General features: G+C 40.9%; 2 protein-coding genes across 3 annotated transcripts; both read left to right on the top strand.

Moving 5' to 3' along the window:
• The first annotated feature begins 5,738 nt into the window (after nt 1-5,738).
• On the top strand, nt 5,739-7,380 carry HSPB3 (heat shock protein family B (small) member 3). Its single transcript, XM_079330267.1, has one exon. The coding sequence runs from the start codon at nt 5,814-5,816 to the stop codon at nt 6,261-6,263; it is 450 nt and encodes a 149-aa protein (XP_079186393.1). The 5' UTR covers nt 5,739-5,813; the 3' UTR covers nt 6,264-7,380.
• Nucleotides 7,381-18,569: 11,189 nt separating this feature from the next.
• SNX18 (sorting nexin 18) lies at nt 18,570-60,605 on the top strand. 2 transcript variants are annotated; one of them, XM_079330418.1, is made up of 2 exons: nt 18,570-20,265; nt 60,339-60,605. In XM_079330418.1, exons 1-2 carry the CDS (start codon nt 18,720-18,722, stop codon nt 60,380-60,382), a joined length of 1,590 nt encoding a protein of 529 aa, XP_079186544.1. In that variant the 5' UTR covers nt 18,570-18,719; the 3' UTR covers nt 60,383-60,605. The 2 variants fall into 2 exon arrangements, with proteins under 2 accessions (XP_079186544.1, XP_079186543.1); XM_079330417.1 differs by lacking the exon at nt 60,339-60,605 and adding an exon at nt 38,229-40,667.
• The last annotated feature ends 11,484 nt before the right edge of the window (nt 60,606-72,089 follow it).

Genomic DNA, 72,089 nt, shown 5'->3' with positions numbered 1-72,089 from the left:
CTTGTATTATTTTTACTAAAGTGGTCCACATGAAAACATGCACAGCTGAAGATGTCCCCATGGATAGGGGTTTCACGTGTTAAATGTGTGTGTCAGAACTAGTTATGAAATTTTAACAGGCCCAAAATGAATACACAAGTCTTACTGTACTTCATTGCCTTGAGTTATTCCTATTGAGTCTCAAGAAAAACCTTCAGTGAGGCAGAAGAGGAGGAAACGTGAAAATTGGCATTCTTCTTGGAATACTAGTTGATTTGTAACTAGTGAAAAGTAAGACTGCTTCTGCAATTGGATCCTGACTCGCACTAGCAAACCAGAGCTTTCAACCCCCTAAGGCATATTATTCACTTTAAATTGTTCATTTCCTCTCTACTGTTTTGTCTGCAAGAATTGAACAGATTATTATCACTCTAAAGAGTTTGCTTTCTATAGGAATTCCTCAATAATTTGTGAGGCACAGATGCATACATACAAATATTTTAAAACAAACCATGTGAGTAACAAAGCAAATTTGTGTAAAGAGTTGCATGACATCACTTTAAAGTAACTTTTATAGTAATGTGAAAATTTAAAATCATTTTATACATGTTATATTTCAATCCTTCACTATTCCGTAAAGCTGTTGCTCCAACAGCAGCTGCTGTGGTTCTGTCAACCTTCATCTGCTTCATCCTCATCCTTCATCTGATCTTCTATCATTTCAATATTGCAAGAAAAAAGAATCTTGAAACAGGGATGGCAATGTGTCAAATTGATAGTCCATTCCATGATTATTCTTATTTCTTACAGTATCTCCTAACAAATGAGCAAACACTTGATTCTTAGTGCAGAAGCTGGGATTAGTTTTCCACTTCTTAAGAGGTCTATAAGTTACAAGAAAGCATCAGTGCCCTGGAGAGTTTTTCCAAGAGGTTGAGCAGATCCAGCCTTTTCCAGGTTTTGAAGGACATGACCCACAAACAGAAGTCTCCCTTCAGTAAAGTTGGCTATGTAACAACACAGTCTTTACTACTTGCAAGGATTTTTATAACACAGCGTGAAGCCTTGCTGCAGCAAGAGTTATGTTGTGATTCACTGACCAATATAAACACCATGTGATTGGAATGAGACACTACTAAAAAAATCCTTTAATATTTATTGGAAACAGAGCACTTAGTATCTGCTGATTAGGCACTTGAAGGACTTGTGGTTACATTGCTGATTTCTTTAGTTCTTACACAGATCAGATCTAACAATCCAGCTAAAAAGACAGCTCATAGCTTTAAGGAGCAATGGATACAAAAAGATGGAAGCAAGAGATGGTAATTTTCTTACTCCAAACAAATATATTGAATGACATGTAGAAAATAGCTCTTTACCATGGAGTTTTCATATGTATCATCCCATATTACATTGTCACATACATTTTATTTTACTTGTAGCTCTTTGGTACCACCACAAAGCTTGTATTTCCTTACTGGGCCTAACAGAGCACTGGTAAAACCCAGAAGTCCTACTTGCTCTTTCATTTCATATGTATTTCAACATCTGACAGTATCTCTTTTCAATGAGATGTGAAGTAGATCATGAGTATCATCCCTGGGTGCTTTGGTAAAAGTAGCTGCAGTGCTTCATCTACATTCATTTGGATAATTACATGGCCCTGATGTGAATTTAGCCTGTTAGATTTTTCTGTAAGAGTTCTTGTTCAAGTCAGCCTGCCAGCCTTTTCACATTTTCCCCCTTTCAGCAGTTACTGATTTTCAAAGGTAGTTGAAATACAAATTTCTCTTTGGGGAATTAAGCACACGGAGAACTGTGACAGGCAATCTACTATTTTAAAGTTGTGTCAAGCAGGATGAACCTGTAGTTATTTGAGAAATGCATCAAAAATGTGTTACTCTAGTGATTTTTTTTGCACCTTAAATTTTTGCAGCTTAAAATACAGCTTTACCAGGATGCCTACTTTATATATTTAAGAGTATCACAAAATCTTAGAAAGGTTTGGATTGAAAGAAACATTAAAAATCAGCTAGTTCTAGCAACCCTGCCATGGGCAGGGCTGCCACCACTAAATCATATTGCTCAAAGCCCCATATTTGTCCAATCTGCCTTGAACACTTTCAGAAGTGGAGCATCCACAACTTCTCCAGAAAACCTTTCACAAGCCGTACAATAATGAATTCCTTTCAAATATCTAATCTAAACCTACTCTCTTACAGTTTAAAGCCATTCCCTCTTCTCTTATACATCCATGACAAAAATCCCTCGCCAGCTGTCTTGAAGACCCTCTTTACATACTGGAAGGCCACAGTAAGGTGTCCCTGGAAGCTTCTCTTCTCCAGGATGAAAACCCCAGCTCCCCAACTGTCTCAGCCTGTCTCCACTGGAGAAGCTCTCCAGCCCTGTGATCATCTCGCTGACCCTCTCCTTGTTGGAGCCCCTCCAGCTCTGTGTCCTTTTCATCCTGAAAAGGCTCAGAGCTAACTGCAGCTCTACAGGCAGCAGGGCAGAATCCCCTCCCTCGACCTGCACGCCACGCTGCTTTGCATGCAGCCCAGGACGTGAATCAAATATTTTTTCCGCCACTCTCTTCCAAAATGCTGAGAAAGTAGCGTTTTCCAGCGTGAAAACGTTACAGCCCTTGAGCCGCGTTTCCTCCCGGAGGACCCCGCGCCGAGGCCGCTGCCCGGCCCCGCCGGCAGATGTCGCTGTGCCCGCGCATCCCGGCGCCGCCCGGGAGAGCCCGCGGGACAGACGGACACCGGGAACACCGGCGGGACAGACGGACACCGGGAACGCCGGCGGGACAGACGGACACCGGGAACACCGGCGGGACAGACGGACACCGGGAACACCGGCGGGACAGACGGACACCGGGAACGCCGGCGGGACAGACGGACACCGGGAACACCGGCGGGACAGACGGACACCGGGAACACCGGCGGGACAGACGGACACCGGGAACACCGGCGGGGCTGCCCGGCTGCTGCTGCGGAACAGCAGCTCTGCAGCGCCTTCCCAGGACAGGCGAAGGGCTCCGACCCGCCCGCACGGAGGCGCAGGCACGGTAAAATGGGGAAACCAAACCTGAGGCACCGAGCTGGTGATATCGGACATCTATCCTGCTCCCAGCGGATCAGCTTCCAAGGTTTTAAAAGACCACGGTAATCAATTGTTATTAAAACAATCGTATCGGTATGGCTGGACCGAATCCTGCCGTAGGTATTTGAAGAGTACGGCACCATAGCCATCAAGAGCGCCTCACTGTTGCAGCAATGCACCCATGTTTAAATTTAAAAGCCGACAGTCAAAGGTGTTGTGTGTTCCACCTGACATAGTCTCAATGTAAGTAACAAAGAGATAAGAAGCATTGTGCTAGTTCACGAATCCACAGGTGATAAACAGAGAAGGGACTGAACAGAGGGCAGGGCAGGATAGGAAAACAGAAATAAGATCCATGGCTTCATTATCAAAACCTTTCTGATATACTGTCCTACAGAGTAGGAAGGGATCCTATAACCTTCTGCAGCATTTTGCCTACAAGATGAGTTTAAAGGGTATTCAAAGCATCCTTCGTGCTAATGAAACCAGACAGTTTCAACTATGCTTAACAGAGACATTTGAAAGACTAACACAGCTGTTTCTGGGAATAGATACAGCTGTCCCACAGTGACTTGCAGTGAGATGGTGACTTCTGTTTTCATTTGAAGTGTAAGTATGGACAAGTATATATTTTTCCAGAGATAATGGGAATAAATAAAGCAAAATTCAAAAGTGATATTCCTGTACAGTACATTTATTAATGAAGTGTAAAATTGAAGTAAAATAAGTCATGTTATCATCACAGAATTAATTAGGGATAGCTTTCAGCAATCTGTATAAGCGTAATATCACAACCAGCCTGTATACTGCTTCACTTCAGGGTTAAAGTTTCGTCATCAAGTGAATAATTTGCTAGCAAAGGGGAAGACAGCTGCTGCACAGATAATAGGCAATGCTCCAGGTTGGTTTTATCACTATTTTAGTCAGTCATGCTTTCAGAATTGCATTTTAAAATTATTTCTGGAGGACAGTTTAACAGAAGAACAGATAATAGTTAAATAAAGCAGCCTACTCCTTACTCATGATAGTCCTCTATCACAATACTCAGTTAAACAGTTGGCCATTAATGTAAGTTACCTTGAACTTTTGAAGATTTCCTTACCTTACAATGCAGCCTTTCTAAGTTTAAAAGAAAATGCCAGCCTTAAAAAATTAACTATACATACATCTGGTAATCCTACCCTGCTATTAATGCAATAAAGAAGTCAATATCTGAAAAATATTGAAGTTTAATTGCCTCTTTCTTCATTACTCCATTAGCAATCAAAGATCCCATATTAGCTATAGTAATGGAACATGTAAGGACAATAGAGAGACAAAACTCTAAACAACAATAGACAAACAAGAACAAATAAAAGTATCTTAAATTATAATATCTAGCACTAGGTCAACTCTTACTGTACTAAAAAAATCACATAAAAATCCTCACCATCAGTTGCCATATCACATTCTGCTTTACATTACCAAGCTCAGCTAGAAAAATTTTCTAGCAAACATACTAAAATTTAGAAATTATTTTCCCTTTTTATTGCACTTTTCTCTAAGCTCTTGTTAAAAAAAACTATTGACCTCTATAGCATTATCTGCCCTGCAATCAGAGGGTAGCAAGATGATGACAAGCCAGAGGTTGTAGAAGCTCCTTCTCTGGAGATATTTGAAACCCACCTGGATATGATCCTGTGCAACCTTTTCTAGGTGAATCTGGTTTAGCAGGGGGATTGGTCTAGAGGATCTCCAGAGGTCACTTCCATTCCCAAACATTTTGTGATTCCATAATTACACCTCAGACAGCCTTAGAGGTCACTGGTCCTGCTTTGCAGATACATGAAGTAAATGAGATCACAGGTTCAAGCTGTTAAGCAACAGAATATAAAGATTATTGGGACAATCAGACAGCATTAAGGATTTAGAATTGTCTTTACTCTGCTGCTAGGGGAAAATAACTCTGTGCTCTTCTGGAAGCTCTGAAACACAAGCTTTCATTGTAGCTCTCTCTGCACTCTTGTATCTGATTCCTTGACATGCTGGAGATGTCTCAGCTGTGTTTGTAGGTCACTAAGATTGCAGTCCTTCCCCCTTTTTGGGCAGGGACAGTTCCCTCCTCCTATCAAATAACATGGTGTTGTGGGTGGCCCAAATTTCACTAACGCACAGCTTCTGCAAAAGTGTTCAATGCATTTGCTAACTTTCCAGTTTAGCTAATCTGAAATCTCTTCCATTCCTGCTGCTCAGGTAATTAAACCTCTTCCCTCACTAGCTCCATGTTTCAATTAGAAGAAATACAGAGTTTTTACTTAGTGCCACGTATCCCTCGGAAAAACAAAAGTATTGAACTTCCATTTAAATAAAAAAATCTTTTATATTATTTGTGTAATCATTATTCATAATTATAAACAGTACAATTTTGCAGCAAGAAGAAGAAGAAGTGCATTAAAATTTTGCTTTTACTACTCCTGCATGAAAGCCGTGCATGTGTTGAAGCCACTCAAGACTGCAGCGCTATAAATAGTGCTCTATTGTTAGTGGATAAAAGATGAAACAAGTCTCACAGCACTGGGACACAGGACACTATATTAAACGTTAAGCTCTGCCTGTTCTAAAAGTGAAAGGCAACATCAACTGATAGACTGGTCTGGGAAGTGACAGACACTCGGCTGGGAAGAGCTCAGTCTCTGCAGCTTCCCGACACAGCAGGAGCAGGAGCAGCAGCTGATCTTTCTGCCTCAGCGATGGCAGAAGCTGTCATAAGACACTGGGTGGAAACTCCTGCACGCTACCAGGAGCAGTTTGTTGGCCAAGAGCTGGAAGCACACAAACTGAACCACCTTTTATATGCTTTGCCAGGCCCTGCCACCACTGCACCGAGCAGCCAAAGGTGCGCCACAGAAAGCACGGCTGGGGCTGGGAAGAGCAGCCAGGAGGAGGAAAACACACACTTTCGGGTCCTGCTGGACGTTGTGCAGTTCCGCCCCGAAGATATCATTATCCAGACTTTCGAAGGCTGGCTCCTGATTAAAGCTCAGCACGGACCCAGGATGGATGAACATGGTTTCATATCCAGAAGCTTCACCAGACAATATAAATTACCTGACGGAGTGGAGAACAAAGACTTGTCTGCGCTTTTCTGCCATGATGGCATCTTGGTTGTTGAAATGAAGAGCTCAGTGGAAAAGAATTAGAACCATGCCTATAGTTATGGGTGAGATAAAATAATTCTTCATGTAACAAAATAGTATCAATCATGCAATGCTGTAGGGTGTAGTAAGCATGTAGCTGTATTTATTAAAGAAAAGGAAATTCTTTGTATGTATGTTTCTGTGTGCTCAGTTTAATGTTTGATGTGAAATGTTATACTGCTTGCCTCCAGTGACACACAGGTTGAAAACCCAGGCTCTTTGAACAGTAGCAAACTTTGGCTAGTCTCAGCAGGAGAAAAAAACAAGATCTATTTGATAACATGTTGAATATAGAGCACAGTTTTGAGTTAAGTAGCAGGAATTGTATTTCTAAGGAATAAGCATTTGTCATACATAGTCATAAACATTAAAGAAAGAATGGACAAGTAATGAATCTCATGGAAACTTATGTACCAAAAAATCTGTTTTCTAATTTTTGATTAAATTATTCTCTCTGGAAAAGCACACAAACTGAAATATACCATCAAGAGAAAACTCTCTATTTCCACAAATCAAGCTTCTATACAAAAACCACTCAAGAGGTTACTTTTTAGAAGTGTGTTGCTTGTTTCAAACCATAAGAAAAAAGAATTTATTTGCCTGACTTTATTTGCTGGAAAACACAATAAATACAAATCATACTTTCTGTCAAAGTAATTTGAAAGAAAACTTTTAAAGACATTACAGAAAAATGGTTTTGTTTTAAATAACAAAAGAAGAAAAATTTTTGCTTACAAAATCACCAAATTCTTCTTTGTGAAACCTCAGTAATAAAAAGACCTTGCTCTTGCACAAATGCCTTTTTTCTTACACATTTTAGGTAGACTTGTTATTTAATCGGATAAGTATTTAATTGTCTATGTTGCTTGACAATTTAGGCTGAAATCCCATAACTCTGTCTACAAGAGATGGCAATTTTTTCTGCCAATGATAATCCCCCTCTCCCCATAGGAACACAGGCTCTACATTAATCTAATTTTAAATACAGGGCTTCCTTAGTGCAGACACAGCTTTAGGATCTGTTCCAGTGTCTCACATTTCATAAGAGTGGCGAGATGAAAAAATATCCCATTTCTATATCTAGTATGTGGTCTACTCAATATTAAAAAGAAATAATGCTATGGATTTGTAAATACTCACACATTCATCTGCAAGTCGAACTGCCTCCTTTTATGTGCACTGGAGATGACTATGACTGGTGTGCTATGAATAGTAAAGGAATGTGGAATGGAAAGTGCCAAGTTAAATACAGACTCTTTATCACAGCCATCTGCTGTTTGGACAAATCAAAAACATATTCAAATGAAACTGAATACAAATACAATTTTAAGAATACAAGAAAACTCTGATGAACAAAATCTGGGCTCTCACTGGCTGAAGCTAGAGAGTTCCTTTAGTTTCAAGTGAAAATCCTAAGCTTGTATATCTGCACATGTCCTTTTATAAGAAAGATTTACAATACTGTTCAAGATATTTGAAGCAATTATTTTAGAAAAGTGAGTAGTACAATTCTTGTATTTTTCCTATTAATTGTGCTAAAACTCACAAGAAATTTGTACAAGGCAGAATGAAGTCTGAATTGTAGATTTCCATCACATGAAATTATCTTTTTAATATACCAGAAGTCAAAAGTGCAATGTTTTCTAACAAACTAAACCAAATATAAAACAGATATCCCTGCATTTCCACTCAACCCCACACATTTTTGCCATATTGCCTGTGTTCAATTTGCATATTGGTTCAAGATCAAATAGCAAATCAGATCTAGATTTCTACATCTAGGAGCTTCATCAGCAATCCGGAAGAAGATTTAACATGGATTCAAGAAACTGAATTCTAGGTACAGGTCTGGATTGAAACTTTACAGCCCAGCTTTATAAAAGCTGTACAAGCTTAAACCCATGGTTTCTACACCATCTTATAGCACAACTGTTGGGATAGTGTTCAGGATCACAAGTCAGCAATCTGCTCTGGTGATTTTTGTTTACAGAGAGTTTAGTAAATTTTATCACTTAAACTTACAAATTATTATAAAAGCTATTCTAGCTATGATTGCAGTGATGATATTCATAGCCCTATAGACAAGAAAGATGATCTAAAAAAAAAATTACTGATTTAATTATTTCAAATTAGATCATGGTTAAACTACTGGAAACTTCGCAAGAAATGAGACCATACAACAAAAATCATATAATCCCTTCTACATATGTCAACACCATGGTTACACACAGACTTACTTACGAACACAGGCCTGCCTCACAAAACTGGATGGAAAATGTGACATCTGACTGCTATGTATTGCAGGTCTCCCTGCATCACTCTGTGCCCAAGTCTGTACTTGCTCACAATATCATCAGCCAGAAATCACTGGAACACCTTGAACCAGACATGGCATGGATGTATCCAGCCAAACTGTACCTTCTCTTGTAAACAGACCTTTACAAAAGTCTACATCCATGCTCCTTGGTAAATGGGAACTTGCCCTGAGCTGGTACCTGAATGTTCATGTTACAGAGACCATGCCAGAGTATGGACCTGCCACTGAATTCCTGTATTTTAGCACCAAGAAGAGCATAGGAAAATGTTTCCCTCCTTTTTTTTAGTGGTGTTTTATCAGAAGATCTTGGATGGATGATTTTTATGTGTTTACCAAAGTACTTGGCAGACTGTTTCTGAATAATCTGGAAAGAGCTGTTCTCAAATATTTCATATGATATTTTACTTTTATAATCTGATTAGAACTGAATGTGAATGTCACATAGAAAGGTGTTAATATTGCTCATGGGCAGCAGTCTGAGATATTAGTCAACAGCAAAATATTTCAGAACAGCTATGTGGAAGGGGCTGACAGCTGGTCTGTGAGCCAGAGGAGTGAGCTGACAGAAGAAGAAATTGGTAAGATTAATATTTACCTGTGAAAGAAAGAAGACAAGGTTGTTCACATGGGAACTGAGAGAACAGAGATAAACACTGGACACCTGCAGTTAGAAAAACAGGACTATTATCTGTTTGTAAAATTCTTGCAAAAAATCTGCCCAAAACCAGCTGATGCTGATGCTGCTTTGTACCAATGACCATGATGAGTTGTGTTACTGTAACCAATGAATGAGTTTTGCACTGTTACAGAATGTATAAAAGAGAACAGACAGCCATAATAAAAAATCTATTTTACCTGTTGCTACGTGTTGCTATGTGTGTCATGTCCATCCCAACAGCAGCACAGCTACAGCTTGAGACAGGTTTAAGACATGCTGATGTGGTTAAATTAGGAACCGTGAAATTGGCTGTCTATAAAATTCTGGCCCAGAATAAGAGATAAGTCTGTGCAAGCCTTGCAGATCAAGTGTTGCCAAGCCTTCTCATTTCCCAGTAGTCAGGGATTACCTTTGTAATTGATCAAACTGCTCCTCCAAATGGATAAAGATGACTTCATGTATGAATCTAAGCACTGTGAAAAATGCCTTCATAGAGCAGAAAATGTATCAATATGGCACCAATATGACACCAAAAGTCTCCAAAAACGAGGTAAAAATAATAAATTTCCATAAGATTTTTGTGAGCGGAAAGCCCCAAAATGCCTTTTGTTGACCTGCTGCCTTCTTATAGTTTCTGCTGCACCCAGGGCATTTGAAATCTCTCTACAGGGTTCCAGTACTGGACATGATATCCACCAGTCACTCAATAATGACTTACCTGCAGCACTGGAAAAGAGAAAAGGAAATCTCTGGGGTATCATGGTGGCAATACTCCTGCCCAGAGCGGAAGGTCTCACACTCCTGACTTACTTCAGGAATCAAAATCAGCCAGGAATCAAAAAGTCCCTTTTTAATCTGAGTAACAGTACAAGTTTGGTTTTTAAAGTGAATAGAAATATTGCTCAAAATATTATGTAGGCCTTTTGCTGTTTGAAAGAGATGCAGACCTCTGTCTTGCTGACTACCAGAGACAGTGGCTGGCCCCTCTCACCCAGTGGACAGCAGCTCAACAGCCCTACATTGCAAACTCAGAAGTTAAATGTAAGGAATTATACCTGTGCACTACATTGGCCCCACTTGTGCTAACTTGGGAGCCAGAGTACTGTTCCTGTGTGCCAGCAAATTCATAGCACAGCCTCACTGTCAAAAAAATACACTCAATCCCAAGTCAAAACCAGTAAATACATATAAAGAGATTTGAAGACATAATATTTAAACCTTCTATAAGAATATTTGATTTTTTTCTAAAATAAGCATTTTTAGTGACTGAGAAAGACATTTCAAACTTACTTTAAAAAGTTTTGATTTTTAATGGAAAAGGAATATGTACAGGGACTGAACCCTTGGTATGCTAGTCTGAAAGACTACCTTCAGCTGATATTTTCAGCTATGTTTCCTTCCAATTGCACATTTCTTTAATTTTTTTAATCTATTAATTGTACATTCCATTATGAAAGCAGATAGCATGTCAGAATCTCCAGAAGTTTTATTTGTCCTTAGAAGAGCTGGATGACATGGGGATGAAAGTGGAAGTGCCCTACCTGAACTAGCCACCCCAAAATTTCTAGTCAAGTCCTCATCAGCTCAAACTGGTTTGCTGAATCAATATAAACTAGTTAACTTATGCAGTTGTCCCTCTCACTGGCTGTGCATGGAGTTGGTTTGATCCAGCAAGACTTCCTCACTCAGATCTGCAGGCCAATGTGCAGCCTCCAGGGCTGGCTGGAACCTTCCTCTACCACCACAGTACCAGGGGTAGAAGCTGGCTGCTCCTGCAGCTGATTCAGATGCCCAGAGGGATGACATGAGTGGCTCTCTGTGTGTGCCTGACTTCCCACAAGAGGTAAGATGGGATCTGAGAATGTTTAGGGTTCCAGTGACACCAACTCTTTTATTTTTAGTTCCACTCCTCATCTTCCAGCATGTATCATTCTCCTCTTAGCCTGGACACAGGAGTCATCTGTTCCACAGACAGCACAGCAGCACACTGGAGTATGCACGAAGAGCAGGCACAGCTTCTGTCTGTGTAAGATAATTTGGAATTTGGATGTTTGGTTTAAATAAGTCCAACCCTTAACTAAAAATTATTCCATTCTCATAGCTATAATGAAAAATTAATTAAGGAGAATGATTTTCAGAGCAGAGTGTGACTAATAAAAGTGTAATTCTTGTATTCTGTCTTATAAGGCAGACAGAAGCTCATAAGGTACCTGCTCTGGTGACAGCTGTATGCATTTTAATAGCAGTTCAATTATATTTTGCAACTTTATCACAATTACCCAAGCACTGGTGGCATGATTAGTATGTACTGTACAAGACACACCATAAATACAGTCTCTGCCTTAATGTATATATGGAGCTCCAGGACTCGATCCCAGAATGAAACTGGGAGACTCAATAGAGATTAGGAGACTATGAGACAACTAAGTGAAAAAATATGAACTCTAGACCCTATCATAATAACCATAGCAATATTTAACTTAAACCTTCTAGAAACCTCAGTCTGAAATGGCTACAGTGTCGAGACAGATAAGGTTTCCAGATTTATTTTATTCCAGATTCAAAGGTCAGAAGGATCAGTGATGATCCCTAGTGACACCCTGAACAGAATGCACATTATCTCACTTGGTAACTTCTTTATGAAGCCAGCCCATAATATATCTGAAAAAGAACACTTATTTAAGTATGAGATACAATCTTTATTTCAAGACTTCAGTTGATAGAAAACTCATCACATCCCTCCATTAGTTGTTCAAGAGTTAATAATCATCATGGCCTACAAAAAGCAGGTTTTCCCTAGTCCTCTGAGATTTGTTCAGGATTTGTTCAGTTTTAGGATAACTTTATCCTAAAACTAAAAGTAATATTCTGGACAGCTCTTGAGACAGTCTTTCTACTATCCTGTTTTTATGAGTTACAAGATATAAAAGCATAATGCTTTCTACTAAACACCCTCATTAGCTACTAATAGAATGCAAAGAAATTAACCACAAGAAAAACTATAAGCATAATTTTTCCATAAAGAGCAGATAAACATATTGAATAACTCTGCATATATTTAATACCTTTATACCTTATGGATACCAATTTACCAATTTACCATTGGTAATTTTGCCATCTTCAAGTCCTACTCACTAAACTGTTGCTAGCATTCTGTTTCTTGTTGAATAAGTCCTGACTTCCCACTGACCATATAATTTTTAATATAATTTGAGCTTTTTCTTGTACCAATTGGCATTGCTTGCTACCAACTTCTTATTTTTTCCATTTCTACTTTCACTTGGCCTTTTGTAATGATGTATTTTAAATTTGGATAATTCTGCTTATATGAGCACAGTTCTGTATTTACAGGAAGCAATAAACACCCTAAATGCATACAGAACAAGAGCCAGGTTCTGACACTGTTTCTCTTAGGAAATTATAATATCTGAAAATTTTACTAATAGTATGGGATGCCCAATGAGTCTCTGCATTGAATTCCCTCCTAAAACAAATGTGCAAAACAAGGAAGCACCAGGCTGCAGCACCTGTGATGAGGAAACCATGCCATTCACTTTCTCACAAATACATGGCCCTAAGCAAGCACAGCAAGAACCTTCTTCATCACCTCAATATTTGCAGGCCCTATGTTCTCCAAAATACAGGAGCTAAAACTGTCATTTTCAATCACTCAGCTTCTCAGAACTCTCCATTTCTTGCACTGACACAGACAAATGAGTAACTCCTTGGCCATCCTTTGAGTGGTCCATGTCCTCAAGCAACAACATGAACAACATTTTTCTCCTTTAAGATAAAACAACAATCTCACCCAAATATTAATTAACCTTACTGCAAATGCCACTGTCTCCTGATACAGAATGCACTGTATCAGTTTAAAAACAAGCTCTGAGAAAATAAGATATTTGGTGGTCAAAATGCCACCAAAACTTGTCTGTTGCCTAAGTTAGTGAGCACTTGTCCTGGTTTCCAGGCACAGACTGAGAAGTCACTTTCATAAAATTCAGCGATGGACAGTAAAAATTCATAAAGTAGTGTCAAAGCTCATCCATCCTAATCCACTGACAGGTGTAACTGAGGAGCTGCCAGTGACTAGTCCTGAACTCTGCAACCAGCCTCTGCCAGGCACCTTTCTGCACTGACCACATCAACCTCAGGACTGACCAGAGCTAGTTCAGTCCAAGGACTGTGGATTTTAAATCCCATCAGCATTTATTTTCCCATTAAAAGCCTAAGCATTAACACAAGCACAGAGCCTGCTAAGGAGGTCCTCTCTGCAATTTCTCTGTCATTAGTGAAGGCAGAGACACATGCATTCAGGAAATTAATGAATGCTCAATTCTTCATTCTCACTGTACTATGACTTACTCATCCTATACAATGGGTTTATTGCTGGGATAACTTTACTTCATGCCACATTTATATGATACATGGATATAATGCAGGCCTTGACATCAGCTACACACTTAGCTCCCAGACTTGCTTTTTATCAAGTATTTGTTATCACTAAAGGTAATGGACTGCTAAATATAAGACTGAGATTATTCCTCAAGGACTTATGCAGGACAAAGTACAGCAGGCTCATTCATCCAGTTTGGTCTCTGAGCCTTCATTCAGCAGGTAAATTCTGTCTGTGTGCATGCCAAGGGACTGGCAGCATGGGCCCAATTGTCCATGACCATGGAAGAATCAGCATGTCTGCCTAGCACAGAGCACCCTGCCACAGCACAGAAGAACTGCATACATATGGATTTATCCTGACAGCGTCCTTAGATGGTTGGAAACATTATCCCTGCAGACAGGAAACGGAGACAGACACACATTCCAAGTAATATTAAATGGAGAGTGGAGAATAACTGAGTAGCAGCCACCCATTACACAGACCAGGGCTGAGATAGGTAACAAAGGCCAACCAAAAACATCAGTGTTTCTGATCAATTATCTCTAATTTTATATAATCAATTTTGAAAAAAGTAATGAAACTTTTGTTTAATTTATGCTTGAGTTCAAAAAATACTTTTTCTTCTATATCTCACTGCATCTTTTTCTAAACTTTAGTTTATATAACACTACAGAGTGCCTTCATTTTACTCTGTTTTATGTTTTCAAGTAAGGTTTCATAAAACATTTCAAATAAAATCATATTCCAGCCTACAGAAACTGAAAAAAATTACTACTAGAATAATATTTTTGTCAAATTTATTGCATTTTCTTTACTGATTTGATAGTTCAAAGTCTTTACTTGCCTTTAGTTCATTACTTTTAGGAAGTGAAATGTTCAAACAATTTTGTGTTTAAAATCATTTTCTGCCCTCTAGTGGCAGTCCTGCCAGGCACTCAAACTGTGACTTTCCTATCAGAGATGACACAAAAACAATGGAAGAAAAACAGTTTATTCCCCTATTAAGTGAAATTTATTATCAACCTGTATAGTTTAAAAAAAAATACAGTTTGCTCTAGTTATGATGAGGTAGAACCAGCAGGTAAAAGTACACCCCTTATAGGAAAACCCCCAAAAATCACATACTGTGCAAGCATTTTATTAAATTTGCTCCTAGAAATTGTACTGATGAAAACTGACCTTTTTGTAGCCATATCCTTGCACTAAGTATATTTCCTATCAGAGCATTAGAGCATATTCAATGTCCAGTCACATGTTTTTTCCAGGGTCCACAAAGGAGTATCACCATAAAGAAAAGGCTTAGTGCTTTGATCTTCTCTTATGAGAACTCACTTTTCCTTTCTTAGTAAAACAGCAAAGTATAGCATAGAGGAAGTGTAATGAAATAAAGATGGAAATATTTGACACCTTCCACGAAAAGTTACACAGGGCAGAATAAGTTTCCATTACATCTGGGTTCAGAGCCTCTATCCATTCACTTTTTCTTAATTCAAGATAGATTAAATTTATATATTCTGAAACAAGGTTAAATGTTTCCAGATTTTTCACTCTAATTTTCTGAAAATCAGCAGAAAATCTGCGATCAGCAAAAAAATCATGCTGTTTTCAAACATTTGTTTTAGCACATATTAATGGTATCTTGAGAGAAATAACTTATATACAGTGAGATATCCCATATATAGTCTTTGGTACCATTTGGTTTTAACTGACTTTCAGCCTTACACCTTCAAATTATAGGTCCCTATTAACACAGTAAATAATAGACATTTTCCCTGAATTATAGGTTATTAATCTTTACAATAACATTCACTTTGCCTCTGAAAATTCAATTCCCAATGAAGATGGTAGAAATTCCTGACCAAGCAAGGCATTGAGATACATGCTTTTGGAGCTAAAATGCTCTAAGTCACTGTATGCAATTCTTATTTGAAACTGCTGCCTGTCCTAGACCAAACTGCAAGAAACAAAGCTCAATAAATCCAGCTCTTGTGCTTGGCACTGCAGATGGTTATTGAGGACTCTGGAAGCTGGTTTTTTTCCAAACATTTAAAAAATGTTTGTTAGAATGGCTTCTAATTCTGCAGGTTAGTTTTCTCAAAAATAATAATTGATGGTTTTAAAATTTTATTTAGAATATCCACAACAGAGTGCCTCAGCACTGTGGTAATCAGAGTTGGCTCACTGGTGGGAAAGGATGGAAAACGTCATTTGCAACCTTTTTATTGTTCCAAATTCTCTTTGCAGTTTTGATCACTAGGAAAATAACATAGCACACATTTTCCTTTCATATTTTTGCCTTATTGAAAGCATTAGTGCTGGAAAAAACCATGACTCAGTGTCACACAACTTATTTTTTTTTAAAGTCTTCAGATAAAACTGAACTTAGAGAATAATTACTTTCAAAATTGCTCCTATGCAATTAAGAAATATTATTTTCATTAGATCTTTGTAAACTTGGACAAGATCTTACACCTTCAAATTATCCTGGTAGCAGTTTTTGTTCCTATTGGACTTGACACCTTTGCTTCTGTTCATTTGAGAGGTACCTATCAAGGCAACACTTACTAGAGAAAAATCAGGCCAAAAGCAGTGAGGGGGTGGGAGGAAGTAGGACAGCTGCTACCTCACCAGACCCAAGGAAGTAAAGACAGATGCCCAGCCCAAAATTGTCCCTTTATATTGGCCTGGCTGCGACATCCACAGCCTGACAGCCACTGTCAGCATGACCACTTGGAGCAAGAAAATCCCATCCCTGAGCCAGCTCTGCACCTGTTTGTCACTCCAGATTGTCCAATGAGAGCAAATCTTAAACATCTCTATAAAATAAATCAAGTTGGTCAGCATCATGTCTAGTACCATTCACCCCATGTGACGAAAGAATTTTGTCTATTCAGAGAAAACAACATTAATCATTAAAAACATTGAATTCTAGATGAATATGAGTGAAAAGTTTAGGAAGTGAGTTGGATCAGGTCAAATATATATAATGCAATAAGTAGTATATATAATGCAATAAGTAGTACATATAATAAATAGTGCAATAAATATTATAGAGAAGGCAGATCCAGGGCTGTTTTTCTGTAGTTTAACATGTGAGGATTCACATGAATGCACAAGGTTTCCCAGACCAATGTTAGCAATAACTTTGGAAGGAATACAAAATCCCAATCTCTCATCTTCATCTGCAGCAGCCAGAAATTGGGATGAAATCTAAAACCGAGTTCAAACTGATCCACATCTACCTCTAGTGGGGTTTTAGTGCTTACTCTAAGTTGGCCACACGGGTGGAGAGCAGCATGGTGGGCTGTGGGCCAGCAGCCATGGCAATCTCTGTGTTTCGCAGAAGAGAACTGGACCTTGTGAAAGGCAACCACTGATGGTGCACCAGCTGCAGGGACAAAACGCTGACTGACTGAAAAAGAGCTTTGGTGGTTCTAAGAGCACTAACAGGTGATGATGCAGGGCTTGAGGATCCCCTCAGGGCCTGCTGGTCAAGGGTGAGCAATCATGACCAGACCAGGTCAGGATCTTTCCACCTGCTGCCAGCTCTGTCTCAGGAAGACAACTGATGCTCCTCATCTTAGCACTGCTGTAGGTACTCAGAACTGCTCTGTAAACTCGCTGCAACACAAATGTATTTCACAGTGTTGGCCACTGAGGAGCTGATTGTGTGGTGAATTACGTGTTTCTTTGGGCACTGTATTCACTAATTAAAACAGACTTCTGGATCTAAGCATTCATTAAAGGAGTTCGCAGATAATGTGCTGGACTGGAGTGAGCTGATATGCAAAAAAAAAAGAAAAAAAAAAAAAGTTGAGTAGACAAACTGAGCAACAGTAACAGGAAAGTATTGTAATGGTTTGTGCATTCATTTTGGAGAAAATGAAGGTCCAAAGAAAATGTATAGAAAGTAAGCCCCATGTATTGAACACTAAAAAACAGCCATGAAAGGAAACAGTGGGTCTTGTAGCATTCCAGTGATTTGCTCCATGTGAAGACAAATCATTTGACACAACGATCTATGAAGTAACACACTCCCTGGGCATAGAAATAAGCAAGATATCTGGATGCTAATGGGAAAATATGAAGAACTGGGGACCAAAAACCTGAACATCTACTTTAAAAAAACTGCTTTCTAATTAGCTGTGAACAGGCAGAATTTTTGAGAGGAACTTGTACCTAGAAGTACAAAGAGAGATCAAAGAGAGGTCAAAGATGATTAATGGGATGGGATCCATATGATCGGACAACACAAAACCAGGAGCAGCAGACGGGGAAATAACCAAGCAGGGAAAAAAGCACCTCGACCGGACTGAGACTGTTACACAGAAAACCAACATCGGTGGCACGACTACATTTTTCGCGAAGGCTAAATTACGCGTTACCCACGAGCAGAACGCACCCTGCCACTCTTTTTCTCTGGATGCAGCCGGCAGCCGGGGGAGCGCCAGCAGAACCAGCGCGGCCGCACCGGGCGCGGGGAGGACACCCGGGACCGACACCCGGGACCGAAACCCGGGGCCGACACCCGGGGCCGACACCCGGGACCGACACCCGGGACCGACACCCGGGGCCTCGGGAAGCTCCCCGGGCGGACGCGGGGAAGCGCTGGCGCGCCTTCGAGGGCTCGGGAGGCGCCGGCGGCGATCGGGCGGCGGGGTCCCGGCGGGGGCGCGGCGGGGGCGGCAGACACCGGCACAGACACCGGCACAGACGCCGGCACAGACGCCGGCACAGACGCCGGCACAGACACCGGGCCCCCAGGCGCCCGGAGCGCGGGACGCGCTCGGCGAGGCCCCGGCAGGGGGCGCAGGGGGCAGGAGGGGGGGCTATCGATGGGGGCGGCCGCTCTGCGCTCGGCTGCTCCGCCCTGCCGCTCGGCTCTGGATTAGCGCAACTGGCGACGTGGGACGGCCCGGCCCGGCCCCGCGCCCGCCGCCGGCTCCGGGAGCGGCACCGGGAGCGGCACCCGGCAGGCCGCCGACGGGAAGAGGAGCCCGAGGGCGGCGGCACTCTGGTGCTGCAGCCCCGCCAGCGAGTCGCGGTGAGGGGGCGGCGGCGCAGGGAGCGCCCCGGCGGGCGGCGATGGCGCTGCGGGCGCGGGCGCTGTACGACTTCAGGTCGGAGAACCCCGGCGAGATCTCGCTTCGGGAGCACGAGGTGCTGAGCCTGTGCAGCGAGCAGGACATCGAGGGGTGGCTGGAGGGCGTCAACAGCCGCGGGGACCGCGGGCTCTTCCCGGCTTCTTACGTGCAGGTGATCCGCGCCCCCGCCGCCGAGCCGCCGCCGCCCGCCCGCTACGCAAACGTCCCCGTCGGCGGATTCGAGCCGCTGCCGCCCCCCGCCGCCTTCAAGCCGGCGGCGCAGCAGCCCCCGCCCGAGCCCTTCCCGCCGCCCCCCGCCGGGTATCCCTTCCCGCCCTACGGCGGATCCTACCAGCCCAGCCAGGGCAGCGATGACGACTGGGACGATGACTGGGACGACAGCTCCACGGTGGCCGACGAGCCGGGCGCCCTGGGCAGCTCCTACCCCGATTACGAGGCGGCGGGCGGCGGCGCCTCGGGCCGGTACCGCCTGTCCACTCGCTCCGAGCCCTCCCTGGGCCCCCGCGGCGCGGGGCACCCACCGGGACACCCACACCCGCCCGGCGGCGGCGGCGCCGCCAAGAGCTCGGCCACGGTGAGCCGCAACCTCAATCGTTTCTCCACCTTCGTCAAGTCCGGCGGAGAGGCCTTCGTGCTGGGCGAGGCGTCGGGCTTCGTGAAGGACGGGGACAAGCTGTGCGTGGTGCTGGGCCCCAGGGGCCCCGAGTGGCAGGAGAACCCCTACCCCTTCCAGTGCTCCATCGAGGACCCCACCAAACAGACCAAATTCAAGGGCATGAAGAGCTACATCGCCTACAAGCTGGTGCCCAGCCACACCGGGCAGCAGGTGCACCGCCGCTACAAGCACTTTGACTGGCTCTATGGGCGCCTGGCTGAGAAGTTCCCTGTCATCTCCGTGCCCCACTTGCCAGAGAAGCAGGCCACCGGCCGCTTTGAGGAGGACTTCATCTCCAAACGTCGCAAAGGCTTGGCGTGGTGGATGGACCACATGTGCAGCCACCCCGTGCTGGCTCAGTGTGATGCCTTCCAGCACTTCCTCACCTGTCCCAGCACGGATGAGAAGGCCTGGAAGCAGGGCAAGCGCAAGGCTGAGAAGGATGAGATGGTGGGTGCCAACTTCTTTCTGACCATCAGTGTCCCCACAGGCCCTGGGGCCAGCCTGGACTTGCAGGAGGTGGAGAGCCAGGTGGATGGCTTCAAAGCCTTCACCAAGAAGATGGATGAGAGTGCCCTGCAACTTAATCACACAGCCAACGAGTTTGCCCGCAAACAAGTCACCGGTTTCAAGAAGGAATACCAGAAGGTGGGGCACTCCTTCAAGTGCCTCAGTCAGGCATTCGAGCTGGACCAGCAGGCCTTTTCAGCTGGCCTCAACCAAGCCATAGCCTTCACTGCAGAAGCCTATGATGCCATCGGGGACCTCTTTGCAGATCAGCCCCGGCAGGACCTAGATCCTGTGATGGATTTGTTAGCGCTATATCAGGGTCATTTGGCCAACTTTCCAGACATCATCCATGTGCAGAAAGGTAAGACCCTTATGTGTTTTCTGAAGCGATTTAAGTTTTTGTGTATCAGTGGTATGCAACCCATGTAGGAACCAGGGTGTAAATTTGCCCTGGCTGGCTGGCCTTGTGTTCAGTCTTTCTATGTTTATTCAGATAAACTCTCACTAGAAATAAAAAAAGCATGCCAGTGGCAGTTTTGTTTTGTGCCAGAGGCCTAAATACAGGGAGTTTTGCTGGCCAGAGGTTGCTGTGTTTGGCTGCACATCTCTGAAAACGACCATGTCTAACTAAACTGCCTATATATTAAAGATTATTGAGCTTGTTTACAAACCCTGGAAATCAAGTGGTATGGAAACATCTATTACTCTGAGGTATGTGAGGTATCTTAACTGTCTTGTCTGTTAGGTAATGAATATGAGGTAATATGAGGATGCAGGTAGTCCTCTGGTTGACCACCCTGTTCAAGGTGCACAGGGAGGTGTGTGTTTTGCAGCATTAGTCTGATGAGATGTTTGAGGCTGCTGGGGCATCTTTGTTCAGCCAAGCATCTTGTGGTGTCTGAAAGAGTAATGGTCTGCTACAGTGTTCTTAGTTGGAGTTGTTCAACCTTTACCCTTATTGTCATGAACAGATGTTGCTCACCTGTTATCCTTTCACCATCTTTCTATCTGAAACACACTTTCCAGATTCAGATTACTAGTTGTAACGTAATTTGGGATCTGTCAGAAAGAAACTCAAAAACAACAAAAAAATCTGCTGTGTAACTAATGACACTTGTTCAGATAAACAGAAGCTTGTAGTACTGTATATGTGGAGATTCTGCTATTAAATTATTGATAGTCATATATTCTTTACCATTGCAAGTAGGTAAATTCATCATTAATTCTTTTTTTTCCTATTATCTTTCTTACCTGTAGTTTTCAACTCAAAGTTCAGGAGTATGTGGGGATTTGAGCTGTAAAATGGACCAAGAAAACATCATATATGCTCTGCAGAAATGGGTATCCATAAGTTACCCAAGAAAATGCATGAGCTTTGTGGAGAATTATTTTGGAGGTTAATCAGTAGTGTTCTGCATCCCAAGTGAATTGTCACCCAGAGCAAATCAGTCTTTTTGTTTTTACGTGACATTTCCAGGGGTTTTGCATCTGGAACAGTACATTAAGTTTGGTAAAAAAGAGTTGGAAAAGTTTTTTCAACATAGCAAAAAGACAGGTATGTATTGCTGGGAACATCTGAGAAAAGATAGTTGCTACAAAGTGCATAATATGTTGTTATTTTAAAAAATAAGCTTTTCATAAAAATTGCATGCATCAAAGTCAGATTTCCATTCTGCTGTCAAATATCAAAAATTGTGAGTGGAAACTTAATCATAATTTTATTTTGAAGAAGAAGGGTAGTTTTATTCTTTTGTAGTTCTATTTGTATTCGTACTTAGTTTACCTTGCTGAACTGCTGAAGGTTTGTGAAAATAACTAGAGTAGTACATGAGCATGAAGAGTTGTTTTTGGGCTAGAATGCTGTCCTGAAGCAGATTGGAGAAATGTCCAGCTCTTCTGCATGCAGCTGTCAATGGTCCAGCACCTCTGAGTTAGCACTGTGTTCACAATATCATCCATGGTACATACTAGTCATAGGAATATGGCAGGGGCTTGAGAGGTTGGTCTCTTGAGTGTCCATGATCATGACAGGAGCTGAGTTGTGTGGGTTGAGGGTTTGTTATTGTTGTTACAGGACAGCAAACTCTAGAGGAAGACTGAATCATGTTTTGCACTCCATATATTGCTGGTTTATTACTCTTAAGAGTACTTTTAAAAAGGTACAGCTTTTCAATCTCAATCTGTTAACTTCAGTTGAAAATATGAACTGTTCAGTGTTCTTGCAGCATAAATTGTATTAAATTGTTCTTGCAACATAAATTGTATTAAATTGTTCTTGCAACATAAATTGTATTAAATTTACTGTCTGGGATGGTTATTGCCAGTTTTGAGAAATAGTATTGTCCCTATAGGTTATACAAAAACCTGTTTGTGTAGTCAACAGCTACGAAACTGTGTTTGCAATAAGAAATATCTGAAAAATAGAGTTGATATGTCTTTCTTCAAGGGTTTTGTTTTCTAGTGCATAACTCCATTGAGCAGTAAAATGAGACCAAAGTACCCTTACAAGTGGCAGAAGCAGCAGCCTGACTGATACATTGATTAAATGGCTATGCCTTTAAAATTATGAACCCTGGAGTTAGGACTATGCTCTTTTTTTTTTGCTACGTAATGCAAATGTATTGTTTGCTTTGGTTAAACCCCAAGATCATATTGCCTTGGACCAGAGATGGATGGAAGAGCAAAGGCAGCTGTACCCAAACATGCCTGTGTCTGTACATAGAAGTGGAGTACCATGAATGTGAGAATGACCACTTCCCAGTCAACCTTCTCAGCTCAAGCTGGGTCCCTGCAAATCTATGGGGCCCGATAGGATTCATCCAAAAATCCTGAAAGAGCTGGGTGATGTCATTACAAAAATCCTCTCAATGATTTTTGAGCAGTGTTGGAAATCCTGAGAGGTCCCAGTTGATTGGAAGCTGGCACAGGTTCTCCCAGTTCTCAGGAAGGGCAAGAAGGAGGACCCCTCCCACAGACCTGCTAGTCTCACTTCAGTGCCCAGTAAAGTCATGGAAAACATTACTCTGGGAGGTATTGGAAAACACCTGAAAGACAATGCAGTCCTTGGTCACACCCAGCATAGCTTCATGAGAATAAAGTCCTGCTTATTGAGTCTTCCTTTTATGACAAGGTAATCCACACATTTGATGAAGGGAAGCCAACTGGTGGTATTTTTGTATTTCAGTAAAGCTTTCATTGCTCTCTCTCTCACTGTGTCTTTCTGGACAAAACCCGTTATTAAATGGGTGAGAACTGGCTCATGGGCTGAGCACAAAGGGTTACAGTGAATGGGGAGGTATCAGATGGGGGACCTGTCACTATTGGGGTTCCCCAGGCTCCATCCTCAGCCCTGTGCTCTTCAACAGCTTCATAATGACTCAGACTCAGGACTGGAAGGGGCACTAAGGTGATAAAAATCTAGAAGGGGCTGTTGACTCCCTCAGAGGGAGGCAGGCCCTACAGAGAGACCTCGACAGATTATTGAGATGGGCAATCATCAGCTGTGTGAAATTCAACAAGGGCTGGTGCCAGATTCTGCAGCTGGGATGGGACAGCCCTGGATGTACAGACAGACTGGGGAATGAGAGGCTGGAGAGCTGTGCCATGGAAAGGGCCCTGGGTTCTGGTCCATGGCAAGTTGAACATGAGCCAGCAGTGCCCTGGCAGCCAGGAGGGCCAAGAGTGTCCTGGGGGCATCAGGGACAGCATCAGCAGCCAGGCAAGGGAGGGGATTGTCCTGCTGTGCTCTGAGCTGGGGCAGCCTCACCTCCAGTGCTGGGGGCAGTTTTAGGCATCACAGTATAAGGCATTGAACTACTGGAGAGAGTCCAAAGGAGGGCCATGAGGATGTTGAATGGTCTGGAGGGGAAGCCTGATAAGGAACAGCTGAGGTCTCTTGGTCTGTGCATCCTGGAGAAGAGGAGACTGAGGGGAGACCACATTACAGTCTGAAACTTCCTTGTGAGGGGAAGAGGAGGGGCAGGCACTGATCTCTGTGACTGGTGGTGACAAGGGAATGGCCTGGACTTGTGTCAGGGGAGGTTGAAGCTGGATATTAGGAAGAGGTTCTTCACCCAGACAGTTTTTGGGCACTAGAACAGGCGCACAGGAGAGAAGTGGTCCAAGCACCAAGTCAGATAGGCTTCAAGAAGCGTTTGGACAATACCCTTAGGCACCCTGGTATGACTCTTGGGATGTCTTGTGTAGGGCTAAGAGTTGAATGCAGTGATACCTGTGGGTCTCTTCCAATGTGGCATATTCTGTGGTACTGTAATTTTAACTGTCTTGTCCTGTTATGCTTTTGCTGCACTGCAGTTAGCTGAACAGCTGCTGAATGTGATTTCTAAGTGCGCTTTGTGATACGGACTGAGAACTCTGAATGTCTGAGGTTTTGTTTAAAAAGTTTCTGCAACTTCTGCAAAAAGAGCCACAGAGATAAAAGTTTCTCTCTATGTGGGCTTTGTTTTTTTCTCTAGAATTGTAAACCAAAGCCATGTAATCCTTGCTGTTGCTTTGTCTGCGTCTTACCAGGAAAATATGTTAACTGTTGTGCTTTCGATTGTTTTGCGATTCAGGTCTTTCTGCATTCTGTGCTGAGGACACTGTACATGATCTGATTTGTGTAATTTGTGTAAAGTATGTACCAACAAACTGTGGAAATATTTCCAAACTGTTCGTTATCTTATTAATATTGTTAATTGATATTTTGTGAAATGGCAAGAGCTTCAATATGAGACTTTAGAAGATTCCTTTTCCTCTTTTCTTTTATGAGTTCTTTTCTTTCATCTTGAGTTCCTGGAATTTTTTGTAGGGAAGGAAGAGTTAAAGTTCCTGCTACAGGAGAGACAGAGAAGTATTTGAACATTTCTGTGCCACATGCCAGTCAAGGATCAACAGCTCAATGTTTTGAGACCTTTCTTGGTTTCATAAACACCCTAGGTCAGACCTGATGGTTCATTCAGTTGAGCCCTACAGCAAAGAGAGTGCCCAATTGGAAGCATCACATTTCCATCTGGAAATACTTAGGTCGAGAGTCCCACCGAGGCTGTCATGGAGCATATTAGTACCAAGGCATACATCCCTTCCAACAACTTGTTGTTCTGTAGGTTTTACTTGGCAAACTAAGTGATTAGGGAAAACTGGTGCCTGGAAAAGGCAGACAATGGCCGTGTGTTGTCTCAAGCTTCTAAACACCCCAATACTTTCATAAGTCTAGCCCTCAACCCCTTGTAAGTGAATGCTTCTAATGCGCTTGCATGAAAATATTCTTGTGTGTTTACGTGGGTTTTGGAATGGAGGATGCTTATTAGACAGATACACTTATACATAAAGTTTTCTTTAGCCTCCAGCAAAACATTTGCAGAAGAGAGATATTAAGTACCAGAGGCTCAAAAAACTAAGCTGCATTTTGTAATTTTCTATTGCAGAACTGGTGTATCTTTCAAGAAATACTGGTTCCGGTTTTTTTAATTTTGAGAAGGAAGGCAGCTTCCCATTTGTAATGGATAATACCTTCTCTTTTATGCATTTAAGGTCTGCTTTGGGAAATTCCCTAGGCACTCTTGGTGAAATAATTTCTATGTATTAATTGCTAAAGCTTTGCTCAACTTGATGTAATCTTCCTACTTCTATAATCTTGAACACAAATGCTCACTGCAGGCCCATGCAAGTTCAGGGTCAGAAAATTCATGCACTTGTGGGAATTAGAGACAACATATGCTAGTTTCCTAGCTCATTCTTGTCTGTCTCTTCTGTCTTCATATTTTCTTAGTCAGAGTAGAAAAGTTGGGTGAGTTTTGGATTCCTTTCTTTCAAGTTTTGTTTTAGGAATTACTATAATTGGCCTCTTGTGATTTATGGAGGTGGAAGAAATACTGACTAACACGCTGTTTCATCTCTGCTTTCCAGATTTCTTCTCTCTTAGCATTATGATGTTAATGTTTGACAAACTTCTGGTTATCGTTTTTATGAAAGAGATTTGAAAAAGTGGTCTAAATGTTGCCTGAAATACAGTACAGGCAATTCCATTTCCTGTGCATGCCAGAATTTAAGAGAATTATTTTTAAAAATATCTGAATGATTAATTGTTTCTTGTTCACTATTTGTGAAAAGTAAAATAAGGCAAATTGTCTTATTTACAAACTTAATTCTAGACATAGGCCCTAAAGAATGCACTTGCTGTGTTTTTAGAATGTCTTACAAAACTGTAGGTGAAACATCTGTCCAGATGGAAATGCATCAATATTTAAAGCACCAGAAAACCCAAATAGCACTGAAACCTGGAACTCTCTAGCATTTTCCATTTCCTTCTCCTTCCTCCCCCCAGGAGGAAGAAGTGGTATTTGAATAAATGATTAAATCAGTCTGGTTAATTGGCACCTAAAACTTTATATCACAGTATAAAAGCAGTGCTTTTCTCTCATGCTTTCATGCTTACTTCCTAAGCTCTTCAATTTGTTGCGCAGAGATGTTTTTTCTCATCTCTTTTTTTCCTTTTAGGGTTTTTTCCTCCTCTGTCCCTCAAATGCATACACTTTGCATGGGCTTCAACCCCGAGAGCTGCTGGGTAAGAGTTAGGCATGTAATCCTAGCCAGATGACCCTTGCAGCAGTAAAAAGAGATGGGCATTTCATCTGTGGGAGAGTTGTGGTGAGAAAGGATGTACTGCTCCAGGATGACTTCTATTTTTTTGCCATGTCAGCCTCCCCATAGCTGTTACAGTGATGATGTAACACTGTCTGCTTGCTGCTGCATTACCCAGTGTTGTCTCACAATATTTGAAGGTAACCTTAAGGAAATGGAACTAAAATGTGAAAGAATCTTCACATTTAAAAACTGTATAAAATTACATTTGCCTTAGTTGGTGTGAAGTCAGAGGACAGGAGTAACAACTAAAATTGAGCAATGGCTTTGCTTGAAGAAAATCAAACAGGAAGAGGAAATAAAGGACTTCTGTGCCCTGTCTGCCTGAAAGATGCATGAGTCTTTTTAATGTGTGGCTCATTCTTCTTTTCCACTCCTCCACAATCTCTGTGGCTTTCTTGGGCAGCAAGACTCATGCTGTTGTCATGGATCTTTTTCCTATTACCTTTTGAAATTAGTCTAGTATCATACAACTTCCGTAACAGAGAGACATTTCATGGCTAATAAAACACCGGTGGGTTGTTTTTCTTCAAAACCTGCTGGTATCAGAGGAAGACCATAGCTGTTCCTTCAGTGGGAGAGACTATATGCTTTACTGCACACCAGAAAGTCTGTCCATTCTACCCTCTTAGTCATAACAGAAGAAGTTTTGGATTGAGATTGGAGCTCACACCTCTAGGTTTGACTGCAGGCAAGTGCATATTTAAATAAATATAAATTTGCATCAAGATTTTTAGTCAGATCACCAGAAGTGCCCCGTACTATGTGCTCACCATTAAGGCCTTGTCTACTGGAGTGGCCCTGTGAGCACCTAGGGAGTAGCAGAACAGTGTAGACATTGAAGACTTAAAATTTTTATTGTAGAAAGAGGAAGTCATTCTATTTCAAAAACAAAGTAGTGCCTTTTGAGAGACATATGAAGAGTCTCTATAGTGGGATGGTTCTTCTGAAGCTCTAGGGGCTCCTAGTCTGGCTGATAGGGCTTACATCCAAACACGGAAGACAAGAATTGGTAGACAGAAAATGGAAAGAAGCTCCCAGAGCTCTTCCAGTTCTATGTTAGCACATTATCAAAAACAAACAAGCTGACTGACTTCTTAGTTTGTAAGTCACCTTTGAAACAAGGACATGTTTCAGCCTTTCCAACATCTTTCCATGACTTCATTGTTTGACTTTGTTTGAACAGTTGAAATGCCAGGTCAGTAAGTGCAGACTGTATAAAATTATCCAGTTGGCACCTTATGTATTTGAAATTGCCTGGCTCAAATAGCACAGAATTTGAAAATTTTGGTTGAAAAAATAAGAAATTATATTTGTCTGAGTCCCCAGACATGAGCTTTATCAGCAGACTAGAATAAACAAATGGCACATGCTTTATACAGTCTTGTTTCTATCTTTCATGATAGCCATGAGGACTTAAATAAAACGAAGAAAAACCCCTAACAATCCACCAACATTTAAACAATCTGTTCAGTTCTTGCCAGTGATTTTGGGTGGTTACTGTAGCAGAACAGGAAGAAGTGTGTTGTTTTCAGCCTTTGTTTTAAGTAAGTACACATCATGGGTGGACAACTTCTGTAATCATAATGAACTAAGCTACCCTTTTTGTACCTACATGCAGTTCATTCATTAACAAGGTGGAAAGCAGGTTCATCCTGTGATTCAGAGTTTACATTGCTATGTTATCCGATGGTAAAAAGCAACTTATCCTTTTTTTTTTTTCTTAGAATTTTTGTGATTTTGCATCTTTATATGCATTAATAGCTATGCTGCCTTACTAGCAGTATACTAAAGAAGCTTTTCCTTTTCATGATGGGAATGTAGTATTATATTATAATTTTCACATGTTGTGCTTTTGTATTATATAACAGTATTGTAATTGGTTGCATTAACGATGGCTTGCCTGGTGTATTTTTTCCTGCAACAGGAACTCTACTTGCTTATGTTCTTATGAAGAAACTTCAGCATCCAGAAGTCTGAGAGAAGGCAATTAAAGGGTACTAGGATAAAGTAAACCAGTATCTGCATTTCATTTGCGTCTTGACTCTTTTCATATGAATTTATGTTAAACTGCCTATACATGTTTTATTTGCTCATCTTAGGACAGTAGTGATAATAGATAAGCCAACACTGTAAGTTGAATTTGTTCTTTGCTTCCCTTTTAGCCTTAACAGAAAACAAGATCAAAAAGCAAATGTTTCATTGTTCCCTAATAAAGCAGTTCTAAGTCAGTGGAACTTGCATTTATATTTTCTTCTCTCAGTAGTAGTGTGTAGATGTTGATACAAAGTATTACCTGTCTTCCCCTGTCCATCACATCCCATGAATCTTACAAAATTTTTGAAATAAGTCAGCATTTAATCTAATAGTGCTTATATCCATTTTTGAGAGGGAGGAGAAGACATTTCTGCTCTTTTGTTGTTAGCCATTTCTACTGCAAATTAGTTTATTTTGTGCATGGACATCATAATTTCTGATGGTTGTTGACTTGAAGTCAGCAGTATTAACAGGACATTTACAAAAGCTATTAAAAATCTATACCATCATTCTAACATAAAATGCTTGTTCCTAGCATCCTAATTGGAAAAAAATTAGTGTTCAAAACCTCTGACAACCAAACTGTAATAGACCAATTCAATTCTGGAAAAGCAGAGTTCTGTATTAAAAAGCTAGTTTGATGCCCCAGTTAGATGTAAACTAATGAGAAGTACTAAAAATGACTGAAAAGTTTCATCTTGGTACTTCTGTAAATTGCAATTGCTTAAATTTTCAAGTGTAGTCCTGAAAAACATGGCTTACTTTCTAAGGGGCAAATTTACTGTATTCTGGTCAACAGCCTAGTTTATGTTTCACTCTTTTCTGTCTCCCTAGTCTGCACTGCCAGCTGAAACCACACCAAAGAAAAACTCTTTTAAATGGCCAAAAAGTACAGAGTGCTGTAGAGCTGTGCAAACCCAGCATTAGTTAGCATTTGCCTCTCAGGCTGTGGTGCAAAATATTATATTTGTGATAATGGACAACTGTACACATAGTTTAACTGGATTTTATTGTCAAATGATTCCTGGTGGACTTCATTTCAGACATTACTGTAGGTGCTTGTGAAGTCAAAACTATTCACCAACACAGTTTAGACATGCTTTGGTGCCTAAAATAAGGTCATTTGCTTAGTAGACTGCAATACATCAAAAGATAACAGTTGTAACATCTCTGCATTTAAGATTTGACTGGAAAATACACATCTTCTATTACACTTTTTTTTTTCTGTGCGGCTACTTAGCATTATGTTTTGTTGGGGTTTTCAGAAATTTTGTTCTGTGGGGCACTAGATGCATTAAAATGGTAATTCTGTTTCTTCCATTTACTCGACTGTGTTATTCTAATTTTCTGTTATCAACTCCTCTAAAGGCAAGCTGTGGCATCTGCTCACATAGTGGTGTGGTGTAGTGGGGCCCAGCAAAACATTTGTACTAAAGGTGCTGCACACCAAAGCTTGTAGATTCCTCTGGGGTGCTCTGGAACTGAAATGCACATTGTCAATGTGAGCATTTAAATATTTTTTTCAGTAGTGTGATAATTTTACACTCTCTGAATATGCACAGGTATAATCAGATCTTAATAATAATATTATTTAAAATTTATAAAATATCAGTTAGACATTAATTAGATTCACAGTAACCCTGGTAGTTTTGAAAAACTGACATTTTACACTGTGCATTATAGTATCATTCTTAATTTAGTTTGTGTTAATTAAATAAATTTTTAATTTAGACCATCTGATGAGATAGTTAACGTTCTGAAATATCTAGCAAAGACTGTTTTGTGTCTGAGCTCCTGAGTTGTATAGATTAAAAAGTGACTTCATTTTGAACTGAAGAATGTTGGTTTTTAGTGTCAACTTTCAATAAGCTTTGCAACAGGATAATTGAAAAAAAGAAATAATTATGTCTGATTTTAATAACTCTGTAGTCAGTCAGTGTTGATCTAGATGTCAGCAGAGTGTTATAATTTATAAACCTAAATTTACAGGATAGTATTATGTTATCTGGGCTTTTTTTGGGCAATGGGCAACAAAACAATGAAAAAGAAAGTTCACTTCTTTAATTATGGTTAGGCTGCAGTTCTAAAAGCATTGTAGCCATTTTTATTTATCTACAGAAACCCCTATAATACTAAAGTAATTGCAGTTTGTTTTATGTAAGTTTTATACTTCTGACATTTTACTATGGAAAAGGGAATGTTGTTAAAATGGTTTTATGCCCTTAGAGAGAAGAATATAATCTTTCAAATGCAAAGACTTTTTTTGAAAACCATTGTGTTAGCACTTATGGAAAGCAAGTGGCAGAATTTTCCCTTTGTTTTTGAAAATCATTTGCTTTTTTGGTGTAAAACTGTGAAACTGGATTTTTTAGAAAGCAACTTACTGCATTATTAATAACTGTAATGGTATTTTTTCCCTGTGACATTTCTTTTAGTTCAGTCTCTACTGTAAAAGTCTTCTGGTTTTAATTTCAGGCAGATTCCTATTATGCTGCTTTCCATTATAAATCTTGGCCAGAAAATGTGAAGAATTTGCAGAATCTCAGTGTGGGCTTCTTTTGTTAATCAGCGCTCAGAGCATTCTTAAGAAAATAATCTGTCAATGTAGCAAAATCTCTGTTGCAAACCATTTCACTTTCAGTTGAGAGGGAGAAGTTTGGGATTTTTTCAGAGCTGGATTTCACGCTGTGTGTTATCTCATTGTCATGGTTGAACATAGCTGGAAATTAGGCACCGAGCAACTGCTTGGTCAACCCCTTCCTATTTCCCCCCACCCCAACCTCAGTGAAATGGGGAGGCGACTTGAATTAAAACTTATATGTTGAGATAAGAACAGTTTAATAATTTATACTAATGGAAAATGCAATAATAATGGTAAGTAATAATAGTGATTATACAAAGGAAACAAACAGGTGATGCACAATGCAGCTGCTCACCACCTACTGACCAATGCCAGAGTCCCCTTCCCAAACCCAGATCTGCTGTCTCCAGCTGACTCCCTGTTCTGGTTTAGGGCAAATTTGGGAGAAAATTTATGGACAAGGTTTTTTTTTAGGAAAATAGTTCCTTCTTTAATTGGTTCGGGGAAATATGTCTTCGGAGAGAAGTGAAAAAAAACCTGTTTATTGAACGGACAAAGCACTTTCCAGCACAAAAATGAACAATACTAAGCAACAAAACCTTTTTCTGCTGTGAAGAGATGACAGATTCAGAGGAGTGCCTTCTGTGGGTCACAGCCTGGCTCACTCAGGCTGTTCTCAGTCCTTCTGTGGGTCACAGCCCAGCTCACTCAGGCTGTTCTCAGTCCCTCTGTGGGTCACAGCCCAGCTCACTCAGGCTGTTCTCAGTCCCTCTGTGGGTCACAGCTCACTCAGGCTGTTCTCAGTCCCTCTGTGGGTCACAGCTCACTCAGGCAGGCTGTTCTCAGTTCCTCCAGTGGGAAATGCCATGGCCCAGGCCAGGCCTGGTGGGACACAGGTGCCTGGTGCACTTCTGGGTTTTCAGTCCAGTGCAGGTTCAGACAATTCCAAGAGAAAGGAGGAAAAAAAAAAACCCCAACAAAAAAACAAAACCAACAACAATTAAAAAAAATCCAAACAAGCAAACAAACAACAACAACAAAAACAACCAAAAAAACCCCAAAAAACACCGTTCAGGAAGATTTTCTTCCTCAGCTAGCCAGAAACTAAGAGTAAAAGAGAGCTCTCTCCTGCTGTCCACTGCAGACAACACAGTCTGTGTGTAGGATGTGGGGGAGCAAGTGCAGGCTCTGATTATAAACTCTGCACCTTTTCTTTTGCCTTCGCTCCTGGAACCAGTCTAAAAGCTGCTGAACTCAATATTCAACACCAACAGAACAGATGATTTGGAATACAAGCATCATAAAATCACCCCAAGACACTCTCCCTGGACATGACTTCTGTGGAGTGGAATATTCCTTTGGTCAGTTCCAATCACCTGCCCAACTATGCTCCTTTACAGTTTTCTTTTGTGTGCCTCCTCTCTGGTGGAGTATGAGACTACAAGGGAGGAAAATAAAGTTCTTGACTTGAAATAAACATGCCTTAGCAAAAACCCAAACATTAGTGTGTTATCAACACCATTCTCATTCTGAATCCAAAACACAGCACTCTAATAGTACTGAGAAGAAATTAACTTTACCCTAGCTGAAGCCAGGGCACTCATGAAATGCTTCTGCAATTTCCCTTGTGTTGGAGCTAATGATTGTGTAACCCAGGGCTGACCTGGATCACATAGCTAAGCCACTGATAAAGCTAAGGCATCATCTCTCTCCCCAGGCCACTTGCATTCTTTTATTGGATTAGTCACTTGAGACATCTTGTAACAACATCTTTGCTAGATCTGGAGTAAGCGAGACAACCATGTAGACCAACTTGTTCTGGCAGCACTCTGCTGGATTAGAAATGATGTTTCCATGCACGTGAGCTACCCAGAGTTTGTTTTTTCAAATCTTTAAGCAAAGATCTGTAGTTAAATAATCTCATCATTAATTAAGGAAAAAGAAAATATTTCTAGTTACATTATCTGTTTTTGCTTCTTTTTATGAAAGCAGCATCACAAATATGTTGTTTTTCCTTTTCCATTAGAGATGATTTCTTAGATTTCTTATAAGAAAAATAAAGGGAGTTGTTTGAAAAGTTCAAAGCTCTCTCTTCATTAAGGTGCTTTGAAGGACACATCATGCATTCCATTAGAGTATTTAATATGTTGGACAGATGAATGGTGTAGAAATGTATGTTGTTTTACATTATAGCAAGTATTGCACTAAATGTTATTTTGTAACTAGCTGATAATAGAAAGATGAAATATTTATTGCGTAGATAATTTTATTTGCATGAGATTTCTGACGTACAGCTGCTGAGAGATCATAAAAAATGTATTTGCTCTGTTTTAGTATAATTCATCACTGAAGTGAATGAGATACTTTATAGCTGCAATGATAAAGGCATTGCAATCATAGGATATAAAAAAAATAACCTGCTGGCACCTTCAAGCTGGGTGCATTTTCAAGTTGAATATTTTGAAGTGAGATACTGAAGATTTTGATATATTGATGACTTAAGGATTGTTGAGACAAAGTGTGAATTTCAGACCCCAGTGACTTCAACAGGTGCTTGCCATTGCTCCAGGTGCTATGTTCAGCAGTGTTGAATTTCTTTATGTTTCATCCATATGCAGCATTACTGTACACAGTTAAATTGCTGCTGCTACATCAATGTACTCTTTGTATTTTTTAAGAGTGGAGCAAGCCCAGCCGTGAAACAGATGTCATTGTGCAAAATAGAGACCAAAAAGAGGACTCTTGCCCTGAACTATTCTTTGTGTGGATTGGTAGCTTTGGACACGGCTGATTTTTCAGTCCAGTCTGTTGCATGCAGCACTTGAGAGCTGATGTTTGGATGTTTTGTGAGGGGAGCAGAGATACCTACTAATGATGTACCATCCTCCCCTTTCCACCTCTTCACAGCTTCACCTGTGGAACAGGGCAGGTCTGCCTTCCTAGGGAGACTAAGGAGTTGAGTGAAAAGCAGTCTGGATTGCAGTCTGCAAGAGAGGAAGCCCAAAACTTCTTCCTTCTGGCCACATTGCAGGCTGTGACTTGGAGACACATGAACATCACTGTGGGTTCATAGGAGTACACATGTACTTCCTGTATGGAGGGAGACTGAGTGTATGGGTCCATACCTATCCTTAGCTGACATTTCATACAATCTCAGAACATTTTTTGCTAGAATAAAACTGTGGATGATGTGAAAATAAATTGTTTGACCCAAATTTAAGTGCTTTCAGGTTCAGAATTTTTTTTTCCCTGAATGTATATAATTCTTCCTATCTTAAAGCAATCTCATGTTTGCATGACTAGCTTACTGTCATGCTTTTCTTTTTTCCTCATACCTCCTCAGCACCCATTTAAGTTGCTGTTAGTACACTGTGTTTTATGGCTTGAAATTATTTATTTCTGTTGAGAACTCTACATTGTCCCTGTTTTCTTGGCTTCTAGCACAATACACTAGTACAAATTCTGCTAGCACAAATGTCCCTTGTTATAAGTGTCATATTTCAAAGCAGGGACTGAAATCTGAGTCTCTTTTAAACTCTTAGTGAGCATTGGAGTCTGTTTACTGTAAGGCTTTGGGCAATGACAAATAGCATTCATATAAGCTTTCCCCCACCTTTAAGAACAGAAATAGATGTAGCACAGTTTTTTGCATCATTTTTAATCCAGGCTCTCTTCACTTGTTTGAAAGCTAGTCCTGATCACTGGAAAGTGACTCCTGACAGAAGGTCTTTAAAGGCATGAACAAGATTGAACAGAATCTGTACATCTGGATTGAAAAAAAGCCCAGGAATTAATTTTTATGTATTCCATCCCTCTGGGAACAGTGCACTGGTGTATATTTATCCCAGGCACGTACTCTGCAGGAGGCTTCCTTGAGCTAGTATACATTGGGAGGTGGCTCCTTCTGTTTCTTTTTCCTAAAATATGTTTTAGCCTTTTCTTGGACTGCTATGATTCAGCCCTTTTTTTTTTTAATACATCTTGCTTTTTTTGATGGCCCAAGCCAATACTAGGTATTCATATAACTAAAATCAGAAACCATGAGAAATTTCTGCAGGTGTGCTTCTAGACTGGTGGGCCTTGCTCACCCCAGCATCCCACAAGGGTGGCAGCAGGAGCTGTGAGGTGCTGGATTAGGCACTGAGTGTGATGGATCAATTTGTGAGGATGGAGTTGGAGGGGTTCATGGTGTACAGCTTGGGGTGCAGCAGGTCCAGAGTTATGAGCTGGGAGTTATTAGGGGTTGCCATCACCTAGTGAGGCTTCTCTGCACAAGACCCTTCTCTTCAAGAGGGATGTGCACAAGAGGCTGCTCTCTAGTCCCCAGCTCCCTGTTGTCCTGCTCACTATAGGTTGAATCACTGAACCTTCTACATCAGTACATCTCTGTTCCAGCTCAGGGTTTTACTCACATAGATTGAAATACAAAAAATGTAGATTATGGAAAGGTGTTTGGAGAAAATTTGAGAGGTTTTTGTTACTTAATCTGCTTTCAAAGCCATGAAAACTAATCACTTTTTTACTTGGATTTGCTAAACTAAGTCTTGCAAACCTTAGTCAATGCTGAACAGCTTAAAAATGACATTTTAAAACAAATTATTAATTTCTTCTTGAAGTAAAACATGTTTTGGAGTTTTTTTCTCGATGTTTAGGGAGAATTCTTTGATTGTCCTAAAATAAGATAAAATTTCCCCTCTATTTTAATGTTAATTATATTACTATTAATTAAAAGCTTCATTTAAAGGCATTTAAAAAAAAAACCAAAAACCAAGCAATATGAAAGTATAGCTTCATACATAAGCATATATGTGAGCTTTGTCATTTATTGCTGACATCTGGTTGTAGTCTGTCCAGGTTTTAAATGAAATTCCACTGCAGGACCAGTACGATCCATATGCATTAATAAAGTAGTGTTAATGATTGTACCGTACTTTCCCACTGGATTACTTCACTAATTATAAATTCCTTTCCCTCTCCTCTCCTCTCCTCTCCTCTCCTCTCCTCTCCTCTCCTCTCCTCTCCTCTCCTCTCCTCTCCTCTCCTCTCCTCTCCTCTCCTCTCCTCCTCCTCCTCATCCTCTCCTCCTCCTCTCCTCTCCTCTCCTCTCCTCTCCTCTCCTCTCCTCTCCTCTCCTCTCCTCTCCTCTCCTCTCCTCTCCTCTCCTCTCCTCTCCTCTCCTCTCCTCTCCTCTCCTCTCCTCTCCTCTCCCTCTCCTCTCCTCTCCTCCCTCTCCTCTCCTCTCCTCTCCTCTCCTCTCCTCTCTCCTCTCCTCTCCTCTCCTCTCCTCTCCTCTCCTCTCCTCTCCTCTCCTCTCCTCTCCCTCCTCTCCTCTCCTCTCCTCTCCTCTCCTCTCCTCCTCTACCTCCTCCTCTCCTCTCCTCTCCTCTCCTCTCCTCTCCTCTCCTCTCCTCTCCTCTCCTCCTCTCCTCTCCTCCCCCTCTCTCTCCTCTCCTCTCCTCTCCTCTCCTCTCCTCTCCTCTCCTCTCCGCAGTCATGTTTGGTAATGTATGGTTTTTATTTGTATAAAATAATCTAGAGATTATACATGCTCCAGAGCTTAATTATGCTTTCAGCTGCTGATGTGAATTTCAGTATTTCTTTTCCAGTTTGGTCATAGAAAATAGAAATAACATCTAAAGCTGTTTCCCACATTATAACTGAAGAGTTGTCATGTTTATTTAACCAGCTACATCTGGCTTCCAGTAAGTCCCAAATTTCAATTTTTCACAGCTGTGCATGAATTCCTGTTGTGCCCACAAAGTGCAGGAATATTTTTTGCTAGGCCTAAATTTGTTGAAAGAAGTGTTCTTTTTGCAGGAGAAGAGATTAAGAGTTTTTCAGATCATACCCTATCTCACAGATTCCTTATTCCTCAGAGGACAGCACACAGATCTTCTGGCACAGTTCCTGCTGGCACCACTGCATGTGGAAAAGGTTTTTCAGTGGTGTTTTTGGGGCCTGGAGTTGATGAGGTCAATCAGCAGAAGCCACCAGTGCCAAGCTCTTAGCACTGTCATGCCATGGGAGCCAGGAGGTGAGGAACACTGCCTGTGCCTCGCAGCCCCCCAGACAGGCACTGCCCTTGGCCTTCAGGCAGCACCCCGTAGCCACATCTAAGAAGTGTAATCTGAAAGGGGAGTTACGACATTACAAATATTTAAAGGAACAAGAATCCAGTGAGGTGATAAAAGCTGTACTTGTCTGATTTGGTTTAGTTATGTGAGTAAAGTAAGTACGTAATATTTAAGGCAAAGAAGTTGCTCTGTTGGAAATTGAGTCCAATAATATGAATGTCTGAAGATGTATCTTGGTATTCTGTAATTTTATGGGTCTGCTTTGGGTAGGTCTGTTTAGGGTGATATTTTGCTTTTGTAGGATGTGTGTGCCTCAATTAGCTATTTGCTTAGGAGAATTGTCAGTTTTATAACTCTGCTTTTCTACTACTTTTTACAGCACTGTGTAAGCATAAGGTCTGCCTGGGCTTCTGTGATTTTGAGATAAACTTTCAGACTCTCTAGTAATCAGTAATTAGTTTTGGAGTATCTCTGGTGTAAAAGCAAAAACATGTATCGAGTATTGTTTGTGTATTAAGATATGCTTTTGATTTTTCACAAGGCTTGGGAAAAGGGATATTTCACATAGTCCAGTTCTTAACAAGGTTATTTTTTTGGTATTTATGTAGGCTTTAATTAATCTGACTAGTTTTGTCATGCTTTCATTAACTCTTCTACTGGTATAATGATTACTTATTCTCTGAAAGACACCATCTGGTTTTTAAGGGGGGAAAATAGGATCTTTTAGTAACTTTTGCATGCTGAAGCCTTAAAAAAAGTGTTGAATTTAATTTTTTACACAGGATCCACTGGTTTGTGATTTTTCTTACATGAAAAAGCTTTTGTTTAATTCCTTTTCATCCACACATATGTATGTATATGCACACCAATAAATACACTGAGAATTAGCCTTATACAAATCCTTGTTGTTATTAAATCACTTGATAAAGTTCAGTAGTTGAGTCTACATGGTCCTCACAGTTCAACTGTTTCATTTTGTTCTTTACACAGGAGCCCTTACCAAAGTAAAGGAGAGTAAGCGGCACGTGGAAGAGGGGAAGATGGAGCTCCAAAAAGCTGAGGGGATTCAAGAACGTTGTAACATTATTTCTTTTGCAACCCTTGCAGAAATTAATCATTTCCACAAAATTCGTGTGAGGGACTTTAAATCACAGATGCAGCATTTCTTACAACAGCAAATACTCTTTTTTCAAAAAGTGACACAAAAGCTAGAAGAAGCTCTTCACAAGTATGACAGTGTTTAGTCTCTGATTTGTGGACTTTGTTCAGCAAGAACATGACCCAGGCAGCAAAGCAAATGCTGCTGAAGAGCTGTTGCCAGTGGTAAATGGCGGTACAAGGATGGGTTTATGTTCACCTGGAACCCTGGTTTGATCTCCGATTATGTAGAAAGGAAACAGTTATAGGGCTATGTAGTAGAAACAGTACCACGCATTGTAACTAAGTTATACTGTGTATGCCTACACCATTGTAACTTTTTTGAAATAATGAGTATACTATTTGCCTTATTGCTTTTTGAAATACAGTATCTTAGTGCATTCTTCGTAGACCTCAAAGCCCTTTGGGTATTTAAGGAAGTTGGCTAGATAGAAGCCTGCTTCAGATGCCTTTTTACTTTCCTAGATTTGGATTTCCTAACTTCAAACAATTCTCTGTTTACAGACTCCTACTAGAGCAGCTATGTGATTCTGTGCCTTTAGACTCTATTCCTTTTATAGTAAGTCACATTTTTATGATTAAATGAATGAAGGGTTGATACCTATGACGAGAACTGATGATGAAACCTCACACTGACTGGAAAAAAATCAGCTGTCATCCAGTTTGCATAGCAAGTACTTTCTTGTTACAAATGTTGGCTCAAAAGGGAAAAGTTAAATTTATTCACTTTTTCCTGGAAATCGAGACTACTTGTTACATGTACTAAGATGTTAAGCACATGTACAAAAATACACCACTTAATTCCCTTTCTGAAATAAATAATACAGTGAGGGGTGGGGTTCGTTGATTTGTTTTTTGGGGTTTGTTTTTTTTTTTTTGGTATTCAGCATTACTGTAAGTGAAAATTTGAAGAGCTAGTCTAATAAAAATTGCATATATCAAGGGGATATTAATGCATGCTATATGGCTGCAACATATTTTTTAAGTTTCAAATTATTTGCTCTTTGTTCAGTTGCTGATTCAGTTTAGCTTCAGACTTGCATCTGCATTGCCAGTTGTCTGAGTTGAAACTCCACTGTGATTCATTAGTTTACTAAGTTTAAAGTTTTCGGGGATTTTCAGTAATATAAACAGTCTGAAGTCTTGGCTGAACTGACTCGGAGAACAGGTGGCACTTTTATGTTTGTAACACTCAAGAATTAACAATTGTCTTAATTTTTGTATAAATATTTTTGACAAGCAGGGTGCATTTATATATATGTAAACACTATCTTTTAAAGAGGTTTATGGCTTATTTCCCTTGAATTAAGTCTGAAATCTGTATTTCTTACCTATTGGTTTCCTTCTTATAGGTCAGTATGAAAAACAGGTTTTTTTTATCATCTTTTTTCTCCTAAACAAAAATAACAAAACTTAGCAAGAAAGCAAAATGTTAATTTTTTTGTTTAGTTGAATTAATCAAAAATAGCTTGAACAAATGAAAGCCTGGAAAAGGAAGTTGAGCAAGAGTTACCATTAAGTACAAATCATTCCTCACCTATGCAGCAGAAATGTGCAGTTCTTTCACTGTGAGTAAAATGTAGAGTTTCTCTAGTTTAACCCTACACCTCTGTTTCAGATGAATAATATGAAAGAATGTAGTTTTGGTTCTAAGATTCATCCCCAAATGTTTGGAGATGGCTGTTTTGCACAAGCTGTGTTTGGCAGTGCTTCTAGTGTATACATAAAGCAGTAAAATACAGAATAATGAAGGAGGGAAAGCAAGTGTTTGTAAAAGAAAGGACAATCAGTGAGGAAAGACTCCATTTCCAGCCTGTTGAAACAGTTCTGCAAACAAAATTGACCATAAAATAAGGACCACAGTCACAGGACTGACTTGCTCTTTACCTTCCTCATGGTGTCTCATTCTACAATTAAAACTCACCACTTCCCCTGACAGCTCTTCCCAGCAGTAGTCCTGCTTTGCCATATGTCATTTAATTATGTGACAGAGTGATGAGCTAGGTTTGAGCTGAGTTCCATGGCTAATGTTTGCTTAAGCCAGATAATGTTTTAGTAAATGTCTTTACAGTAATTAGATCAGGTTACAATCAAACTGATTCTACATGGTATTAAGACCTGTTCAGAAATTGATCTTGGTTCAGTTGAATTATTTTAGGAGGTTAGTATTAATGACATGTTCATGTCCAGGAGGAAATTAAGCTGTGATATGTATTCTTACAACATTATCAGACAGGTACAGTTTTCCCTAATAAACTGTCATGGCCTTCACCTTAATTTCTCATTTGTGAATTTATTTGGGCACAGAAAAAGTAGGTGTAGTAATTAGTTAAATTTGATGTACCAGAAAGTGATGACTGGAATCCTGGTTTAAATTGTTTCAGAGTACAGAACATTCAAGTCTATATCTGTATTAGTATTTTCCTCTTTTCCTCAGTTATTATAGAGTTGAAGTTGAACTGGCTGATGGGTGGAGCACAGGGAGTTACTGTAAAGGGTGTTGCATCAGACTGGTGACCAGTGGAGTTCTACAGAGCTTGATCTTCACGGCCTTCATAAATCACTTGGACACAGAACTCAAAGGGGTATTAATGATAATGAGACTAAGTTGGCAGTGGCTATGGACTCCCTTAAAGGCACAGAAGCCCCACAGAGAGACATCGACAAATTAGTGGGATGGGCAATCACCAACCATATGAAATTCAACAAGGGCTGGTGCCAGATTCTACACCTGGGCTGGGGCAGCTCTGGATGTACAGACAGACTGGGGAATGAGAGGCTGGAGAGCTGTGCCATGGAAAGGGCCCTGGGCTCTGGTCCATGGCAAGTTGAACATGAGCCAGCAGTGTCCTGGCAGCCAGGAGGGCCAAGAGTGTCCTGGGGGCATCAGGGACAGCATCAGCAGCCAGGCAAGGGAGGGGATTGTCCTGCTGTGCTCTGAGCTGGGGCAGCCTCACCTCCAGTGCTGGGTGCCACAATGTAAGACAATAAACTGCTAGGGAACATATCCAGAGGAGGGCCATGAGAATGTTGAAGGGTCTGGAGGGGAAGGCATAGGAGGATAGCTGAGGTCTCTTGGTCTGTGCATCCTGAAGAAGATGAAACTGAGGGGAAACCTCACTGCAGCCTGCAACTTCCTTATGAGGGGAAGAGGAGAGACTGGCACTGATTTCATCTCTCTGGTGACTGGGGACATGACCCAAGGAAATGGTTTGAAGTTGTGTCAGGGGAGACTTGGGTTGGATATTAGGAAAAGGTTCTTCACCCAGAGGATGTTTGGGCACGGGAGCAGGCTTCTGAGAGAAGTGGTCCAAGCACCAAGCCTGACAGAGTTCAAGAAATGTTTGGACAATGCTCTTGGGGATATGATGTGACTCGGGGATTCCTGTCAGGAGTCAGTTTCCTCAGGGCCAGCAGTTGGACTTGATGATTCTGATGAGTGTCTTCTAGCTCATATGTTCTATGATTGTATGTAGGTAGCCTGAACTCCATTGATGCTTGCTGCGCTCTACAATAACTACAGTATTAATTGTATTTGGATCGAGTATGACATTGACCACTTATGGCTGACTGACTACTGAGTGGTGTGATCTGGGATCCAAGTGTACTCTAACAGTAATGTGAATGTATATTGTGTGGGACTATGGAAGCACCAAAGCAAATCTAATCATTTAAATAAATAAATGTGAAAGAAAGCAAATTTGCTCTGTATCATAAACGCTTTCGTTTCGTGTAATTCATGTAATTTGTTTCTGTTTCATCACAGTTTTTGTGTTGATAAGTAGTAAGAATGCTTGTTTGGGTTTGATATCTGCAAGAAGATCCTCTGAGGTATTGTTAAAGTGCTCAGTCCTGTGAAAACTAAAATGAGCCCGTCAGGGTAATATATCAATGTAGAATCACCAGCAAGTGGAGTGTGAATAATATTTCTGTTCAAATTGTAGTGTTTATAGTTAGAAATTAACAGCATACTAAAATTATTAGATGTTTGATTCCTGTCCCTTTTCTGTTGTGATACTTGCAGAAGAGAGTTGCCCCTATAATTTGTGCATGTTCTCTACATTCTCGCTACCTTCTTTCAGGGTCCAGTTGCATGGTGTGCTTCATTTTTAAGTGTTGTATGACCCAGCTTAGATGGGTCAATAGAAGAATTGTGTGGTGATGAAACATGCAAGACAAGCACCAACAGAACTTGGGGGGAAACAAAAAAAAAAGCGAGAAGATGTTGTGAGTAAAATTGGCTTGGTTTTAGAAAACTTTAATCAGCTTCCTGTACTGAAAATGCCTACATTACTTAGTGATGCACAGGTATCTTTTTGGTGCAAGATCTGTTTGGCAGTACCTGATTATTTTGCCAGACCCTCACCATCCCAGCTAACATCTTTCATGCTGGTTGTGTGCTGCAACCTGAATTCTGGGGAGCTTAAGTGAGAATTGTTTGGCTATTTCTAGAAAGGAATTCATAAAAAAATTTTAAAGAGAGTTTTCTTTTTAAATTTTGTAAACAATTTAGCTAGAAATCTTTAATTCTTTCATACTTTGGAGAAAGGACTTGATATTTGGTAGACTCATCCTCTTTTACAACCTTAGATGTGCTTTCTGCACAGCCTATGAAAATTTGTCTATCTATTTCAGAGTTATACTTAAGTTTCTCTGGGCTCTACTGTGCTCAATTTTGACAGATTTTCTGCAACTTCCCTTTGTGCCAGGCAATCTTGATTCTAACCTTAAATCAGCAGTGTCTGAGGCTTTGTCTGTAGTTATTTTTCCCCTTTATTTGGAGGGGCTGTACCTCTCAGACCACAAACTGAGAGAAGAAGCTGTCAGTGGGTGCTGCCAGCGCTTCAGGCGGCTGTGGGAGAGCAGCAGCAGCTGGAACACTGGTTTGATGTTGTGCCTAGCAGCTACAACAAGGTGGATGTCAGAGATAGTTGAAGAGGAGCAGAAGATAAGAAAATGGTGAGGAGAGAAGGCCCTGTGACTAAAAAGCCTGTTCTTCCAGTATCTAATTAATACCTTGGGCTTCCAAAGCATCTGAGGCCTTTTGCTGTTTCTAAATAACCATCATGAGCAGGCAGAAAATGGGTAACTTTAGTTCTGCTGGTGATGAAGACAGCAACGTTTTGTTTCCAGCATTAGAAGTTACTTTCTTTTCTTGTTCATCTCTGGGCAGTTGAAAACTGTTGAAGAGCTGTAGATTCCGGGACTGAATGTGATGCCATAATTCAGGCCCAGTCGGGCAGCACAATGGGTGTCCATGTGGCCTCACATGTTCTATCACATGCTTTTTTCTTGGGTAGAGGAGATCAAGTTAGGAAATTGTGCACATAAAACCCCCTGTATTAAGGAATACTAAGATCAATAATTCAGTAAAAAAAAAAAAAAAAAAAAGAATTTTAGTTGCTTATGGTGAGTAGTATATCAAGACACCTCATGTGACATGGTTAAAGAACTTTTTGCACTGTTTCACTGCCTGATTAAGTGCACATGATATAAGCATGATGATACAGCATTATCCTAATCATCTTAAAATCTTTCAGGGAGGTTGTTGTCTGGCTAATCAATACTTCTTTTGCAGAATCAGTTGTACTCTAGACAGTGAGAAAGACTGGTGGAGTGGAGATCAGGTAAGGGTGGCTGTCAGCCTGCAGAATGGTGTTCAGAGAACTCAGCTGTCCCTGTCTCTACCTGGGCTCTATGCAATATAAGCCATGTGAGATTAATCATTTATCTGCTCACCATTTTGTGTAGGCTTGAGTTTAAACCCATGATTTACACTGAATGAAGTGCTGGGAATTCACAATTTTCACTGAAGGTTATGCACATTCTGCTTTGCACGAAGGAAATGCTTCAAAATACAAAGTTGTCTGGGAAAAAATAATCAGATAGTCATTTCTTTAGGCAGGTCAGCACAAATTGGAGAACATTTGTAATCCATTAGCAGCAAAACAGGAATAGTAAACCCAGATCATATTGTTGGAATGTTGCAAATATAAGTATAAACTCCTTTAAATTATTTTTTAGATATTGATTTATTTTTAAAAATACCTCCTGAGAAAAAAATAATATTTAGCCTTCAGAAGGAGGTGTAAGTATTATTTAGGAAATAAGGGATTGGGCCACATGTAGAGTAGCAAGGATTCTCAGGTACTGTTCATTCTGCTAATGGAATGATAAAGGCCTTCCAGAATCATGTCACTGGAGCACATTTTGGATGTATGTTCACAGGAAAGCTGAATTAGCACATGGGCTAACTTACTTCTGGCATTTCCTAAGGCTTGAGATGCTGCTATGTGATTCAGTAATTTCTCAATATAACACAGTGCAGTGTAGAATTATACATAGAAAAGTAAATTGTGTAATGTCTATAAGTAATGTTATTTCGGTGTACTTCAAACTCATGCAGTAGGCAGCAAAGCTCAGACATGCCCTGAGTTAATTTAAATACGAATGACTTTCAGATACAGTAAAACTCTTAATTTTCTAAAGTTAAAAGGCATCTCCTGTACTGATTGACTGATAGGCTTGCCATTTGGTAACTCCTTTTAAAACTAAGCACTTAATTTAGTTCAACTTTGAAATAAATGGGATTTTTTTGCTTGACTCCACTGGGAAGAATATCAGGCTCAGTGAGTTGAAATTGCATCCCTCCATCAACTCAGAAGTTTTCAACCCAGAGTATTCCCCTCCTGTGCTCATTTACAACTGAATCTAACATAGAGAATTTTGAAGTTGCCTGTCAAAAAGCTCTATCCTGCAATTTTAATCAAAACTATCCCCTGTTTTTGGGAATATGACATTATCATTTGAAATTGAGAATGGTACTGCTTTGGTTTTAAAATACATTTCCAAGAATCATGAAACCGTTCTGTGAGAAGATAAAATCAGGAATTTTTAATTTCATCTTTTCTGTCAAGCTTTTTAACTGGGATTAACACTAATTTTTAATGGAGAAGATAATGCTGCACAGGAGGAACATGACATAAATACATAAAAAATTGTAGAGATAGGTGAGGCAATACAAAGTTTTATTTGATGACTTATTTAATGAGCAACTGTATTTCTTTTGGTATACCCCATGCTATTTTTTCTCTTTAGGAAAAAATCAAGAGTCAGTCCTTTAATTAAATATGAAGGTGGTGAAATAATGTTGTAAGTCACTAGCCCTCAGGTAGGGGTTGCAGGAGACATTTAGTTCCTTCACTGTCCTTGAGGGACACTTGACTGGCTCCCTGTCCTGCAGGGGGGCTGCCATTCCCATCACCTCCACCCCAATCCTTCCTAAGGTGACTGGAGAAAGAGCCACAAACAGCAGTTCAGTTTCTCAGGCGATTTCTGGTTGCAAACATGTGAACAATGTTGCAAAACAGCACTTGCAAAATAATTGTCAAAGTCCCCAGTGCTGTCCTGGCAGGGTGCTGACACATTCAGTATTTTTTATTTTGCTTTGCTTTGCGAAATGTTGCAGACAAGAAGACTACCCCAATTTTTAAATCAAAGGAATTTAAGACCATGCTGCTGATTGGATTGCTGTATCAATCCTGTGCCAGTGCTTATCTGTCAAGGGTAGATTACATTTCATGTAATTGTGAGAAATATAGAAAGAGTTTTTCAGAATTTTGGTAAGTGTTAGGATAACCTTGTTTGCTTGCATTGTTATTCAGCACCTGTAAAGCAAACTCATCACAGGGAAGGGCCCTGCTGTCAGAGTGTGGTACCAGGTCTGTTTTGTGCCCATGGGTAACTGCTGTGCAGGAACAGTCTGTCCAATAGATTAATGCAAACCAGACTGGATGTGCTAATGAAAAATTGCTAGTTGGTAAGAAAAGCATGCCTTCTCAAGCTCAATTACCTTCTCTGGCAGTATCTTTAATTTCAAATTTGTAGTGTATGCAGTTTCTTTTCTTCTTGCTGCTTTCTCCCTGGGAGTCACTTGTGAATAAATCTAGGCAGTTGCTCTCAGACAGCTCGAACCATTCCATAGGCAACATCCATTCAGAAGGTGTAACTGCAAGGCAGCTTTATCTCTTCTTTAGGGTAAATAGAGTGACAAGGTGCCTTTAAGCTCTTGTTTTGAGCGACATGAAAGTCAGATGTAAAAATGAAGCTGTGATGATACACATTAGACCTTGCATAAGAATGTGGCCAGTGCATCATCCTGCAGTGGTGAGCAGCTCAGTAGTGACCTTGTCCTATTCTGCTGGTCTTTTCCCTCAGGTGGTTGTCTGCAGCAACACTCCAGTCTCTCAGTGTCTCAAATAGGTAAGTTCCTGGGCTGTGCTGTCCATGCCCCCACAGCACATGCAGTGACAAGGAAGTGTGTCTTGGTTCAGGAACCGGTTGCTCACACTTTGAACCGCAGTTAAGGAGTGCATTTGTTGAAGGAGTTGAGCAATATGAGTCCCTGTGCCTGGGAGTGGGGAGGAAAGAATTTTAACTGCTCACAATAGGAACCAGATAAAGGGCAGACTCTGCACCTTGCAACATTGCTCAGTGTGGTAAGGAAAGCCTGTCTGGAACTTGTTGGGGCAGGAAGATGAGAAGAAAGGGGGAATAATTGTGTCTTTCCTCATAGCCCAAGTGCAGACTGTGGAACTGTTTGTTCACAACAAAAGAGAGAAGGTGAGGGATGCTGCAGGTCTCTCTTTGGATCATTTTGAATTGTGAATGCCCAATGGGTGAAGTATCCTGCAGAAGGCAGTTCTGGCTATTTTCTCTTTAGAATCATTGTTGCTTGGTCTAAAACACAGGAGCAGCCCTGCCAGGAGGAACCTCTGGCAGTAAATGCCCAAAGGGCATCAAAGTCATCTCACAACTTCCCTTGCATTCTTTTGCACAGAGACAAGAGGGGAAGGACAAGCCTTAGCACACACTCATCACAGATGCTTGTTCCTGAGGTGTATGTTCCTGAATCTCTGAGGCCAAAGGAGCTGGGATTCTCTTACACAGGGTGAAACTACTTCTGTGCTATCCAGGACATTGTGCAGAAGGCAGTGACATTCACACTGGCATTACCATGTTTCTTGGCAGGACACACTGTAGGTGCCCACCTCCCAAAGAGTACTCTGGCATGTTAGTCTCCAAGCTATAAAAACTTTCATCTGAAGCTGTACAGGAAGAACATAAGCTCTCAAGGCCCTGTGTCTTATGACCCCATGTTCATTCCATGCACGGACTATTCAATATGTTCTTTTGCTTCTCCTCCTGGGAAATGTGTTCGCAAATTGCTCAGGGAGTCAAGTCACAAGTGCAGAGATCGTCTCCATGAGCCAGGCACCTTAAGCTAGGTTTACAGGATCTGCATTCCTTATGGACATTAAACAGTTATCAGCTTACATAGTCAGAAAATTTCATTCAAAATAGACCTAAAGTAGGTTAGCTAAACCACGTTAAAACCGTATCTTTATGTGCTCATTCAGGATTTATGCTATTCCCATTTAGCCTTATTTGCTGACATACTGACATAAAGCAAATCAAATTAAGCTTAGTACTGAACAAGAATGCCCAGTGTTTGCACAGGGAGGTGTGCAGCTCTAACACCTAAATTCCTATATGTAGCTGACACATGCAAACTAGTCTGAAAAATTTTGCACAGAAAAAATACCAAATAATTTCCTGTGTATTCTGTAATTTATGCAAAATCTGAACAATTTTTCTCACCCCTAGCATCTTTTCTAAATTGGATTAGAGGCTAACACTGCTCTAGTATAGGTCAGATTCCCAGTAGGAGCTGTAGCTGCCTATCCACAGGAATCCCAAAACCAGAAAAGCCAGGGTGAGAAAAGGCTTTTCAAGCCTACATGGTTCTCAGCATGGTTCTCAGGTGTTACCACCTCATGACATGGCTTCTGCCCTTCATATCATACCATGCCATCTTTCTGCTCACAACCCTCTGCTGAACCATATTCCCACCACCCAGTCACTGTCTCTGCTGCCCAAGGGAGGAACAAGCCTAACAGAGGAAATCAGGCAAAAACAGGTTGATAAAATTAAACTCTTATATGGGGTCTGTGATCTGTAGCAATTAGTAATGTTATCTACATGTTTATGTATAGGGCTGACTCAACATTTTCCTTATTTTTCATTTTTTTGTTGACACATCAGGCATGTATGTCTGAACTCTACTTTTGTATAAACTTACTGTACATGTATCCTTTCTACACTGAAATCTACATTGAGTCAGCTGGACTGGCTCCATCTTAGAACTTTTATTAAAATTCATGAAACTTTTGTCAAGATTTTACCTGTCAGATAGTTTTTTTCTCTTGTGAATAGCTGTCACTGAAATATTGTTTCAGTAGTTAATTTGAACTCTTTCTGGCTCATTTTTAATTCCTGCTCAAATATTTGTAATTTCATAGTCTGACAGTGAGCAGAACCTAATCTCTGTCAGTGGGGAGATAATGTAAGTGGGCTTTTCCTGTCTCAGAGTCCTGATGAGCTGCACTAAGGAGCCCAAAGCAGAGGTGTCCCAGGATGTAGTGAACCCAGCATGAGCTGCAAAACAAGAATGTTTGGGGCTACATTCAAGGACGCATCTAATTCTCAACTTATATATTTCAAATACCTTCAGCCATCTCTCAAACCTGAAAGTGCCTAATTCCGTAACTACTTACATTTTCATGTTTGTTTTGGAAATGATGCAATGCAGATGCACTTTGCACCTCCCTCATGGTTGCTCAGGTCTTCGTAAGGTCAAATATCCCATTGCTTAAGGTGCATGTAAAATTCACCAGCACAGGTTTTCTGGACCTTGCTCTACCTGAATTTCTTAGGGTTGTAATGGTATTGCTAGAGGCCACCTGAAGGAGAGCAAGGTCTAGATTATGCACCTGCCTCCTAAGTGCAGTGTACAGAAACTGAAAACTTAAAACTGTGTTCAATTTCTTCTGATTGATCCTGCAGGCTTTTCTCTGATAGGAGAGTTCATGGTTTCACAGGGTGGAGTCCCATCGCTTACATGCCAAGGGTGAGACCCAACACTTACCAGCTAAGCTGAGAGCCTCTCTTTAGGAATTCAGAGTGCAAGGTGCATCTGAACTTGGACTCATTTGGAAATGCTGGCTATTTGTTTTCCTTTCAATTGTCTTTCACAGAATCACAGATTTATTAGGGGTGGAAGGGACCTCAGGAGATCATCCAGTCCAACCCCCTGCCAAGGCAATATCACCAACAGTGGTGGCAGAAGAGCATATCCAGGTGGGTTTTGAATGTCTCCAATGAAGGACTTCCCTGGGCAGTCTGCTCCAGTGTCACCCTCAATGTAAAGAAACTTTCTTCATGTTGAGGTGAAACTTGCTGTGTTTTAGTTCCTGGCCACTGCTCCTTTTTCTGTCACTGGGCACCACCAAAAAGAGTGTGGCACCATCCTCTTGGCACTTGCCTTTGGGATGTTTAGGTACTTTTGTAGTCTTAGATTTATGTGCATCTCAGTCAGTCTTCTCTTTTTTCCAAATAGTCTCAGCTCCCTCAGTCTCACAAGGAGATGTTCCCGACCCCTCATCATCTTTGTGGCTCTTGGCTGGACCCTCTGCAGTAGCTCCTTGTCTGTCTGGTGCTGAGAACAGGACACTCCAGATGTGTCCTCACCAGGGCCTTGCTGAGGGGCAGCACCACCTCCCTCAGCCACACACATCCAGATGCACCCCAGGATCCCACAGGGCTTCCTGGCCACAAGGACACATAGCTGGATCATTGTCAGCTTGTCACCCACCAGGACCCCCAGGTCCTTCTCTGCAGAGCTGCTCCTTGTGGAGCAGCCCCAGCCTGAGCTGATATTTGGGGTTATTCCTCCCCAGGTGCAGGACCCTGCACTTGCCCTTGTTGAACCTCATTAGGGCTCTCTCCAGCCAACTCTCAAGCCTCTCCAGGTCCCACTGAATGATCTTCTATGACAAAATAGCCAGTACTCCACAAATGAATTGTGGTGATCCTGCATGGTGCTAGTTCAGGCAGTAAGCACTTCTGAAGCAAGTGACAAGATTTTGACTGTTACAATTACTAGAAAATGAGGCTGAATTCGGGTAAACCATAAACTGCAACACAGTCTTTCTCATCTTCTTCAAGATATGTATTTGTACCATATTAGAAGGTTAATTGTCAGCATGTTTTGAAGCGGACTCTGTGCCTGTGTCAGTGCTTGCTGACATGGGTGTCAGTAACAATATCAGGTATCTACTTTCAGGCTGGAAGAAAACAAATTATAAACACACTTGCTCAGTTCTTGTACATTAATTTATCTACATATATAAGGAAACTGGCACCCTTCAATAAAATGAAAATATTCTAATCCTGTTGACAGTAGTATCTTCAGCTGTGATTTGTTGGATATTTATTGTCTCCACTGATGATAGGCAGCAGGTGCCTACTTCTTACTACTGGCACCTCAAACCACCAAAAAAACAAACAAACAAACAAACAAACAAAAAACCCGAAATAGACAAAACCACAAAACACAAGAAGAAACAAACAGATATTTAAATGAGTCTCTAACACACTGATGCATCTCTTCACCCAGGTTATCATTTCATGTGTTAACTAGAATTATAAACATCATGTTCAGTACTGAGTATTTAGGTCATTTTGTCATTCTCTTCTGCTAATTGTTTTGTGACTCACAGACTTTGAAGTAGTGTATTTTCTCTCTTATCATACAAGCTGGAAGAGTGCCTAAAGCATATTAGCTCATCAGCCAGCCATTTGTACCTGCTGCTCACTGTCTGCTACTGTTAAATATATGCTAATGATGCTATCTGAGCCTTGGGATGAATTTGTAAATTGTGCTCATGGCAGGGAAATGAATGCTACTTAGAAAGGTGGCAAAGAAAGCAGCTGCTTTTAGATGAGATGAATCACCACATTATATATGACTCTAGGGTAATAAATTATATTTAGAGTCTTGAATTCATTTTTTGAAAATGTGATTTTAGGGCAACTGTAGCATGCAAGAAACCTTTTAAAGTCTTCTGAGTTGGAATAAAGAGACTATAATAGAATTATTTTTTTAATAAACTGATGTTTAAATACATACAAATCTGTTACAATGTGAGTCTTTTAGAGGTCTTTTCACATATTGTGTTGTAATTTAAAAAGTGAAGCCTTTGAATACTTTTTCCCCCTTTCTTTATGTTACTTTTCAACAACAGCGCACAATGTTCAGTATGCCTGAATTACTTCTGTATAAGATATATCAAAAGCAGTGGAATAATATGAGAATGAATCAAGGTTATTTGAAATTCCAATGTGCTGTAAAATAACTCAGCCTCTGTTAAATATGTTTGGTATGAAAGAAAAATCTAAGCCAACTGTAAGTACAGCTGGAGTTGGAATTGTTTAAACATTTTTGAAAGATTATTAAGACATGTAAAGGACTGTCTGAAAACTTGGGTTCTGTATTTGACAAAGATGCAGAGGAATAGAGGAGGGGATAGTTCTGGAAAGCACTGCAGCTCCTCTTTCTTTAGTGTTTTTGTAGTGCCAGGACAGGCCATGAAAATGCCCTTCCAAGGTGCTTTTTTTATGCCCTATCCTATCCTCTCAAGCTAAAACAGGAACAGAAGAGGTGAGGAGAATTGGCCAGACACACAGAGTGGGTATTTTGCTGTCTGCCCATGAAGTGAGTGATGGGCATCCCAGGGCACAGATCCTGCTCTCCCCTTGTCTGGCTGCTGGCCTCAGCATCTCCCAGTGCCAGGCAGTGCCACTGGCTGGACTGGGAGGCAGAGTCCAGCTTGGAGGAACTCTTACAGGAGTCTGCAAATGAACTGTGCTGTTGTCCAGACCCAGAACTGGCCAATCACTGGGAGCTGGGCTGACATTAGGTACAGGAAGGATTGTCATCTCATGGGAAGGCCAGCTCTAGTTCTTAAACCATGTTCACATGAAGTGTCCTAAATATGCTGGTTCAGTCAAACTGATCAGACAATCTGGGAAAAAGCAAAGTCTTAATAATTTTTTAATAAGTCATAAAGTTTTCTTTCATATGCTAAACCACTGGAAATAGAAACTTTTGAATTTGTCCTTGCTAAGGATGAAACAACATGAAATAACTTTTGATATTATTTATATTAACCACATAAAATACTTATCAAAAAGCAATAGCCAAAATATATATGCAGGATGTGTGACTGAGAAATAGAAAAAATATCTAAACTTAGGACACCAGGTATTTCAGCCCCACAGACATACCAGACCATGACAGCACAGCAGCAGCAGGAATCATCTCAACCCACAGTAATTCTGGCAGCAGAAGCTGTGCTTAACCTTTTGTAGACAGCACTGAAATTCACCACAGGGTTTTCACAGAATCACAGAATATCTTAACTTGGAAGGAACCCACAAAGATCATCAAGTCCAGCTCCTGGCTCTGCACAAGGTTTTCCCTGTTCCTGTACATACATGAGAGCTGGAAAATGACTGTGAAACGTTTTGAGTTCTTTGTGAATGTGCTGCTATTAGAAAGGGATTGTGGAGACCTAAATATCTGCAGAGACACCTCTCTGCTGTGTAACCCTGTGGCCCTGAATGCAGTACTGCCTTCCAGCAGGAACCCATGAGCTCTGCAGGGGCTTTCCTCAGGACTGAGTCCTCAGGTTTGCTCTGTCTGAATACCTCTTGACTTGCCTGCAGCTCTGTTTTGCTTTGTTTAGCCTCCAGTTACCCAGATGCCTATGGCTGGTTCCCTCTACTTGTGTTTATCTTTGCATGGTACAATCATGATTTTATATAGCTGGCAAAAGCAAGTAGTGGTGCTGTGTTAAATGAGATGTTTAAGACTCTGACACACAATATAGGGCAAAGAAATAGAGGTGTGGTATGACAGCAGAGGATTTGAGAAGTGGAGATAAGAGTGCATCACAGAGGTTTAGGGGGATGGACAGTAAGAGGTGGACCACAGGCTTGGCACTGGAGACTCAACAATTTTCCATTTTAGAAACGTGAATCCTGATCTGGACTAATCTAATTCTACAGCTAACAAAGGGATCAAGGAAATAATATCTAACAAACACACATAAATAGCACTATATGCAGTAAATACACTTGTAAAATGAGGCCATAGACAGGAAAGCAAAAGTATAAGACTGCTTTGGAAGACAAGAAAAAAAACCCTCATCCCAAGTGCGTATCGGGGAAGGAAGAAGAATCCAATGCAATGAGCATCACATTCCTCACAGTGAGTGACTCCAGGAGCTATGGTTGACACTCTTATCCTCTCCAGTTGGTCCAGAGTTTCTGAAGGTCCGGAGGAAAGGGGAAGGATGAGCATTTGTCCAAGGAAAGGGGTAGAAAATATTGAACATATGCATGATAAGTTTATTATTGCTATGATTGAGATTTTTACTGTACAGAAGTGTTCTAACTGCACTCCTGGTCTCTCTTCTCCTGCAATAATAACATCTACATTCTTGAACTGTAGATTAATTAATGATTCTTGCAGTAGACCATTAAGATTTTTGTTGCAGTAACAATAAATTCTTGGCTTTATTTATATATGTGTCATGCTTTCTCTTAATCCACAAAGAAGATTTTGAACATAATGGTGTATTATTTCCCACAGAGAAGGTGGTGAAATGTTTGTTGGCAACTTGAGGGTGCCTGAAACAAGGTAGGCCAGTGCTCTGAGCTCATGGCCCTACTGACACTGACTGCATGGCTACACTGAAGCAGGTACCCTTTAAAAGTGATTTGCTAGGTCATACTTTCAATTTGTAAATTCTTTTGCAGATGTTCTTTCCTGAAGAAACAAAGTGTTTCCAGTCAAGAGCCTATCTGAAAAGCCATGGCTGTTGCTCAGTTTGGGTGAGCACCTCCCTCCTGCTGAGTTCTGCCTGTCCCCTTTCTGGCCCAGGTCTGTCTGGGTCATCCCTAACACTGACCACCAACCCCAGCCCATACTGGAGTAAAAGTCACGGGAGAAAAGGGCAAATTTAACTTCAATCATTTTGGGAGGAAAGCAGATTATGATAATAACCATGTCAATTCCTGTCTGTGGGAGTGGGAGGGCAGAGATTAAACAGCCATGGGAGACACCTGGCCTTAATCTCAGAGGACAATGTGTTTTGTCTTTTCACTGGCTTTGCCTCAAGAGCTGTTACCCACAATAGTATCTCAAGGTAAAAATAAAACTTTCTTACCAGTGAAGGCACCATGCTGAAGTCATGTTAGGGTCACCAAAAGGAAATTTTGACCATGTCTGGAAGACATCTCCATTTCTGGAAATGATATGTTTATATATTAAACTGAGTTTAACTGTGAAAAACACTATTCTGCAGCCATAAGCATCAGAGGAGCAGCAAGAAATGGCAGGAAGCAGTGGAAAAATCTTTACGGTTTTGGCAGAAGGGGATGGATGTGGGAAGAGAGGTTTTAATTACAGATACCATCTGATGGTAGTTTGACCAGGAAATAACTGTATATTTGTATTTTTAAAGGCAGGTTTCCAGCCTAATAATACTACTATTGCTGTCTGCTGAGAGTTGCTGTGCCTGTGAGAGTCCCACACACTGAACAACTTGCCATAAAGGAGGAACTGTGCTACCATGCAGAAGTGAGGGCTTTACTCAAACAGATAAGCTCAGATTGGTGTAGGTATGTGGAAATGAGCACACACAGATGTTAGCAGGCACAGAACAAGGTTGCAATAGAATAAGCCTTTATTTAAATTGCTTTTTCTGTTGTCTGAAATATCAGGACCATGATTTCAAGTTATGAATGCCTGTGTAGTTACACAGTCTTCCATACATTCACATTCATTCTCTGTACTTTGAAAATAGCTACTCATGCAAAATAAACTCTTGTGCATAATAATTATTACCAGAAGATGCACAGTATTCTGATTACTGACTGCTCACTCTGTCCTGCAGCATATCCACTGCACAAATTTTCTCTTTGTTTCCCTTCAAGTACACACAGTTTAAATCTTGTACTTATTTACAGTTTCCTAGATTCTGAAGTTAATTAGACCAACGTATATGTTGCCATATCTTGTATGCACAGTGCTTTAAGAAAGTACCAGAATTTATAGCAGTATCTTCAGAGTCTGCTCTGAGTATAGTGGGTTTTGATGTATTTCTCAAAAAAAAAATTCACTTGCCTCAGGATTTGGTACAAAGGGCTAGAATATATCTAGCCTGAAACTTGTAATCTGCATCTGTATTGACTTTTGAAAGGTTTTTTCTCTGAATTTCAGGTGCCACATCCAGGCACCTCTTGAACACATCAGAGATGGTGACCCCACCTGGACTGGGAGGCAGTTCAGCTTGTTCAGGGTCACACTATAACAGGTTAAGAGAGACCCCCTCTCTCAGGTCTCACCAGTCAAGTGTGTTACCTGCTGCCAGCAACTGCTGGAACCTGTGAAGGACTCATGCTCACAGTTTACAGAATACGTTCTTTATTAATATATCAGAAGATTATATTAATATTATATTAATGTCATGTTAAAGTTCAAAGATTGATGGTGATAGTAATTGTCTGTAAAAATATACCCAAAGCAATGCACAGACCAGCTCTGATCACCAATAAAAATTAAGTCCAGGTAATAATTCAGCAATTCTTACTCAATAGGCATCCCTATGGGGAAAAGGACAGATTCACCCATTGACTTGTCCCAGAAGTTATGATGGAGTTTTCTTTTACTTGTCCCCATTGCAAATGCTTTTGCATTTAAGGAGAGCACGAGTGACTCATCATGCATCATGTCCACTATGAAGCAATTGCACTTGGGAAGTGAGTAATCCCATTCAGGGAGTAGCATCTGCATTTCACCCTTATTTCTGCACTGTTATAACTTTTGCTAGAATGTGAATATGACTTCCATGTTTTCTTTAATTTAGACCCAGTTATTTTCCCACACCTTCCCTGTTGCAATTTAAAGACATTTACTCTTATCCGTTCACTTGAGACATGGCAGAAGAGACCGACCCCCACCTGGCTATAAGCTCCTTTCAGACAGTTGTGGAGAATGATAAGGTCACCCCTGAGTGACCTCCTTTTCTCCAGGATAAAGAACCCAAACTACTTCTGCAGCTCCTTATAAGACTCACTTTCTAAACCCTTCCTCAGCTCCATTGCCCTTTTCTGGTCTCTTTCCCTCACTCCAGCACCTCAATATCCTTCCTAAACTGAGGATTTGAGTTGTGGCCTCAGCAGTGCCCAGGACAGGGGGACAATCCCTGCCCTGCTCCTGCTGCCCACACTATTGCTGATCCAGCCAGGATGCCATTGGCCTTCTTGGCCCCTGGGCACACCCTGGCTCATGTTCAGCTGCTGCCACCAGCACCCCCAGGTCCTTTCCAGCCTCTCTGTCCCAGCCTGTGGCACTGCCTGGGGTTGTTGTGAGCCAAGGGCAGGACCCAGCACTGGCCCTGTTGAACCTCACACCATTGGCCTCAGCCATGATCCAGCCTGTGCAGATCCCTCTGCAGAGCCTTCCTGCCCAACAGCAGATCACCCCCACCCAACTCATCTGCAAACTGACTGAAGGTGCACTCAATGCCCTTGTCCAGATGGTTGATGGCAGTAATAAACAGGACTGGTCCCAGCACTGAACCCCTGGGGAGCACTTCTGGTGATTGGCTTCCAACTGGATTTATTTCCATTGACCGCTATAAAATCCTTTCTGTTATGGCTGATGTGAGTGTATTTTTTATTCTTTACTGAAACAACAACCCTCCAAATTTACCTTTATTTAGGCTCGACTAGTGATTTCTCTATCTGGACAGATAAGTAATCACTGAATTTAAATTTGTGATTTAACCCAGAGACACAAAATGAGGTAAAAATTTCTTCTGTCCTTTTTGTAAATCTAATTGAAGGCATCTGAGACAAGCATCCTCCATGTATTTTCACTGGATTTGAAAGACCCATCCAATATCCTAAATTTTGAGGGCCTAATGCAGTTATTATCATGGTGGTCTAAAATGATAAGATAGTCAGTGTTACAAATGCAGCAACTAACACTTGGAAGAAAGGAAATTGAACAATAACTCATAAGGTTTGGGATATGAAAAATCTTTCTCAGCTGCGTCTTCAGGGCATAATGAGGGCAGTTGCATCCCCAGAAGTGCACGTTTTTCTCTAGTTGCATTTATTTGATAAAAAATTTCACCACTTCCTTTGTTATATCTCAAAGTTGTTTTTTATTTTCTTAGTTTTTAAAATTTTTTTTTAGTTTTTTAGCACCTTGTTAATTTTCTGGAAGATTATTACCCAAAAGTTATCGATCAGTAAGAAAAATGTTGTGTTTCTATTAGGTGTAAAAGTATGTGAATGTCAGCTAAAACAGAACAGAATTTGAACAGAATTTGTTCAATACAGGGACTTGCCACCACATGACAATAGCAAGTAAATCACAGAATTACAGAATAGCCTGAGTTGGAAGGTCCCTACAGACATCATTGAAGTCAAACATCAAGAATCCAAGAATCACACCATGTGCCTGACAGCATTGTCCAAGTTTTATATGGGATAAAGTGTTGGATTGAAAAGTTGATAAGATTCCATAAAGTTTCAGCTGAGATGTATGGGTGTATGAAGAATGTTATGCTGAAAACAGATTTTGCTTTGCTATTCCTCTTCTTTGCATTGCTGAGCTAGCCTGCCTTTAAATTCAGAAAGATTTGTACTAGCTGGATGTCTCAGTGGATGTCAAGCAGATGAGGGGTCAGCAGTGACCTGTTGCACGTATCCATAAGCAGGGTCCCTTTAAAAACAGTGGCTTTCCAGGGCCAAACACAGAAATGAAGAATGTTTTCTTGGGCTTAAGGCAGTCACAAATATTGGGATGCTTCTTCAACAATACAGAAATCTCAGGCTCTGCTCAAGGAGCCTGATTTTGCTCTCCCATGAGTCGCTATAAGAAGGGGGCAAATTTGCTCCTGGGAAGGGAATTGAGCTTGAGATCAGGTTTATAATGAGCTGACTCCAGTTCCAGCAGAGTAGCTGTCAATGAGCATTATAACTGAATGAAAATTTGAGATGATCCCACGTGCTTTGAATTGCACAGACCATGTTACTCACATCATTGTTAAAACTGTAATAGGATTCTTAATATATAAAGTGGAGGTTAACATTTGGAGCAGGAAAGGGAGGTCACTTTGCAGGCTGAGCTCCAGCACTCCTTAACAGTGTGTGAAAACTGCCAGACACATTTAATTGCTGATTTACTCAGTGAAATGTCTTTTTTTTTTTTTTTTTTTACAGTGAAATGTCTTATTTTTGATACTTCCACCAAGAATATATACTTGCAGTATTTTTCCTGTCAATATATGTGTTTCTTGGAAATATCTGTGGTTGCTATAAATAGAACAAATACACCAAGACAATCAGATATAGCAGACTAAGGCAGAGTCTGTGATCCTTTTACTGTAAGCTTTGCTGACAACTAAAATGTGTACTTTTTGGCGACTAAATGAAAGAGCAAAATGTGAGGTCTTCACTAGTATTGCAATCAATGTACTGGAAACATTTTAGTGGAACTTGAATCTTGCAGGAACTGCAAATATTCTATACAAGCTGACCAGCTTCCTGCATTAATAGACTGGCTGCTGTCCAAACTGAGGCTCCTCTGTGAAAATAGACACTGTTTTAAAGAGATTGCTCAGCAAATTCTTAATTTTTAGTTTTTAAATTTTAATAATTAAATAAATAGTGTAGTCAAGAAACACCTTCCCAAATCTTTGCAATGTTCATGTTACAATAGCAGACAAGAGTGTATGAGGGAAAATTACATTCACAGGCACAGCAATAACTAAACTGGGTTCCTGAATGTAAAGTTATTTCAGCAGGAATTTATATTTTGTGTGTTAGCTACTAAGAGAGCTCGAACTTTTACCCTAATAAAGGGAAAATCTTAAAGAGTTGTATTGTTTATGAAACATGGATTCGACTTTGTCTCCTAGACTGGGAATTTATGCATTATTTGGAAAGTGACCACACAGGGGTGGAGGAGGAAAGCAAGGAAAGAAAAAGGACAAAAAGCAATTCTGAGGCAGACACTATTCAAAACCACCATCAAGGACACAGCGATAGTAGGTTAGATATTAATAGGCTGGTGGATAACTTCATTGCTCCAAAATGCCTGTTAAGATAGCACATTTTATTCTTGCCAGACGTTACTTACTTCCCACAAAGAATGTTTTCCTGAAACTTTTTCCTTACTTTATAATTACTGAAATAAGAAGAAATGAAAATAAAGAAGTAGGAATCTTCCCTTGTTGAGGTAGCTGGCAATATCTCCAAAACCAAAAAGTTAAATGTTCAGGAACTGAGAATCTGAACGTGAATTTTTCAGAATAAAGTTCCCTAGCCAAAACCCCAATCTGAATGTTTCTTGAATTTTTCATACTTTAAATCACTAATAATGTGTTAAAGAATCACTTCAAATTAGATGAGCATAAAAATGATAGTGCTCAGCTATGTTGTAGGTTTAAAAAAGTGCTAGAGAGAATAACTTTTCTATAAGACAGATACATTTCTGTACATCTTACATTAGAAAATTGCTTGTTTTCTCCGTCATTAGCAAATCCCTATTTTGTTATGTAGGTCAAATTATTGCCCATCCAGAACATAGCTGTATCTTTTAAGTAAATCTTCCTCTTAAATCTGAAATAAAAAGTGAACCAATTGCAAACACACTCATGATAGATTTAAAAACCTGTTATTTGTTCTAAAAGTCATATTGCCAGGGTTAAAGTTATTACTAGAAAACTAGATACTTTGGCATGCATTTTTAAGAGACATTACTAAATCAAAACAGCTCTGGCCAAACTTGAACACTGCATTAAATGACTTCTTAATGTACTGAAGTTGGCATAAGAAGGAATTCTTTTGGCTGGCTCCAGCATTAGCTAGGGGAAATGAAAACTGCATGCAACAGGCAAAAATATCTGGCCTTGTAGTCAGAGATGCTTTCTTAACTCCTTTCCCTGCTTTTTTCCCCAGGTAAAGCTGCCAAATATCAGAGGGAACACATGGGGTTACGGTGATCTTTCCACAAAGGAAATGAGCTGATAACTATTAAGAGCTGAATGTGTTGTTGTGGGGTAAGTTGTGTTACCATGCAGATGGAAAGGCAGCTGTGGGGTGCCAGGGTATGGCAGCAGTAGAGAAAGCAGCCAAGCTGGGCCACAGACAGAAAAGAAGTAGGTCAGTGACAATCTGGTTCCAAAGCAGGCGAGTTGGAGTCAAGCAGACCTGCAGGTCAGAATGGAGTCTGCCCAGCTTACGGGAACTGCTGGTCAAAATGGTGCCAGACAGGCAATTTTTCCCTGCTCACATCAGCATGCTTCTCCCCATGAGGAGCAGCAGCTGGAGTGGGACAGCAGGTCTGGGGGCAGCACAGTCCTGCAGAGGTGTCTGGCAGGTGCCTTTTGCACATCTGCTCACACAATGCAGCTGCCAGGAGTGCAAGTCATTGCAGAGCTGGTCTGTGTTTAAAGAGAAGCAGGATGAGACTGCATGGCCTGCACAAACAAGTGCTAGCACAGTTACTTGCCTGTTTAGCATAAAACTATGAATAGGAAGAACAAATAATTTCTTTCCCCAGTTTCTTAGTTTTAGCAATCGATAAGGGAAATGGATCTGCAGTATAAGACAAGCCACGTATTTCTATCTCCAAGACATACTCCAACAAGCCACAAAAGTTTGATACACAGGGATGGATTTGGATCCTAGCTTATGTCCCAAAGAAATGAAAGAAAGAAATACAACCTTTTCTGTGTCTGTATGTCATCCCCAATGCCTTGCACAATAGAAAACTATGACATGCTAATTGTCAAACTTGGCCAATGAATAAGTTTGCTCCAGGTGACCAAAGCTTTTATCATCATTTATCAATATAAATGAGGTACAAACTGGACTTAACCAAGTCTATCCCCTGAGTGCCAAAACCAATATACTCTTGCCTAAATGGGGCATATGTAGAATTCCTTTAAAAGAATAGAACACCCCAGTCATTCAGAAATGTTCCATTCCTTGAAAATATTGATGTAGAGCAGAGAATACACTGGAAAGCAATATTCTCACAAATATATATTGGAAGGACAAACTTAAGTCTAGGGACATGGTTTACTGATGCACTTGGCAGTTCTACATTAGTGATTGGACTCGGTGTTCTTAAAGATGCTTCCCAAAGTAAATTATTCTATTCTATTCTAAATATTTTCACCAGAACTTTCTCAAAACAACTCTAATGTTCTGAGATCTACGGCCAGAGGTACGGAAAATGTCAGTGGAGTCTTGACACTAATACTTCTGCCAGAGATGAGTGATGGAAGAAGTGAGGAAACACAGTAAAATTGGAGGGAGTTCCTTTATTTCCAGGCTTGGAATAAATCAGAGCTTTTAATCTTTATAAGTAACTGGCTGTTGGCAACCAGTTTAAAGCAGATGGATCAAGAGTGTCCTAGGATCAAATCTCATAGCAAGTGCAATCTCATTAAAACAGCTCAGCAGACCCAATGTGTATCAGATTGTTCCTATAGAGCAAGAATAAAGGTAGTATTTCCTTAGTTCTTCTTTAATGTCTTCAACACTAATTAAATCCTGCCATGGTAGACAAACCAATTCAGCTGAGCAAAGAGCTATCACAGTCCCTCTGAAACCACTAAAATGTTTCTGGCTGGCAAGCCTAGCTAGCATAACATCTGGTATGAAAAAGAATCCATCACATAAGCAAAGATGAGGCATGTCAGTGCTCAGAAACAGATGGGATCCATTTCCCTACAGACTGTGAAAGCCGTTTTTCTACAATATTTGACTGAGATCACTTAACTGACAGTGCATCAGACAAGATAAATGGTGGCCTAGCAGCAGTGTCCCACTCCATCCCTGCTGCCAGCTCAGCAGCAGGACCACTGCAAGCAGAAAGGGCACATGTGGAGCCATGTGTCAGTAGACTGCAAGGCTGCTCTCTCCCCCTGCATCCAGACACAGAGCAGGATGCTGCTGACTCAGGGATCCACAAGCAGCTTTGCATGGCTTAGCTGGTGTTTGTACTCTAAATCTCTCTGTATCTGTTTTGCCCACACAGCAAGGCAGCAATAAATAACCATAGTAAAAATGATGAGCCACTAATCCATCTTGTTCCTGTGTTCTACAAGGTGGAACAGGAGAAAGAACCTGATGAGAGAACATGGTCACAGACGTGCAATTAGCTTGGCAAGGGCACCAGTGTGCACTGAGGCTATCCCAGTGATGGGGAGGGTCAGTGGGTAATAACACTGTTCCCATGGTATACCAAATTAGTCAAAGATCAAACAAAGCCCTGATGTTCCATCTGATTCATACTCATTTAAAGAATGTTTCTGTGTGGTTTTGGAAATTAATGCAATGAGCTGAATTTTGAGGAAGGACATTGTAAAATAACTCAAAGGACTTTATAGGTCAGGTTTTTATAATAGCACCCAGAAGAGTTATTAAATACAGAACTAAATACAGATTATTCAAAAAGAAGTTTGGCCAGTGATCAATAAAGACTATCAGTTAACATTAAACAAAGGCTGATTTATGTAATTGTTAGCATGGCTTGTGCAATGCTCCAAACAAATGAATAGAAGTCAGAATACAGCTGCCTTTTAAATCCATGCCCCAGATAGGAGACAGACACAGAGGATTTTGTGATTTGATCAGGCAGAATAATAGTCAGCTTTTGGCGATTGGATGGTATGTTGTTGATTATGTGTACTATTTGTTGAATGTTTGAGGTGTCCAGGGAGGGAAGAGTTTCCATGTAATTTAGAATATATATTGAATTGGTATTGGAGAAAATACCTAAGAGAAACAAGACCAGCAGAGAGAACAAACAGAAAATCATCCTGATGAGGAATCTGGGCTTTCCTTTTCAGAGCAGATTAGAAGTGTTTATGCTCTATCAATTGAGAGGCTACAGAAGGAGATTTTAAAAGATGTGGAACACAGATTTGTTTCCCTGGGACCATCTTTATCATACAAAAGGTTTGCAAGCATATTTACCGTATAACTTCAGAAGCAATACCCTTTACATAAACCCAGATGTGCAGTGCAGTGGCACCTTTTCCAAGGCAGCACTGTTCATCTTGGATAACCCACTGCTACACACCCGTGTGTCTCTGAAGACTTGATTGTTCTTCATGGCTACTCTAAGGCAGAGCTGCTGCCAAAAGCACCCAGGAAGGCTGCTGTAGCAGAGGCCCCTGTAGAATCTACACTCAGGCATCCTCCACAGTGGAGAGGGATGAGTGAGGAGGGGCAGTGGGGCAGGAGAGGGTTCTTGAGTGTGTTACACCACTGCCACTGCAGCATCTCCATAGCAGCAGTGGGGTGGTGTGTGACTGCCTGAAACCAGAGTTGGAAACCTGGGCAGAAAAAGGTGACACAATGCTTAAGCACTAAATGAAAGACAGAAGGAATTGGGGCATCTCCAAGGAATTTATATCAATTAATGTAAGGAATTAGGATATTACATATCTTCACTTTGAATTATGTATTAATTGCAATGACCAATGTCCATAGCAATAGGCTGCCAGGAGAGGAAATACAGGTGCAAGAATGAGTGTGCTTTGAGACACACCTCATAAGCATAGTCTGATAAGAGAGTCAGAGAAATCTTAATTTCAGATTCTTTTAGTTACTAGGATGGAGTTTGTTCTCTTCACAGTGGCTTGTATGGGACTGTGTCTTGGATTTGTGCTGAAAAAATGATAATAACACAGAGATGTTTTAGTCATTGCTGAGCAGTGTTCACACAGTATTGAGGACTCTTCTGCCCCTCACTGCACCCCATCAGCCAGGAGGCTCCAGGGGTGGAAGGAGGCACTAGAATTTGGGAGGGGACACAGTCAGGACAGCTGCTCACAAATGACTGCAGGGGTATCCCATTCCATATGGTGGCATGCTCAGCATGTAAAGCTGGGGGAAGGAGAAGGAAAGGGGTGAGAAGATCAGAGTGACAGTGTTTGTTTTCCTAAGTCACCACTATGTATGTTGGAGCCTTGCTGTCCTGGGGCTGACTGGACATATTTCTGCCCATGGGAAGCAGTGAATTGATTGTGCAGCTTTTGCTTCCCCTGTTAAACTGCCTGTATCTTAACCCATGAGTTCATTCACTTTTTGTCTTCCTGTCCTCTCACCCATCCCATTTGTGGGGGGAGTGAGCAAGTGGCTGCGTGGAGTTGAGTTACCAGCTGGGGTTCAACCGTGGCATCCTTCACAAGGACTGTTTCAGAAGGGGAGAAATTGGGGTAAGGCTTTATGACATTTCTTTGCCTGCCAAAATGTAATTGAGATTCTACAGTGGATGAATCCAAAGGATTTCATGCAGAAGAAAGATAAGGCACACAGTGTTGAAGCCTCACATTGAAACTCTCATTATTTTGGAAGAATAGAGCTTGACACCATGTCTCCAGTCAAACAGCTGCTTGTGAAGAACTTTAGTCCTTCCCTGCCACATGGGTAATACTGACAAGATATCTATCCTTTACTCTGGCATTGACTTCCCAGTCTGACTTCCCTTCTTTCCACATTTAAGTGGAATTTCCCTTCCAACAGGAAATCAGAAGAAAACCTCTCAGCAGCTGGAAAAACTAATAAAACTAATAAAAAAAAAAAAAACTAATAAAAGAAAATTTGAATGTATGGAAGAGTAAACCCTCCTTGTACCTGTTAACAAAAACTGACCTTGCAACAGTCTTCACATCCTGTTTCTGAACTTAAGTAGGGCATGGACAATACAACAACAGCCATACAAAGGATGGAAATTCTAGTTCAGAAAAGTGTTTCACATTTTGTAGTACGAGTTTATTTTAAGTTGGATAAATGCCAAAGAAATTGAGTTTTCTTCTGAATAAAATTCCAAAGCATTTTCCAGGCTGTTTGGTTTCAATATAATATACTTTTTTGAAAGCTGTTCTGAAGCACAATTAGAAAGTTACATTTTTTCCATTTTTAAACAGTTCCTGTGTACTCTGTTATAAACCATTTTGTTACAATTATACATTTCAGAGTGATTCCATGAAGTGTCTCCAGCAACCTGTAAGCAGATATTCTACCTTTCTTCTCATTGCTCCAGATTACCTCCAAATGTATTTCTCTGCATTTAAAGAGGAGGGGGGAAGTATTGATTCTTAAAATTATTTTAATAAAATAGAAATGTCTTCTTTCAGTATACTATATTTGAATATTCTGAATGGCTGAAATAGAAACATAACTTGTATTTCTACCACACAAAGAAGATGCTGCCTTGACAGCCCTGGAGTCAGGAAAATGAGAACTGCCATTGAATACTCCCAGCTGGGCTCAGCACATCCAGTCTCCTACCAGAAATAAAGGAGCAAATCCCCACTGCAGCCACAAGAGCCCCATGTGGTGCAGAGGCTTTCTGAACCTCTCCATGCCACAGCAGACACCAGCTCCACAGAAACTGAGGTGTGATGCTGAGCAGTGTACAGCTGGTAGGAATTATTTAAGAGCAATTTAGTAAATTAGGCTAATGATTCACATGAATTCACTCACAGTGGTTGGTGTAGCTGGAGGGCCAGAACAGGATTTTCCCCACTGGAGTGAGAATCCAGACCAGCAACCAGCTAAAATAGGATGGTGCTTCTCAAAGGGCTCCCATCAGAGAGCTCACGGGGACAAGCAGAGATCTGTACAGAGGGTTTGACATCATCCATGATGATAATACCTGTTGCTAGTGCAATGTTGACAGATTTCCACTACAGTTACATCTGTGGCTGTTTCATCATTCACACCTTTGACATTTGGCTTGTGTTGATGGAAGAATAAAAAAATAACTTCATCCCTGAAAGTATTTCAAAACAATAAAGCAGCTGTCCATAAAATCAAAGTAGGTGTATCCCATTTCTGATCAAAATGCCCTGCCTCTAGATAGGGAAAGCTCTAAATGACTAAAGAGCACAAGTCCACACCAGCTCCTCCCCCAGCAGCAGGGCTGGCTGAGGCAAGAGCGGCTGATTGCTGGATGCAAACGCTCTGTTACCAGAACATCTCCCTGCATTACCATGGTAAGCATGTAATCTGCTTAGAGATTTCAGTGATCTCATGCAGGATTCTAGATGGGCTGGGCTGTAGGAAGACTGTGACCCAGCAGAGTGTTTACTTTAGCCAGTCTGATGGATTGCACATTCCTGTGAGGTAATCCACTTGGAGTAAAATCCAGCTGGCTCAAATATTTCTCTACTAATTAATTTAGTTAATATGTAAAACGAGTAAGGTGAGATGGAGTAATGCTAGGGGAAGAAAAAGGGGGGAAAAGGGGGTTCAACACCAGTGGTAACAGTACTAGCTAAATAACACTCACCCAGTGACAGGTTTCATTCTGTTTGTAGAACTAACTTTCTTTACAGAATTGCTTAAGCGGTAAATAAATGTTTTTCCCGAGAACTTTGGCTTTGTCAGGAAAAGGCACCACCTTGTAAATGGAACAAAATTAGTCAGTTTTTAGTGTTTGCCCCCAAAGAGCAGCCAGGCTGCCCTGGCTGGCAGGAAGCCCAGGGGCCAGTCCCATTTTCACTCTGTGCAGTCGGGTTTGCCCACCCCCAGCAGGTCACACAGGGGTGTTGCACGGTGGCCCACACCATCATGCTGCTGACCCTGAATGATTTCCTGTTTCCCCCTTTAGGCTCCAAATCAAAAGTAAGAATCATTTCACATCATTATTTGTCCTGAAGAAAGAGCAATGCTGAGAAGAAATGAATTTCAGAAATATAAGGTCACAAGCTTTGGTTTGCAAGCCGACCCCTTTCCAAATCTAGGTTCACTACCTCAGACAAACAATTTCACAATATCACAATTCCATGCTGAGCTGGAAGCTGCCTGAAATTACTGCACTGAAATCATTGAGAATAACAGTGTACCTGAAACTCCAGCATTTCTCCAGGGCTTATGTGTCTGCTTCAAGATTAATTTGTAATATTGCAGTTGAAAAGAAACAAGAACTCTTCTGAGGTAAAGCATTTAATGCAGAACTAATTTTTTATGTGGAGAGATTTGCTCCTAAGCAGCATATGGTTTGACTTGCCTTAGAAAAGTTTGTTCCTCCAACAAAGAATTCAGTAGGAGATAAAAGAAATTGTTCTGGCATTCTTATTCTTGAGGTTATTCAATATTTTCACTTTGAAAAGAAGCAATTTTAAAAATCAAATCAAATATATACCAATATGTTGCACATTGGACACAGGACTCAAAGGAATTCTAAGTTTGACAATGACACATAATTGGAGGTCAAAGAGGCCCTGCAGAGAGATCTCAAATATTAGAGGAATTGGCCATTACCAACCATATGAAAATCAACAAGGGCTGGTGCCAGATTCTGCAGCTGGGCTGGGGCAGCTCTGGATGTACAGACAGACTGGGAATGAGAGGCTGGAGAGCTGTGCCATGGAAAGGGCCCTGGGTTCTGGTCCATGGCAAGTTGAGCATGAGCCAGCAGTGCCCTGGCAGCCAGGAGGGCCAAGAGTGTCCTGGGGGCATCAGGGACAGCATCAGCAGCCAGGCAAGGGAGGGGATTGTCCTGCTGTGCTCTGAGCTGGGGCAGCCTCACCTCCAGTGCTGGGGGCAGTTTGGGTGCCACAGTATAATAAAGTTATTAAACTATCAGAGAGCATCCAAAGGAGGGCAAGAGAGACAAAGGGCCTTGAGGGGAAGCCATGTGAGAGCAGCTGAGGTCATTTGGTCTGTTCAACTGAGAGGAGACCTCCTTGCAGTTACAAGTTGTGAGGGGAAGAGGAGGGGCAGGCACTGATCTCTGTTTGACCAGTGACAATCCAAGGGAACTTGGATTCAGCATGAAGCTGAGTTGGGGGATGTTTAGGTTGGTTATTGGGAAGAGATTCTTCACCCAGAGGGTGTTTGGGCACTGAAACAGCTCCCCAGGGCAGTGGTCACAGCACCATGCCTGACAAGAGTTCAAGAAGTGTTTGGACAATGCACACTGTGTGACTCTTGGAATGTTCTGTATAGGGCCATGACTCAATTATCCAGGAGGGTTCCTTCCAACTCAGCATAGTCTATAATTTTAGGACATTTTAGTGAATTAAAAGTAAGGACAGCACAGTCAGTTGCTACGTTATTTGAGAACTGATGCATGTCTTCAATCAAGTTGCCACAGCCCTTACTTGTGGAGCTTCTTGAACTCCGGTGCTCTATGGCACCAGCCCTGGAGATCTTGGGCTCCTACTTTGAGCTCCTGGCTCCAACTTCATCGGGTTATCTTCTAAATTAGCAAAGCAGCTAATAGTTAAAAATGTTATTTATTGTAAAGCACATCTTATTACAAAACAATCAGTCTCAAAACACGTAGAAAAGCAATGGCAAATGGCAAGAGCAAAGCAATGGCAAATGGCAAGAGCAAATGGCTAAAAGCCCTGGCAAAAGCCAGAATGACTAAAAGCACCACCTCTCCCCAATACATACTCTTTTATAGCATTTTCCCAACATCCTAAGATGCAAACTCAGACCACTACTCCTTAACCTATTATAATTTTAGTTTCTTAGCATGCTAGATTACGTATTCAACTATGCATACAACCTATCTTCTTCTATCTGGAAAGTGTAAGCAGTATTCTTACTATAGCTCTATTATGTCTATGTCCTGTCTACCAATGTGGGCCTGGAGCCTCTTGCTGAAAATATCAGCATGTTTCTCAACCTTCACTAGAACTTGTACTGCTACTGTGGAATCTAAATTTTTCACCTACTAAAAGCATTACAGATCATACTAAAAGTTACTAATTTACTTGTACTTAGATGTCTACTTTATGCGTGAGTGGCTTAATCCAACCAAAGGCTTTAATTCATTCCCTGCACTTTCATTTCTCTCTGAAGAATTCTGAGAGACCCCTGACTCACTGACTCCAACATTACTCAGTCTGACTGCTGACTTCCAAAACCAGAATCCTACAGTCCCTCTCCCACTCATACTGTCAACAGAAGCAAAATATGAGCATGTGAGCCAGGAACCTGCTGTCATGCAGGTCTCAAGCTGGGCCTGCTGACATTTCATGCACCCTTTATCAGGAAACCTGGCTGAAACCTGGGGGATAGAAGAGACAGATGGCCTTCTGGGACTAGTATATTCTTACATGTAGCTTGTGTGGTCCACAGGAACTTGAAGGATTCCAGGAAAAATGAGTTTTATCATCAAGTGGAAGTTGTATGAACTGGCCAACATGCAAGTGAGAGAGAGTATAGTGTGCTAGTAATTATTTTTGAGAGGTGTACTTCAAAAATTTGCATCTTTATTATGATGCAGCAGAGCTACATAATAAGGGGTTAGCATGATTTGATTAACATGAATCCCAAATATATTTTTCAGGGTATTAGGTATTAAGAAAGCATTTGCCAAAGGTAAGGTGACTCACACCACATGATTTCTCTCTTACAGACTCCACATCTTCAAGACCATTTCCACAATAATGGGCAAACAATCAAAACCTTATTTTATACTAATGTTTGACCTGACATAAGAAGAGCTGGCTTCACATTACACCTTGCAAAGGACATTTGGCAACCAAACCAATCCCTAATCTTCTCAAATTTATGGAAGTCCTCATTCAAAAATATATTCAAGAAAATATGCAGTTTACCATAGAAAATGTTAGAAAAAAAGAAGGGTTCTGTAGTATGATCATTTTAGTTAAGGAAGAATCACTAACCATTTCTTTTCTATTAATCTGTGCAAAAGCAATGTTTTCTTTTTTTAAGGATTTTGTAAGTTGCAAGAAATTTTCTGTTTGCATTAAATCCTAGAAACATCTTTTAACACCAAAGCAGTGCATAAGTCAAACTCTCACTGTAAATCAAGTAATTGCAAAAGGAAGGGACCCCTATGTGAGTTAAGGTGCTCATCCCTTGCTGGCAAAGGAGGGATTTGCTCCCAGGGTGTAGCAACACAAGGTATGATCCAATTAACATCTCTAATATACTTAGTAACTTATTTTTCCCTTGTAAATGAAGGTGTTCTGTTTTCTAGAGCCTAGACTCACAGTGGATTACTGCATCCTGCTGGTTAAACTTCCTACCCCTGCTGCTACTGGTCCAGCCCCTCCGAATCCACCTTCCCCTCATCACAGCTCCTGGAACAGCCCTACTGCTCTGTGCAGAGCAAATCACACAGCTGCAGCACCACTGCCAGCTCAACACCCCAGATTTAACCTGCCAAACACACCTGGCAGTGGAGAGAAAGCAGCTGTGATTAAAATTAAGTCATCACTCTCCTCATCCTGCCTCTCTTTCCTCATCCTGCCTTGCTTTCCTCTTTAAATTCTCTGCACCAAAGGTGACAAAATATTGGCAAGTATTAGACAGCTGGCATGCATAATCCATCCAATTTATTTTGCAGCCTGAATTTGTACGTCTACAGGACCAAAATGAAGATAGAACCATGATGTATACTATACTGTCTCCACTTAGCCACAGCAATGCCACAGTGCTTTAGGTCCTGCTAGCAGCATGTCCACCTGGGGCTGAGGGGATGTGTTTCCTTTGGACATGCACCAAAACATGTCACCACCTCTCCACTGCCTTGGCTACCCACAAAAACGGGCTCAGGCTTGAACAGGCCATGATCATATCTATTGCCTACTCTGCCTTGTGTCCTTCCAAATTTTGGGCCTATTCACTTAATGTAATTTCAGAGGAGGAAAAAAGACTTTCAGCTCTTTATTATGGGCTTGTGTGGAGCCATGCACAAGGCTGAAGCATCTCAGCACTGCTGGACTATGAGCAAAGAGGATTAATTAATAGGCTTGGAACACAGCCATGAACAAAACAGCAGTGTGGCTTTGGAAACACTGTCAACAAGGAAAAAACACAAATAATCAAGCAAAACCCTTCCCTGCTGTGAGGCATTTATTCACATCGCAAAAATACCAGGGTCTTGAATTCATTATACAAAATGCTTTCCCTTGACAGCTAAGCTGAGAAGGCTGTCCTTCCAATTTAATCATGTAGGAATGAGGGAGACAGATGTCTTCAGTGGTCCCATCACTCTCCTTTATGGTTTGTGTTTTAAGGAGATTGGGAGGGAGAATCAAATACAGCTGAGAGGATTGTCCCAAGGTCTGTAGTCCCCAGAGGCTATTTGAGAAAGCTAACAACATGTAAGACTTCACATATTATCACATTTTTTCTGTTTTCTGCATTACCATGTTGTTCAGTAAGTTCCCCACTAGGAATTTTAGCAAGGGAATATAGGATGTTCTAATGGCAAATATATGAGTTGTGAGTGCAATCAAAAAATAAGGATCATATATTACTACAACACAGATAAAATTAGTTCGATGTTCAAATTTTACAGCCCTCAAGCATAGTTTTTTTTTTATGCAAGAAGCAATGAAATAGGTACCTGTAAAGATTTTGAACTGGAAACTTCCCTTGTAACTATTCCTTTTAATTGGAAATAGATTTGCTATAAATAGTATTAAATACCAAAAGGAATGAAAAGCAGGGACCCAAGAAGCCTGAAATTAATAAATCTCTGCTACATAAAAATTAAACCCATAAGGTAGCTTTGCCAAGATACAGCCTACTGCAAGACACTCTTGCTTTGCCCAGTAATATGTTTCTAATGACTTCAGAGTAAGATTTGAACTATTTACTCACAGTTATTTATTAAACACCATAACAATTCTTAGTGTTATGGAAAATATTTGCCTGAATCTGACAAGACTTTAATTTATTACAATAGTCAATAAA

Source organism: Erithacus rubecula (genome assembly GCF_903797595.1).
Source record: "Erithacus rubecula genome assembly, chromosome: Z".
NCBI classification, from domain to species: domain Eukaryota; kingdom Metazoa; phylum Chordata; class Aves; order Passeriformes; family Muscicapidae; genus Erithacus; species Erithacus rubecula.
The sequence above is the reverse complement of the archived record's forward strand: the minus strand, read 5'-3'. Positions and strand labels throughout refer to the sequence as shown.

Bases quoted from the DNA above. Each gene is read 5' to 3' on its own strand.
- SNX18 (XM_079330417.1), top strand. From the start codon at position 18,720: ATGGCGCTGCGGGCGCGGGCGCTGTACGACTTCAGGTCGGAGAACCCC. The intron at 20,266-38,228 runs GTAAGACCCTTA...TTCTTTACACAG, and splicing joins CATCATCCATGTGCAGAAAG to GAGCCCTTACCAAAGTAAAG.
- HSPB3 (XM_079330267.1), top strand. From the start codon at position 5,814: ATGGCAGAAGCTGTCATAAGACACTGGGTGGAAACTCCTGCACGCTAC.